This window comes from Epinephelus lanceolatus, chromosome 23 (assembly GCF_041903045.1).
Source record: "Epinephelus lanceolatus isolate andai-2023 chromosome 23, ASM4190304v1, whole genome shotgun sequence".
Classification (NCBI taxonomy): Eukaryota; Metazoa; Chordata; class Actinopteri; order Perciformes; family Serranidae; genus Epinephelus; species Epinephelus lanceolatus.
The window spans coordinates 34,667,770-34,739,858 of record NC_135756.1 but is presented as its reverse complement, the minus strand read 5'-3'; the positions used below and the strand labels follow the sequence as shown (position 1 = coordinate 34,739,858).

The window sequence follows — 72,089 nt, the reverse complement described above, 5'->3', positions numbered from 1 at the left end:
CTGAATAAGTAATCTAGAAGTGAAATTTTATTCTGTTTATATTCAGTATGCCAAGAGTGAGGAAGAGGCTTACTAACAGAGCTTCACCGCAAACAAAACTCAACTGTAAGTTGAAAAATATTACTAAATGTATAAATAATACTAGAACATTATTGTAAAAATAAATAATATTCTAATAATATTGTACAACTATGCTTAAAGAGACTAGTAGTGAAAGTTAATTAATAAAATTTAGTGTATTTTTAACATGTTATAGCCACTCCTGCCTCATGTTAGATATTGTCCCCAGTCTCCACTATATGTAGGCCTACTCATCATGGATGTTGGTGCAAATGCACAGATATAAATCTCCCTAGCTGTGACTCTTCTCCAGACATGTTCTGCCCTTTTTTTGTTCTCAGGTGAAGTATAAAGCTTTACAAAACATGGGCCGGAATTGTTGAGGGTAAAGTGATCTTCCTTAACTATTACTGTAAGCCAACTAAGATCACAATAATGCAGTAGGTAGAGATGCAACATTTCTGTCAAATGTGCAAAACTAAGAGAGGTACAACTGATCATTTGCAGTGGTAGAAGTATGCAGATCCTATACTCTGCTGTAAGTAGAAGTCATTCATTAGAATTTTACTTAAGTAAAGGTACACAAGCATTAACCCTTTGCGGTCAAGGGTATAATTGACCATTTTTGACTACTTGTGATTGTACCTTTAAATTTCACGTTACTGTTTACCTTGCCTTGTTTGGTGTCATTTTTTTTCAGTGCAACCTCACATGTGTGACTTTACAGTTATTTTTTCATTTTGATATACTGTATTAACACATTGGACCTAAAATCACACAAAAAACACCACCAACAGGAAAGGGGGTGTCATGTTTTTTTTTTTGCTTGTGTAGTTTATCAGGCCTTGCTATTTGCAATATCAAAAGATGGTGAGATGATGGTGAAGGAAAGACTCTGCTGATACAAGCTTTGTAGGATCCAGAGAACTTTTATTTTAGTAAGCCAGTGTAGGAAATATTGATTGTTACATAATTTATCATTTATTCTGTGGCAGCATTTACATTTGTAAATTTTGATTTGATTATAAACAGTTTATTCAGGTGCCTACGTTTTTCACCATGAATACTGTAGGGTTTGATTAGCTCTATATTAGGAAAAAGTGACGTTAATAAGAATTATTAAACATAACCACTTTAATTATTCGTCCAGCGATATAATTTCATAGTCAGACTAATAAAACCACACCTCTTGTTGATCAGACAAGAATGTTTAATGCACTTTGGGGAAATTATTAATTATCAATTGTCAATTCAAATACAGCTCAAATAGCCAGGATCTCTGCACCCGTAAAGTGACTGAATGTAATCCTACAGAAAACCAAGACAACGACTTCTCCTCGGTCGAGCCTCCTGGTGCTGTTGGGCGCTTTTGGGCGTTCCTGAGCCCACATGGCAACCTTGGCTTGGGTGAGCTTGGCCCTCCATGTCGGTCATCTTCACACACCCAGGGTGGGCATGCAGGAGTCTGCCTTTCTTCAGTCCTGACCTTGTTGGTCCAGGACACAGGAGTTAGGCAGACTTTGTGGCATGAAGTTCTTTCTGTTGGGTTTTAGCATGTTCAGTTCTGCTCAGGATGCCATCAAATTGCTCAGCGGGGCCACGCTGGATGGGCCCAGCATGGCCCGCCGGCTTCTCAAAAGTTCTTCTACAAGATTCTTTGTCTCTTGCTCTCTCTTTTCTTTTCCCTTCTCTTTCTCTACAAGACAAAAGTCTCTTCTCATCTTATAGTTGTTCCAAGGGGTTAAGACTGGCAGGCAGGCTCCGGCCTCTGCGCTGTGAAAGGCCTTGCCAGCTGTCTGTCAGGCTGAGTCCAGTAGGAGCAGTTCACTGTCACTGGCGGGACATTTCACTCCTCCCCTCCTGTACCTTCGCTAGTTTAAAGTTTAATTTACTTTAATTGCTTCCTAGATGGTTAATGAAGCTTGGAACATTTCTAATTCTTGTACGAGGCGCTGTCTGCTATTGAATGGTACCAAACACACATTGTCTGCAACAGGATATTACCAACTTATAAATAAGTGGTCAACGGACACTACTAATTCAGATTTAAATGTTATACATGGTGATCATGTTATAACATCAGATATACAGTACAGGCCAAAAGTTTGGACACACCTTCTCATTCAATGCGTTTTCTTTATTTTCATGACTATTTACATTGTAGATTCTCACTGAAGGCATCAAAACTATGAATGAACACATGTGGAGTTATGTACTTAACAAAAAAAGGTGAAATAACTGAAAACATGTTTTATATTCTAGTTTTTTCAAAATAGCCACCCTTTGCTCTGATTACTGCTTTGCACACTCTTGGCATTCTCTCCATGAGCTTCAAGAGGTAGTCACCTGAAATGGTTTTCCAACAGTCTTGAAGGAGTTCCCAGAGGTGTTTAGCACTTGTTGGCCCCTTTGCCTTCACTCTGCGGTCCAGCTCACCCCAAACCATCTCGATTGGGTTCAGGTCTTCTTCTTGGTCAAATAGTCCTTACACAGCCTGGAGGTGTGTTTGGGGTCATTGTCCTGTTGAAAAATAAATGATCGTCCAACTAAACGCAAACCGGATGGGATGGCATGTCGCTGCAGGATGCTGTGGTAGCCATGCTGGTTCAGTGTGCCTTCAATTTTGAATAAATCCCCAACAGTGTCACCAGCAAAACACCCCCACACCATCACACCTCCTCCTCCATGCTTCACAGTGGGAACCAGGCATGTGGAATCCATCCGTTCACCTTTTCTGCGTCTCACAAAGACACGGCGGTTGGAACCAAAGATCTCAAATTTGGACTCATCAGACCAAAGCACAGATTTCCACTGGTCTAATGTCCATTCCTTGTGTTTCTTGGCCCAAACAAATCTCTTCTGCTTGTTGCCTCTCCTTAGCAGTGGTTTCCTAGCAGCTATTTGACCATGAAGGCCTGATTGGCGCAGTCTCCTCTTAACAGTTGTTCTAGAGATGGGTCTGCTGCTAGAACTCTGTGTGGCATTCATCTGGTCTCTGATCTGAGCTGCTGTTAACTTGCCATTTCTGAGGCTGGTGACTCGGATGAACTTATCCTCAGAAGCAGAGGTGACTCTTGGTCTTCCTTTCCTGGGTCGGTCCTCATGTGTGCCAGTTTCGTTGTAGCGCTTGATGGTTTTTGCGACTGCACTTGGGGACACATTTAAAGCTTTTGCAATTTTCCGGATTGACTGACCTTCATTTCTTAAAGTAATGATGGCCACTCGTTTTTCTTTAGTTAGCTGATTGGTTCTTGCCATAATATGAATTTTAACAGTTGTCCAATAGGGCTGTCGGCTGTGTATTAACCTGACTTCTGCACAACACAACTGATGGTCCCAACCCCATTGATAAAGCAAGAAATTCCACTAATTAACCCTGATAAGGCACACCTGTGAAGTGGAAACCATTTCAGGTGACTACCTCTTGAAGCTCATGGAGAGAATGCCAAGAGTGTGCAAAGCAGTAATCAGAGCAAAGGGTGGCTATTTTGAAAAAACTAGAATATAAAACATGTTTTCAGTTATTTCACCTTTTTTTGTTAAGTACATAACTCCACATGTGTTCATTCATAGTTTTGATGCCTTCAGTGAGAATCTACAATGTAAATAGTCATGAAAATAAAGAAAACGCATTGAATGAGAAGGTGTGTCCAAACTTTTGGCCTGTACTGTATATATATATATGTCAGTGGCGGCTGCTGGTCTTTCAAGGAGGGGAAGCTCATTTTCGGCCTACATCATAAAATGTCTCTGTTTATTTTTATGTAAATTCTACCCTCCGTGTACCAACTAGGCGTCTTTTCCAGGGACTTGACCAGTGTCCTCTCAATGGCCAGCAGAACTAGGCTGCTTAAACGGCCTTGGCCCATTGTGTTGCGGGTGTAAGACTTGAGCCGCTTTAAACAGGAGAAGCTCCTCTCTACACCTGCAGATGTAGCTCCAATTGTTGCCACTAATGACAACAGTTTGTACAGCCGAGGCATTGCATTATCTAACTCCATGTCTTTAAGAAACAGCAAGAAATCACACAGCTTTCCCCTGTTGCCCTGCAAGTCCTGGTTTGAATATAGGACTTGAAGTTCAGACCTCAGTCTCCCTGAATCAAAGAACTGGCCATAACTTTTCAGGACACTTTGAAATGCCTCCTCTGGAAACACTTGTCTCATCTCATCAAATTTCCCTGGATTGACTAATTCCAAGAAGCGCATGCTTTCCAAATTTGCAAAACGCCGAGGAATCTGCTCTGTGAGATTGTCTAGGATGACCATGTACAGATTTCTGTAGCGCTCCTTGGGATCCTGCAGTTGTGACAAGCGGCGCTTTCTCATGGGCTCAGCTTGTGGGTCTGATGTGAGATCTGCTGCTTTGGCATAAACAGCCTGGAAAGCCCCCTCTGACCTCTTCTCTTTGACAAAAGCAAGAAGAGACTCAATTCTGTTCTTGCAGTACAGAACATCCATAGTCCTCTGCTGGACAATATCAAACACCACATCAGTCTCAGAGAAGATTTGTTCATATGTGTACAACATGAACACAAACTCAAAATCCTCCAGTTTCATCACAAAGCCTTTGGCACGACCTAATGTGTCATCATCCATGGTCTTATCTGCAATGATCTTCTCAAAAGTCTGCAGGAGGGCATCATAATTGTTTGCCACAGTGCTCACTATCCGTGATGTAAAATTCCATCGAGTAGGAGCATTTCTGGGCAACCTTGAACAGCCTGCAGACTCAAGAAAAGACGTCCTCTTTGTGGATTTTGAGAAAAATGTGGCAAACCCAGAGAGTGATGCGAAAAATATTCTGCACTCAGACAAGCATTTAGCCCCCTGAGACAGCACCAGATTTAGTCTGTGTGCATAGCAATGCACAAACATTGCACTGGGGGCTATTACTTTAACTTTGGCCTGCAAACCATTGAGAGCTGAAGCCATGACAGCAGCCCCGTCATAGGTTTGCGCCACAAGTTTCTCCCTGAAATTGTAGCCCTGCATGTTCTCATTCAAGACCTCAAAAACACACTGAGCATCTCTCCCCCCAGAAACATCAAAAAATCCAATAAAGCGCTCCTGAATTTTACCTGCGCTATCCACATAGCGAACAATGACAGAGAGTTGGGCACAGCAAGCTATATCAGTTGTTTCATCCACCTGCCATGCAAAAAAGGTAGCAGCCTGAATTTCATCTTTGATCTCATCAGAAACAGTGGCTGCAAGAGCAGAGATCAAGTCATTTTGGATTGCATGGGACATACCAGAAAACACAGCTGATGACTGGAATTGTGTGGCCAGGACAGAGTCATATTTAGCTAATGTTTCTGTAAACTCCCTGTAATTCCCCTTGTTGGATGATTCACCACTCTCATCATGCCCCCTAAATGACAGCTCCTGACGACCAAGCAAGGAAGTCACATCAATAAGGCGGTTTAGGAAGGCCCTGTTTTGTTTGACTGTTTCATTATGTTTTGCCACTTGAATGCGAGCACCTTCATTGATTGCATGCTCAACCCTGACTCTGCCCAGGCAACTTAACCTTGCACATGCACTCACATGTTCATTGCTCTTTTCATGCCTTTTGTATGCCCTGTCAAAGCTAGATAGATCCCCAAAACCCACTTTTGACCAGACAACACATCCCTGAGATGGTTTCATCAAGAGGCATGGCCAACAGTACATTTTATTTGTCACAGCACTTGCAGTCAGCCAGCTTACTTTGTCATACCAGGATAGCTGAAAAGACCTGTTACTTTTCCCCACCCTTTGCACCAAATCAATCTGAGGTGTTGATCTGCCCTGCTGTTTAACTGTAAGTTTCTCCTCGTAAGGAAGACTATCAAATGGCTTCGCCAAAATCCGGTCGACAATATTCAGATTGTCTGCCATTATGTGCAGCTTGCTAGCACGCTCGCTAGCTGGGGCTGCTGCGCGAGGCTAGTGTGACCGCCTGTGAGTGCTTTGGGACGGTGGAGGGGCTCACAGCAGCACCCGCTGCTCACTGGGGACAGTGACTGCAGAGCGACACAAGTCAGACTCTCCAAACACAAGTACAGTCTCCAATAACACCACAAAAATATGCTAGATTTGTCGCTAGTCGTTTTTAACAAAGATAAAGTTGCTAAGAGGATTGGAAAAGTCTCCAGATCAACTCGGAACAATGGAATGAAACTTGAAAAATGCTCCAGTCTTGGTTTATATTTCAAGATCACTGATTCGCTCATTTCGCTGTCAATCAAAAAGGGATTCAGCCTCAGACAGATCATCCAATCAACATGCAGAAGCCCAGCGTCCAGGCCAGTCGAGGCCAACCCACTGCCCCATAGAACCCCAGAGACACTGAGCGTCCGATGGGCGGGACACAACCGAGCATTTATCCAATGACTGTCTAGTTTCACTGCAGTGGAACAACCCACTCTATGCTCCCCCATTGAAGTCTTTGAACACTGAGCTTCAACACTGTTTAATGCACTGTGACGCTACGGGAATGAATGAGAAGAAAGTCGCGTCGGTGACCTGTGATAAGTAGCTGATTCTGAACAAAAGTTGAACGCGTTCTAGCGCATATTTAGTCAATGAAATGTAAACACAACAGTACATATTTGACCACTTATTTTTTGACATTTTAGGGGAAGCTGAGCTTCCCTTGCAGTCTTAGAGCAATCGCTGCTGATATATGTGTATGTACAGTCAGGTCCATAATTATCTGGACAATGATACAGTTGTCATCATTTTGGCTCTGTACACCACCACAGTGGGTTTTAAATGAAACAATGAATACGTGCTTAAAGTGCAGACTCTCAGCTTTCATTTAAGGCTTTTTTCAAAAATGTAGTATGAACCGTGTAGGAATTACAACCATTTCTTCACACAGTCCCCCAACTTTAAGGGCTCATAAGTATTTGGACAAACTAACATAATCATCAATTAAACAGTCAGTTTTAATACTTGGTTGCAAATCCTTTACAGGCAATGACTGCCTGAAGTGTTGGACCCATAGGCATCATCAGATGCTGGGTTTCTTCCCTGGTGATGCTCTGCCAGCCCTTTACTGCAGCCGTCTGCACTTCCTGCTTGTGTTTTGGGTGTTTTGCCCTCAGTTTTGGCTTCAGCAAGAGAAACACACGCTCAGTTGGATTCAGGTCAGATGATATGACTTGGCCATTGCAGAACATTCCACTTCTTTGCCTTAAAAATGTCTTTGGTTGCTTTTGCAGTATGCTTCAGGTCATTGTCCAACTGCACTGTGAAGCATTGTCCAATGAGTTTTGAAACATTTAGTTGAATCTGAGCAGATAATGTAGCCCCAAACACTTCAGCTTTCATCCTGCTGCTCTTCTCAGCAGTCACATCATCAATAAATACAAGAGAACCAGTTCCACTGGCAGCCATACATGGCCATGACATAACAGTACCTCCACCATGCTTCACTGATGAGGTGGTGTGCTTTGGATCATGAGCAGTTCCTTCCCTTCTTCCTTCTCTTGTCTTCCCATCATTCTGGTAGTTGATCTTTGTTTTATCTGTCCATAGTATGCTGTTCCACAACTGTACAGGCTTTTTAGATGGTTTTTGACAAACTCTAATCTGGCCTTCCATTTTTAAGGCTAACCAATGGTTTGCATCTTGTGATAAACCCTCTGTATTTATTCTAGTGAAGTCTTGCTTACAAGAGCAGCAGGATGAAAGCTGAAGTGTTTGGGGCACCATTATCTGCTCAGATTCAACTAAATGTTTCAAAACTCATTGGACGATGCTTCACAGTGCAGATGGACATTGACCTGAAGCATATTGCAAAAGCAACCAAAGACATTTTTAAGGCAAAGAAGTGGAATGTTCTGCAATGGTCAAGTCAAATCATCTGACCTGAATCCAATTGAGCATGCGTTTCTCTTGCTGAAGCCAAAACTGAGGGCAAAACACCCAAAACACAAGCAGGAAGTGCAGACGGCTACAGTAAAGAGCTGGCAGAGCATCACCAGGGAAGAAACCCAGCATCTGATGATGCCTATGGGTCCAACACTTCAAGCAGTCATTGACTGTAAAGGATTTGCAACCAAGTATTAAAACTGACTGTTTAATTGATGATTATGTTAGTTTGTCCAAATACTTATGAGCCCTTAAAGTCGGGGGACTGTGTGAAGAAATGGTTGTAATTCCTACACGGTTCATACTACATTTTTGAAAAAAGCCTTAAATGAAAGCTGAGAGTCTGCACTTTAAGCACGTATTCATTGTTTCATTTATTTATTTATTTATTTATTTTTTTTATACTTGTCTGCATTGGTCTTCATAGCTTAGCGCCACTAAAGGGTGTAAGCTTCTTGTGAAGATTGATGCACTGTTAATCTTGCAGTCAAGTATTTTATACCCATAATGCGTGGATGTGACCGTCACCCACCCTCCCTGGAGACTAGCCTATCAGCCTTTATTGGAAAAACTTCCTAATATGAGTCTGAGAGGGCCGTGATACACCAAAGTGTGTCGGGGGAAAGTAAGGAAACAAGCAAGGGGGAGGGGGCAGGTGCTTAAGTCCTGAGTTATATAGTGACAGTGCATGCGGAGAAGAAGGAGGAAAAACAAACAAATAAACAAACAAACGAAAAAAAAAAACAGGGGAGAAACAGGCAGTGTAGCTGATGTATTGTGGCCTTGAGGTTGTGCTCCATGCAGATTATCGAAAATAAACATATACATGTCTACTATACTGTACTGAAAAACAAAAACAAAAGAGAAGTCTATACTGAACACCAAAAATGTGAGAGTCTTGGTGGAGGGGGAAAGCCCAATTGCAGAGAAGAGTTGCCAGCGCGGTGTGGTAGGTTTGAGAAGCAAGTGGGCCCTTTTGGAGTGATCCCATCGGTTCTTTGCGATGCGTCACGGAGCTGAAGTATCGAACATGCATGCGTGTATTTGAACCCTCCCAATGTGTTTATGAAAACCATCACCAGGGTCCAGGGCCAGCCCTGCGGGGGAAGGGGGGCGGTATGGCACCCCAAGACCGCAGGAGCGCCCAGACCCCAAGACCAGGGAGCCGCAGAGGCTGCAGGACACCACGCAGGCCCAAGGACCCAGGGCGGCGAAGGCTGGCACCCCCAGAGAGCCAGAGACACACCCCAGACAGGCGGGGCAGGAGGGCCCGCCCACCCACCGCCCGACGCGCAACCCAGGGGAGGACCCCCAGCCCACCCGAGGCCGGGAGAGAGGAGCAGGGAGGGACGGGGAGAGGGGGGAGGGAGGAGGGAGGGGGAAGGGCAGGAGCGGAGCGAAGGGGGGGGGGGAGGAGGAGCCCACCCACCCCACACCACCAGGGGCAGAAACAGCCCCCCAGGGGGGACCGGCCACACCGCCCCAGGCCCAGGGAGCACGAGGAGACCCCGCCCCCCCCAGGCACACAGGGCGAGCAGTCCAGATGCACCCGCCCCCAGGGGAAACCGCCCGGCCCCGCAATCCCCCACAGAGCCAGGGAGCAGGCCCGGATTCAAGGGGAAGAAGGTGCACCTAACACATGCTTAAGACCTTGAGTTCTGATGAACCGCTGTGGTGTATTGTGGTGAGAGAGATAAAGGGATTAGGGGTTACATCATTAACAGAAACACGTTACATATTACACAACAGTCTTTCTTGAGTTGTAATATTTATATGTACAGGTGGCATATGCTCACAGGCTGAGTGGCACTATACAGACACGTTTAGTGAGTGAATAAATGGTGACCATTTTTCTGTAAAGTATGTTAATTGGTTTCTGTGGCCAGCAGATATTTTCTCCAGCGAAATATGTTCTACAAGGAGATTCAGCCAATGGTTGATGTTGAGGGTCTGTTTATCTTTCCAGTTGACTAGGATTGTTTTCTTGGCGATGGCGAGAGCTACAAGAGGAGAGTTACAGTGGCTGTTTGGGAGGTCAATTGTCATCAGGTCACCAATTAAGCACAGGTTGGGAGATAATGGGATCCTGCAGTCCAAAATGGAGGAGATTGTTTGGGTGACTGTAGACCAGAAGTGCTGGACGGGTGAACATAACCAGAGTGCATGAAAGTAGGTGTCTGCAGTGTTCTGAGTGTGTTCATTGTTTCATTTAAAACCCATTGTGGTGGTGTACAGAGCCAAAATGACGACAACTGTATCATTGTCCAAATAATTATGGACCTGACTGTATATGCACTGAAATGGAGAAAAAGGTGAAACATAAAATTACAATCAACACATGTTGGTTCCTGGAATTCGCATTTCTGTCTGTCCTCTTAAAAGACAATCACAGGGAAAGGGGCTGGTATCACATTAGCATACAGTACACACAGACGTCTGCCCCATAGGGGCCCTGGTGCAGAGTGGCATCTCAGCTTGAAGCTTCTTCCTGTATAACACCAACACCAACATGTTAAATAATAAAGTTACCTTTGAAACACCTTTCAGACCATGTGGCTGAGTCTGTCTCTTTGTTTCGTTTCCAGAGTTTGTGACGTGTCGTAAACTCTCCAGCCACATCTGGTGATGTGGGGTGTTGTGAGCTTATCAGTTGAGTGAAGGTGACCCAGTGGTTGGTCACCCATTATCCTCTGATGTCAGGATGCTGAGTAAAAGTCCTTTAGTGTGAATCCAGAATAAACAGGCTTGATCACCCTACACCAGTATCAGATCAAGCTTCTGCAGATGCCTGAGAGAGATTCAGCCGATAATAGAAACTCCACCGTTGTCCACGCAAACTCCACATTTTAAAGGCTGTACGACATCCTCATTCATATTCATAATATTAGCTCATTTCTGATAGCATAATGAGATACAAAGCCATCCTCCTAACCAGAAGTGGTCATTCCTTTCTCCAGTTTCAGGAGGTTCTTTGTCCGTGCAAAACAGACCAATGTATAGGCTACAATCCTTTAGTTTCTCCATGTAGCTTTCTGGACGTAAATTCTAAAAGCATAAACACAAAATGACAGTAGCGTCTCCCAGTCCGCAGTAAACTACCCGTGAATCTATACATCATGAAGCAAGAACCCCTCGAAACGTTCCTTACGGGAAGCAGTGCACTTAACCTTGACGTATGTGCCATGTTACCAAATGGCCTATGTATGTATCCTGTGGATGACCCCTTGTATCTTGACAGACTCATGGATTCCTGTTTACATCTTAGAGCTGTATGTTCTACAGCAGTCAGAATGGTGGATTCATCCTTACAGTCAAACAGAGAGGTCTGGGTGGACAACAGCCACTAAAAGAATACTAAAAATAATCAGCATTAATGTGCATCTGATGAGCAGACATCTCACTTGCAAGCACTTTTTGCTTGCATGCACTTTTGTTAGAATAGCCTGTTTTTACACTTTGTTCCTGCACCAAATGTGCACCAACAATATTCAGGAAAAAGCATGGCGTAAATCATTCATCATAAGTCTGGTTTTACTTGGCTTATCAACACAATTTAAAAGTGGTTTATAGTTTGAAGTTTGCTCTTTCAACACCAGTTGAAACTCAGCGAGGCTGCGTTTCGCTTCTATGTCATCTTAAATCAGTCATGTGATTTGGATGCACCGGCGCATACGTGGACTCCAGAAGGTTAAAAGCTAAATATTCTTAAACTATTAAAAGCAAAAGCACTCACAATGTAAAACTTTTTTCCTGATGTCTTATCAGTTGTATAATTATGCATCAAGATGTAAGGGGCATTTTTGTTGTGACAGGTTGAGGTCATTTTAAATACTTAATTTACCGATTGGTGGTTTAATCTGCCAAACCTCCAAACTTAATGAAATTAAATAAATGAATCGTATCAACCTTTTGTGCAGTACAGTTTGAATATATAAACCTGTTTCTTTAATTTAAACATTTAAGTTCTGCATTGCCACAACCATAACAGTTAAAACCCTGAAGAAACTCCTTCAAACTCCAAACCCTGGATCACCCACCATGTATTGCCTTTAAGGCATATATTTTTTGTAAGACTTTTATTTTGAAGAGCATTGTCAGACTTGAGAGCAGTGTGACTTAATTAACATTAAATCACCTCGTGGGGCACATTCCCGTAAAGGGAAAAATGATAGCCAGTTAAAGATATCAGTCTCATAAAATACGCTAAACTATTAATTTGGAGTTTTGATTAATAATTAAATTAATGACAACAACCAAAATTAACAGTAATGCCTGAAGGATCTCAGAGTTCTTGATGCAGCAGAGGTTGACTATTCATTCACTCTTGTGCAACATTAAACTGACAGCAGGTATGATTCCAAAGAATTATATTTATTCACAAACTAGCAAAGCAAACCAAAACACACAAATTCTAACTAACTATATACAAGCTTGGTGTGTATATATGTGTGTGTGTGTGTGTGTGTGAGAGAGAGAGAGAGAGAGAAAGAAGAGAAAGACAAAGGCGGGTGTGGTGATCAAGCCGTGTGGTCTACAAAACAAAATGGCTGAAAACAGGGAACTACAAGATGGCTGAATCAAAGCTGGCTTCAGGTCGGGGGAGGTATTTGTCTGACCGTGTGGTCAGGACAAAGACAAAGGAAAGGAAGCGGGAACTTTGAGGTGCCTGCTTGGGTGTAGCTCTGTTGAAAGCCTATTTGTTAATGAGTCCATGTGAATGTGCTTTGTTTTGCAAACGGTCTGGATTAGTGCAGAGATTGTTTAGTTGTGTGCAAGAATCTGTTTGTGAACAGTATTAGCAAACTAAACACATAGCTTTGGCGAAGCCAACTAACAAATGACCTAACTGCAAACAATCACAACAATAACTCAATGACAGCATTAAATCACATACAACAAGTTAAACAGTCTTGCTTAGCCTGTAAAGCTGTGATAAAGCTATGCCCAGTTGTTACATTACCGATCCTTGAGTGGATGGGAGAAAGAGTCACTTGGTGGTGTACTGCTTTGTTAGCCGACAAAAGAAGGCTGGGAGAGCTGTGGTTTCAGCTGCAGTCTTTGCTGTGTCCTTGTTCCAAAGGTTCTGATCTGAGGAAGCCAGTCGCTCGGGGTCCTTGCAGAGTTAGACGTTGGGTGCTAACTCATTTAGTTCCTTGTTGCTGGAAAGCTAGTTGCAAACCTTGTGCTTGTACGTCTAAGGTTCTGGTTCAGGTTAGAGAGTCTGTGATCAATTGTCCCACCTTTGATGGTTCAGGGCAAGGAGCAAGGATCTGAGCATCTGGGCTGGCCCAGGCCCAGCCGGAAAGAAGTGTGTGCTGCTCCGCAGTTGGATCAAGAGAAGAGTTGTCTGAAGGGAGCAGACCTTGTACAGATGCCTGTGACATCAGAGTCACATGTCACTGTTAAGGTCCTGTCCAATCAAGTTTTGGGACTTGAGTCTCACTGAGGTGTGAGGTGAGACATCCTGTGGAGATGGGTGTCACATAGCTCTCTTTGTTTGAAGACAAAGTGCTTGCAGAGGAAAAAGCCTTCAAATGTCCTGTTTAGATTTTACCAAATGATCTCTGTGGTCCTGTGAATACCAACATTAGTTTGTGTTCATTTTGAAACCCGTTCATCTCCCCTTCTATCCACGATGTAAACACCACAGAGGCAATGTCGTGAGTAGCTTAATTCCTAGCTACACTTATAAGGTAATGTTGAGAAGATATTTAGATTTAAAAGACATTTCATTGTAGTTGATAAGATTGTTTATTTACACATATTTACATGGAGAAATGTTAGCACGTTAGCAACAGAATGGTGATTTCGTTTGTATTCTGTTCTTATTACAGTTTTCACTCTGTAGGATGATGATAGAGCCTCACTAAACTTCAGCTAACGTTTAAAATGTCTCAGAGCATCATTTTATAAAGAGTTTAGCTAGTTGGATAGCTGCAGTTCATACATTGCAGTGAAGACAACACACACCACATTAATCACAGTCAGGCAAGTAAATAGGAAATATGAGCCGGTGGCAAAATTTTGGGCCTCTTATCCTCATCCACTGGGGGGTTGGGGTGGCACTAAAGAATAAAGTAATTTCCTCTACAATTTAGTCAGATTTTTTCATTTATAAGAAACACAGGTTACATGTCTTACATTTTCTGTGAATATAATCCAATTAAACGAAGCTTTGCATTAGTACATGCAGGACACAGAAGTCATACACCCCAACTATAATCAGCTGACAGACAGCTGATTGGATCATTGTTTCTTATCAGTCACACACCAATCACAGCCCATTTCCACACAAGGTGGTTCATTTTGATATGGCTTCCTACTCACTGATCCCTGCTACACCAATGCTGCCACACACCACTGCTACTGCTGCTGCTGCTGGGAAAGCTTTACCTCCGCCACCCCAGCCCCTACCATTCTAATTTAGAATCCTAACATGAATCTAAGGTTAAATGGTATTTAATGTCTTGCTTGGGCTCACTCTTATATACCTAGGGTTTTTTTTGGCATTGCACTCCCTGTTGTGGCATAGCATGCTGCTTGTCTAATCCAGGGAGCACCTCAAGAGAGCAGCCCGCAGCCCGCAGCCCCAAACATAACTGTCTTTCCATTTGTTGCAATAAATAGTTAAATCTATGATGAGAGTTTGTCATGTTTGTTTTCAGCCTGTCTCTGCCTTTCCCAAACCACCACAGATAATGGTGTGGAACTCTGTGTTCCTGTCCTTACTGCACAAACAAAGGCAAGGGCACCTTTGACAAGAATGATTTAACAGATGATGCAGGAGAAGTGGGAAATAAATCCATTGGAGTTTTTTTCTTGATGTTCATTTGCTAATCTTTGGTGAAAGAGCTCTGGCTACCTCAGCAGAAAACTGAATTTACAATAAAAACAAAACAATGTGCATCAACACACAAAGGAAGCCATCCATGGCACCATCTTGATCTGCCTTTTACAGTAGTGAAGGGTTATTTCACCAAAAATGTTGTGAGTCTGCTCAGATTCCTTTTAAAAATCTACTCATAATTGCATTCTTTATCAGGAAACTTGGTTGTGTAATAATACCCTTCATATAAAACAGTATGAACATCACTTGTATAAAAATTAGGCTTCGAATAACATAAATTATGTGTTATGACACTTATTTTATGCACCTGAGGATAACAGCACACAGCATATTGACACAACACCACATTATCCTCTTAAAACAATATTCATGATTGGTGGACCTTTACAGACCAAAGGAATAGAAATAACATGCCAGGTAATCAATGAATAGACACATATTCTGATTTCATGACAGATTCAGAAGAAAGGAGTTACCACTTGATTTTTCGTCATGCCGGTAGGCCTAAGTCTGAATGGCTTAGGGTCTTCTCCAGTGCTCATGGTTTCAGTAAAATGAAAACAACCAAACAATGTGTAGCACCTCCATCTTTACATAAGTTAAAGCTCAGCCTGTGAAAACGAGTGTATTTTGTCTTCTGCTGCTTTCGAGGGAGCTTTCCATAGCCTCTGGAGAAAACCCTGATGACATAATTAGTTTTTTTTCTTATCTCTGTTTGAAAAATGCATGCATTTACCAGGCTGGGAGGGTCAAACAAAGTGTGTGCTCCAGTGCCTCTGGAGCTTGCCAAAACTAAAAACCCAGTGTCAGGATATCTCTGCCTTTGCTGACATTGTGGCAGTACAATTCTATATCACTATAGTACCATTTTAAAGTAAAGCGTGGTACTGCACAAACTGACAAATAAAACCCTAAATTGTCTGACTTTGATAATATCTCTTTTGTGAAGGGTATCAGCAGTTCATCTTGGTCCTCATAAATAAATCAACTCTACTGTGCTATTCTCTCTTTCCTTAATGAAAAAAGAAATAAATTGTCATGGACACTGCTGAGGCTTCCTGTTCCCCTTAATCCTTGCCCTCCTGCAGCTTCTCCTGCTCACACCCCTCTGCTCAGTCTCCAGTGAGGATCTGCCAGCTTTTTCCCACCACTACACCAACCATGCCCACTGACACTCCTCAGCCTGCTCATTCTGCCACACCTGTGGCTTGTTAGCTCATTTACCTGTCAGCATTTATACCAGTCAGTTGGCCTTTGTTGTTTGCCAGATCGTAGTTTGTGCCTTTTTGGATCCTTTTTGACCTGTGCCTGTTTTTCATCTTTTCCCTCTGTTGGATGTCTCTGTGCCTTTGCCTGGTTATTTGTATTTTTGGTTCAACCTCTGGAAAGGTTTGTACTCTGCTCTGCCTGGGACTTTAAGTAAAGTGACTGTTTTGCCTTACTCCTGTCTGTGACCTGTGATTCTGCGTTTGAGTCTTCTGGTGTGTGACAGAAATATCTTGGGAGTCAGTAAGAAACAGTTTTATCATTTCTTTAAGTATAGCATTTATTTGAAGTAGCTTCATGTTGGCAAATCAAACATTTCTAATATATATGAAATTCAGTTAATGACTGATTTAATTTAGATTTTTAAATTCTTTCAGGTTCCATTTAACAGCATGTTAATATGTCACCTATTGGTGTGCATGTAGCGAATGCAGTGAGTAAAGCCAGAAAAAGCATGAGATTTCAGGGGATGGGTAGTCATGATGTCAGGTATTCAGAGCAGGACAGTCAGTGTGGACTCAACATTGAGCATTGTAAACACTCAACACTCAGCATTGTAAGGTGGAGGATCACTCAGAACGGTAGGTCTTGTTTCCTCTGGGTTTTTATAGCCTGTCACTATCTGCAAAACAACACAGCATAAGCGGTGGAGACACATGATTCACATAACTTTACAGATTTCCAACAAACCAGGCAGCTGACCTGTGAGGGGACATTAGCCACTGAGACAGATGGTGCTTGGAAAGTGGACGCAGCATGTGTAGTCACTGGACCATTCTCGGGTATGGAGACGATTGATGGCCGCTACAAGATAAACAACACACAGGGTACATCTCAGCTCCAGTAGATAGCCATACATCCAAGGAACTTCTATAGAAATGAATTGCTTGGCAGACCAGGTGTCTAACTGAGACAGGCCTTTTAATTGTCAAAACGTGTAGCCACACCCAGCTAGTAAAAGGGACTGGGCATTTAATTGGGACTAGACTTTTAATTGAAGTTGTATGGTATTTGCCAAGCATCTTCACACTCCTTTAAAACTGTTCTGTATTCATACTACACTGGACTTCACTGATCAGGGTAACACTACATAATACAGCCTGCGACTTAGAGGCCGTTTACACGTTGCTGGCTATTTTCATAAACGGACATTTCACCGTCTCCGTTTTCAAAAAGATCTTCGTTTACACTTACCCGTGTATATATACACAAGAGCATGCCAAACCTGTAGGTGGCAGTATAACGAGAAGCTCAAGCCTTCCATGTATCCATTGTCACCATAGCAACATAGGTCGCACTTTTTACACAGGCGCAAGTTCCGGCGCATACTGTGACGTGGGTTGCCTATAACTCCGTTTATCTGCGTTTATCTCAGTTTACATGCAAACGCGCAACCGGAGTTTTCCAAAATCTCCACTCTGGCCGGAGTTTTTAGAAAGACTCGTTTTCAGAGGAGAAATCTCCGTTTGCGTGTAAACGAAGGGCACAAACGAAGGAAGATGTCTCAGTTTATCAAAATCACCGTGTACGTGTAAACGGCCTCTTAATGCGTACCTACCGCTCACTTTGCACCTAATTTAACAGAAGTACTGCGTAACTCTCACTCCCCCCCCCCCACCCCCCCCAATTTCCCCCATGTTTTACAGTATAACTAGGCTGCTTCTTAGCGCGTAACTTCCGTTGACTTATGTCCTACTTTACACCAACTTCCACAGAAGTACAGAGTAACTCTTGCTCACTTCCCCCACTATTTCCCCCATGTTTTACAGTATAACTAGGCTGCGTCTGAGAGCGTAACTCCCGTACAATTATGTCCTACTTTGCCTGGACTTACAGTGTAACTCTTCCTGGTCTTTTTTTCCCCACCAATCATTTTAAGTACCAGGTATATTAAATTAAATAATCTGCTGTACAATATGAGCACAGCCTTTTGCTCTTTGCAATTGTTACAATTTTGTTTTTTCTAAGTGTCAGCAGGCAAATTTCACCCCTATTCCAGAGATGTACTTTTCATTATGGTTTGGAAAAACATGTTGGGAAATGGGTATACAGTATGGAAACTGGCTAATAACAGCTGGCTGGTAGCAAACTTACCTCTCTAAAATGCACATCTATGGAAGTCTCGTACTGTCACTGCAAAACACAAACTATACAGTAATAAATCCACAATAATGAGTCATTCAGAGTTATAAAATGTTTTTATTATGTGATTACACAGAAAACACAAGACAGGCACTATTCCTCTCATCCATACTCCGTAATTACAGTAATTTTTATTTATTTCATTTATCCTTTATTTAACCAGGTGAGTCCCATTGAGATCGACATCTCTTTTACAAGGGAGCCCAAGAAGGCAGCAAACCAAAATTACAACAATAAAACATAAACAGTACATAGATAGGTACATGAAGTACATACAGTACACATCAAACTGTAATCAGTGTCTAAGTAGATCTTAATTTCCCTGTAACTAGTGTCTAGGTATAGCTTACCTCTCCTGTAAGTTCTGCCAAACTACGGAGAACCGGGCTGTATTATGAAGTTTGCACTGTTATCCCCTCCTTAGTGTGTAAGTACACCCTAGCTCTCCTGGAGGTACACGCTAACTACGGGGAACCGGGCTGTATTATGAAGTTTGCACTGTTATCCCCTCCTTAGTGTCTAAGTACAGTCTACTACCACTGTAACTAATGTGTAATTAGAGCCAGTGAGTTAGAACACAGTTACTTCAATGTTTCACAAAATAACATCATCTGAAAACAATCCAAAGATGAAACTAAGTGTCCCTGACAACATAAAATAACACATTTCTACTGTTTTTTGTTATTTACGTTCAGTTTTGTTCCTTCTGTTATAAACTGTTCAATTTAGTCTTGATCCTTTATTGTGATCCGTTTGGTTTTTCTAAGTCAAAAATAGTCAAGTCAGTTTCAGTTGACAAATGTACTTTCTAAGTCAAAAGTCAAATGGAAAAGATCATTGTGGTACTACTATCATACTGGAGTGTGACACCCAGTGATGGAGATGGAAGAATGTATGATCATCACCTGTGCACAAAGAGAGGTATTACTATGTTGCATCATCAACTTCAATTTCTTTTTGTGGTCATTATCATTATTACGTAAATACATCACAGTAACACAAAGTGAGCAAACTTTTAACTGTAAAGTTTTTCTCGGCATGGACTACTTTATCTTGTCTTTACATTTCACATCATGAATCATTAGCCTTTTAAACCATAACAAGTTGATTACATTTCCTTTTGAACTACAAAGTTTGTGTTTTTAAACATTCTTAACTGTTTTCCACTTAACTATGGATAACAAAACGTATTTCGAAAATGTAGGCTACATCAGTGCACACACCGTATTACACTTGACTATTCATCGGTCAAATAGCATTCATGACCCAACTATAATGGTGCAAATGTATACAGTACACTAACACAAATACAAACGGCAAGGGGCCACGAGGCAAAACAAGCGCAGCATTTTAGAGTTACAAGTAGGTTGCTAACAGTAATTGCAATGCCAAGTAAGTGTAGTGTAGAGGGGAAGCACACACACTATAGCTATGTCCCGATTCGGGGTATGTTAGGCAATCAGTTAGTTAGTTAGTTAGTTAGTCAGTGTATTTTGTATAACGTTAGATAACTGTGCCCACATTTCCGTTATAACGGAAATTTATTCCCTCTAAACGTGAATAAATCGCACGTCAATCATAAACTATGAACCAAAAAAGCACAATCTATCCCGAGTGAGACAAACTGCTTGATCCCCGTCTCCAGTGTACCAGCAGAGAACCTGCAGAACCGAATTAGCGAAAAAACACACCGGGCTACACAGCCTCTCTACCTGAGCAGCTGAAGCTGCGGCTCGCACCCTCGACACACAGACACACAGACACACAGACGGTGCTTCTGCATGCCAGCCAAACGTGTGCGCACCAGTGAGAAATAAATATGTGAGGTGTACGCTGCTTTTCTATCTTTTTTTCCCTTTTCTTTCTTTCTTTCTGTCAGCGACATACACTCCTAACACAGGACGGGTTGTTTTAATTGACTGAGTTGATCATTAAGCCATAGTGATGCGCGGATCGGCTCTGATAGCACCTGAATCAGCATGTACGCATCAACCATCCAGCCGTTACAACATGATTGAGCTAGCAAAGCAGTTTTGTGTTGCTATGTGTGGTATTTATTCAGTTTTGGGAAATCACAATGTCTAGAAAGCATCAGTGGCTGCAGCTGACAGGGACAGCTAACGTTAACACTAGCAGCAAAGCTAACATCAGGATCGTCATCCGTTAAAAGCCTCCCGTTGTCGGATACGACATGAAACTACTCCAATTAGCTCAATCATGTTGTAACTAAGACATCCGCTGGAGAAAATATTTTTTTCACAGGCCACTTTGTGAGTTTAGTGAGTTATTACAGACACGGCTAACGGCTAACAGCTAACAGTTAGCCCAGCTAATCTACGATAACCATGTTATTAATTACATACAGAGAAAATACTAATGTTTGTTCAGTCATTGTGTTTATAGACTTTACAAACATCAGATTAGTCTAAACGGTGATATAGTGACGTGAAAAATGTGATATATACATATATATATACATATATATATATATATATATATATATATATATAGCTAAACTCAGCAAGGTAAACAACAAGGTGATTCCCATTTACACAGTGGTAAGAGTGCTGGACTGGAAGTGTCGCACAAAAAAAGGAAGCTGGCTGCGTTCTGTTTTGCCTCCGTGTTTCCGTGAAAAATAAGGTGGATATGACGGGCGTCTTCTGCAGCACAAGCTAACATAGCTAGCTGGGTTAGCATCAACTCACCAAGACGTTGATAAACGCATTAACACTCCCACAGCACAGGTCCTCGGTCCCTCCCTCATGTCTCCTGCGAGGATCTCGGAGTGTTATCGTTGTGTTTACAGCAACACTTCTCACCGTAGACATTGTGTAGTTTCACTTGATTCCCTCCGTCGTCTGATTCCTGTTCCTGCGCAGTACAAGCTTGTCCCCTCGGCCTCGCTGAGAGGTGGTACTTCCTGTCTTAACCAATGGGAAATGTGCACCTCCCTGTTTGACCAATGACTGCAGGTCTAAGCAGAGTGGCTGTGATTGACACCTTGTTTGATCAATGAGACTATGCCAGAGCGATCTAGTAATTGACAGTTAACAACGTAAAACCTAACAAACAAACAAACAAACATTAAAGCAACTTCAAGACAACTGAGGAATCATACGGGAATATTGTAAGAAAATAAACCCGGTACTTTCTCTGTTGACAATGTCAAGCAAACTATGTCCCTCTGATGTTACAGCAAGAGACCTGGGATTAGGTGTTCTGTTCAATTCTCTTTTGTGTCACAAACTAATACCATACAACATGTCATCAGACAATTTTTGCATAAAATAAGAAAAAAAGAATTGATGAGATGTCAATCTCAATGGGACTCACCTGGTTAAAATAAATAAAAATGACTGTACTTACGGAGTATGGATGAGAGGAATAGTGCCTGTCGTGTTTTCTGTGTAATCACATAATAAAAACATTTTATAACTCTGAATGACTCATTACTGTGGATTTATTACTGTATAGTTTGTGTTTTGCCCTTGGATGACAGTACGAGACTTCCATAGATGTGCATTTTAGAGAGGTAAGTTTGCTACCAGCCAGCCTGTTATTAGCCAATTTCCATACTGTATACCCATTTAACATATTATTTTTCCAAACCATAATGAATAGTACATCTCTGGAATAGGGGTGAAATTTGCCTGCTGACACTTAGAAAAAACAAGATTGTAACAATTGCAAAAAGCGAAAGGCTGTGCTCATATTGTACAGCAGACTATTTAATTTAATATACCTGGTACTTAAAATGATTGGTGGGGAAAAAAAGACCAGGAAGAGTTACACTGTAAGTCCAGGCAAAGTAGGACATAATTGTACGGGAGTTACGCTCTCAGACGCAGCCTAGTTATACTGTAAAACATGGGGGAAATAGTGGGGGAAGTGAGCAAGAGTTACTCTGTACTTCTGTGGAAGTTGGTGTAAAGTAGGATATAAGTCAACGGGAGTTACGCGCTAAGAAGCAGCCTAGTTATACTGTAAAACATGGGGGAAATGGGGGGGTGGGGGGGGGGGGGGCGGTGGTGAGCAAGAGTTACGCAGTACTTCTGTTAAATTAGGTGCAAAGTGAGCGGTAGGTACGCTCTAAGTGGGCGGTAGGTACGCATTAAGTCGTGGGCCGTATTATGTAGTGTTATCTCATTATTTTATAATTCAAGTTTTAATCAGACTGTCATACTTTGTAGAAACAATTTAGTAGGCAAAATGTTTTAGGGAAAGTAGAAATTATGTAGATAGATCTCACATCAAATTATTTTTTGTATCCGACACACAAAGTTTTTCAGCCTCACGTCACTGAATAAAAATTAATGATTAAATTGTATGATTACTGGTGTCTCCTCCTCTCCCTCTCCTGATATTCTTTATTCATTAGATCTGATTCATTTTTTTTTCAACAGATAGGCAAAGAAAAAATAAAATAAAAAACTCTGAGTCCTGGCAAGTCTACTGATTTAGTATCAGAGCAAGCCAATCATCGTTCAAGCCTCTTCAAAGATTCCTCCTCCTTGAAGTTCAGTGATTGAAGTGACACACTGAATTCCTCATCAGTATGTGGCTGACTCACCTCTGCGCAGCAGTTGCAAGTAGCGTTGCAGGCAAATGCTGCGACAGTGATTGAAACGATGAGCTCTAGAAAATGGAAAATAGCCAAGACCCCTGAAAACCCCTGCATCCGACTCTGGCAAAAACAAGCATAAGAAAATCTAGTTAGTAAAATGAACATGGTGAAAGTGACAATTGTGGCAGATTGGGCAGCTTTATCAGCGATCAACTTGCCTAGTTAAGCTATAAGTGGACAAACAATATTCTGTGGAAGTGTTCAGCCAAAGGTCAACTGATCATTAATCTGTCAGTAACTCATAACTGATACATGACTTATATCCACGCTGTATAGTTTTGATTAGCCTCCAAATGTTGGGAAAAAGTATCAAACTGAATACCAAATACAGGTAGCAGATGGACTGCCAGGAACCAGTGACGTAGCATGAGTTCATCAATCCTGCAGCATCCAGACCGTAGAGGATGGTTGCAGTAGTGGAAGCAACTGCTGCTACAACACTGACAGCCAAAGCACCCCTCACCTTCAAGAGAGACGAGACGTCAGGACATGTGGCCATGCAGTGACCTGCCGCACAACTCGACAATGTTGACATTTGTTGTCCATTTGCATGAAGATTTTTTTTAACTAATGGTAAAATTTTATTTTATTTCTTTATTTTTATTAATTAATTTTTCCTCTTTCTTTTCTTTTTCCAACTTAATTTTGCTTAATCTAATTACAATCTACCCTTGACTCTTTCCCTTTTGTCGGTTCCTCTTGTTCGAACTCATTCCCCCTTTTTACTGCTACATCAACTTCATCAACACACACACACACACCAAGCTTGTATATAGTTAGTTAGAATTTGTGTGTTCTGGGATTTAAGGCCCAGACACACCAAACCAACATCAAATAACTAGCAGTAACAAAAAACAACTGTTGTGAACCTCACGTCGCCTGTGTCTTGTCCAAAAATGTTGAACATGAATTCATGGCAAAGACTACATCCAACAGCCAATCAGCACATGCATACTGCACTTGCTTGAGAAGAAATAACTCTTCCAACAGCAGACACTGGTAGTCTGTAACCATTGTTCAAAAAGGGAAACCAGAAGACTGTCAGGACTCTAGTTAGCCAGTTAGTACATTCTCAACACAATCTAGTATTAAAAGAAAAAAAGCATATTTACTGTGCGCTAGTGAACAATAACACAATCCATCATAAACTGTTTAGGCCGAAGAGCTCAATGGCTAAAGAAAAAATAATCTTGCCTTATGTACAAGTTTGTTTTGACCTCACTCCCTCTTGACGCTTGTTTACTTTCCTCACTGTTTTCTCTCCTGAGCTGAACTGACAATGAGAGTGATTTCATTCACCGACGGGCTCTGCTATCTCTGCTGCCAATTGAACATGCTGAACACTCCCTAGTCTTTGTGGGACACACTGTAAAGAAAAGGACGACAGGTGCTCCCTGATAGCCCAACATTAGCCCTTTTTAGATAGGAATTGTGCAAATTTGCAGGAAAGCCCAACATTGACAGTATAAATACAAAATCGAGCAGTGCAGCAAAATGCTGCCTACCTAATTTTGTGTATACAGAATGTGCCTTTTTCGGGGCAATGGGGGGCGTGAGCAAGTAACAAAACGTGTAGCTCAGCGTGTGACGTAAACAGTGACGTGGGAGGGAAGCCTCGGCTGGTCAGTCCTTCAGCAATTCTCTCGTAAGTCTGCCTGTTCTTCACCGTTCCTGTCATCTGACGGTTAATGGCCTCTTTGTTTGCGAGAGCAAGGAGGCTGCGCAATTCCTTGTCTCCCCAGTTGCTCATCTTTACAGTGTCTGTCAGGTTTGCGTCTCCCTCTTGCTACTAGCTGCTCGCTAATTCCTGCTATCAGCTGTTTCCTGTTTATCCACCGCCAGTGGCTCGCACGCGCGGCGTCATCAACAGCTCCTCCCACAAGTCTTCAACAGCCCCTCCCGTTGCGGAAGGCCGCCTCGCTCTGTTTAAACTAAAATGGTTCCACCAATATGACTACCCTACGAGGCTGAAAATTGGGCACCTCGGATCAACTCGGCAATCCGGCTCTGTGTGTCCAAAGGCTCACAGCTTGCCGGCAAAACGGCCCAACGTTTGTGGAAAATCTGGCAGCGTAAAAGGCTCTATTGACCGATGGCCGACCGTCGGCTTGGCGTACATTAAGACTCTGAAAGCAACATGTCACTGAACAAAATTTGGTGAAATGATACAGGTGCCTTTCAGAATTCTCTGATTGGCTCTGGAGTAGGCTACCTACAACTCAGAGGAAGACCCATGATTTTGTTGGGATTCACCGGACCACAGATGATTTGTCATTTGTTAAAATCTAAACTGGACATTTAAAGGCTTCCTTCTCTGCATGCTCTTTGTTCTCCAAACAAAGACAACTATTTGACACCCATCTCCAGGATGTCTCACCTCACACCTCAGTGAGACACAAGTCTCACAACTTGATTGGACAGGACTTTTACAGTGACATGTGACTCTGTGATGTCACAGGCATCTGTCTGCTCCCTTCAGACAGTCCTCCTACAGCATAGCAGCCCACACCTCTTTCCTACTGGGCCTGGAACAGCCCAGATGCTCAGGCCCTTGCTCCTTGCCCTGAACCATCAAAGGTGGGGCACTTGCTCACAGACTCTCTTTTTCCTGGACCTCGACTTGCCCACGCTCAAGGCTGAGGCAAACCTGAACCAGAGAAGTTAGACTTGCAAGCACAAGGTTTGCAACTAGCTTTCCAGCAACAAGGAACTAAGTGAGTTAGCACCCAGCATCTAACTCTGCAAGGACCCCGAGTGACTGGCTTCCTCAGATCAGAACCTTTGGAACAAGGACACAACAAAAACTGCAGCTAGAACCACAGCTCTTCCCAGCCTTCTTCTGTCAGCTAACAAAGCAGTACACCACCAAGTGACTCTTTCTCCCATTCAATCAAGGATCGGTAAAGTAACAACTGGGCATAGCTTCATCACAGCTTTACAGGCTAAGCAAGACTGTTTAACTTGTTGTATGTGACTTAATGCTGTCATTGAGTTATTGTTGTGATTGTTTGCAGTTAGGTCATTCATTACTTGGCTTCGCCAAAGCTAAGTGTTTAGTTTGCTAATACTGTTCACAAACAGATTCTTGCACACAACTAAACAATCTCTACACTAATCCAGACTGTTTGCAACACAAATCACATTCACACAGACTCATTAACAAATAGGCTTTCAACACAATACCCAACCAGGCATCTCAAAGTTCCCGCTTCTTTTCCTTTGTCTTTGTCCTGACCACAGACAAACACCTCCCCCAACCTGAAGCCAGCTTTGATTCGGCCATCTTGTAGTTCTCTGTTTTCAGCCATTTTGTTTTGTAGGCCAAACTGCTCTTTGATCAGCACACTCGCCTTTGCTTGCCAAGCTTGTATATAGTTAGTTAGAATTTGTGTGTTTTGGTTTGCTTTGCTAGTTTGTGAATAAATACAATTCTTTGGAATCATACCTGTTGTCTGTTTAATGTTGCACAAGAGTGAATGAATAGTCAACCTCTGCTTCGCCAAGAACTCCGAAATCCTTCAGGCTTCACTGTTAATTTTGGTTATTGTCATTAATTTAATTATTAATCAAAACTCCAAATTAATAGTTTAGCGTATTTTATGAAACTGATACCTTTAACTGGCTACCATTTTTCCTTTACGAGAATGGTGCCCCACGAGGTGATTTAATGTTAATTAAGTGACATTATTCAACATAATTAGTAATTATTATCAATAATTATTAATTATTTCCAATAGACAGTTGACCCCAACATAATTGGTGCCTCCACGTGAAGCCCTAATTTATGTTCACAACATATTTGGTGCCCCTTGGTGAGGCCTAATATGTTGATCCCTACATATTTGGTGCCGCCATGTGAGACCTAAAATTATGTTCCCAACAATTTTGATTTGTAACACTTGTTCAGTGGGAAAATCTAATGTAGCGTGGGCACATTTTAGTTGTTGAAATGTTAAAATATGGCAGCTGTTATAAATCATAAAATACCCAGAATTACTTGTTTTTGTTGTTTGATGTTTGCTTGTTTGATAGCATTTCCCAGCATACTGAGAGCATATTGGTTACATTTTTTATGCCTCCTGCTGCTTTCACAACACATGAGGATTCACTGACCAGTTTCAGTTTGTGTTATAGCTATTTTCTTATGCAAGGGTGAATTGGTCAAACAAGTTAAACACTACTTTGATGGCATAAATGACGCATTTTCTAATTTTCAGCTAGGTTTCTGTCTACTGCATGACTAGGATCATAATAAAAGTAGCTGAGTTTTGTACATACTGCCACATAACACCATCACCAACCTAGAAGCTCAGAGATGTATTGAAAGGATTGTTCAAGGGCAAGTGTAAGATACAAACCATGCAACAGTTCATAGAATTCCCAGCAGCCACTGTCAGAGATCCAGCTGCGATGTACTGTAACAGAGAAGGATATAAGTATACATGTATTACATACTGTCTGGTGAAGACATTTTGTCCACAACAGCAGGACAACAAGATGTGAACTAAATACATGATCACTTGTGTAATCTTGGCATATCCAGCATGTCAATATAAAACCCATGTATGGTTCAAATTAGAATCAGGATATAAAGACTGACATGATAACTGCTTCCCAGCAGTGACATCAACGTGTTTTTATTACTCTCTTGTGACTGGTTGCAGTTTCAGTAATTAACACCCTCATAACTGACAAGTTAATAGATAACAAGTCAACAGGGAAACTACAATTATAATTTATGGAAAATACATTTTTCCCTCAAGTTGTTTTTTTCATTTGAATAATTTATTTTCAGACATATCTATCTACCTGATTAACAGTTTAACAAGTGATATGTTTTTTTCAGGCCCACCCTGTCCATTAGTACAGATACATCAACATAACTGATGACTTCCTCTGGATCAATTGTTTTCTGTCTTATCTAACCTACCCTGCAGCTTTAAAGGATAAGTTTGGACGTTTTCCTAGTAGTATAATACTACTTACATGAATGCTGTAATTAGTTAACACTATTTTTCCTTTTTCTTGTATTGACCTAAAACTGTGTGGCTTTGCTGTAAGAAATGGAGACTGACTTTACTACTGGCTTTTCTTTACTATAAAGTTCCTGCATTGCCAGAACATCATGGGGTGACTGCGGCTCAGGCGACCCAGTCTCACTCAGTGACTTCCAGCATCAGACTCCGACAACAAAAAGCCGTCCTTTCACATCTGCATGATACACTGTTGGCCGCCGTTATTGTTTAAGGGCACTGGGTGGTGTCAGGGGGAAACACGACCTGACAATAACATAAGTTAGGGTGGCAGAAGTCCCAGCACGATGGACAGGAGAGGTGGTGGATGGGTCTAACAACCACTGACTTTCACTGGGGAGGCCGGTGTTCCTAAACCCCAAACCCTAACACTAACCCTAAGCCAAAACCTGTTCTTTTTTCTTAATCCCAACCATGTGCTTTTGTTGCCTAAACCCAACCATGTGTGTGTGTTGGCCAAATGTAATCATGTGCGTTCGTTTTTGATGGGAAGAAAAAGTCAATTAGTGGTGTTGCACCAATGTAGTGCATTTATTTTGAAAGAGACTGAATGCAAATTGTGCATTTACTGTTGAAATGAAAGTGTATTTTGAAAACAGACAATGCATGTAACAGGCAGAACTGGACAGGGCATCCCAGAACGTCAGCAACAGACGCACACAGGATACCTTGCATGTCGTATGTTGATGTGGAAAGTCCATGACCAAATGTTGATATGTGATGAGGTTGGAGTGAGCATGTGTTGGCTAAGGAGGCTGAGCAGGTCAGCCACTAATAACAGGGTTGGTAGTTTTGATTCTTCTGTCAATGTGTCTTTGGGTAAGACAAGAAACCCCTTCCTGCTCATGATTGGTGTGTGTGTTTAGCTGTATTTTTTAATTTTCTTTGTGATGATTTTTGTCATTGTTGTTGCAACTTTGTCCTAATTTCCATATATTTAGAACAATTTAAACCAGCAGATGAAATCTCAAAAGCATGACATCACTGTAAGGCTGACTCACAAACAAAGCTCCCCAGACAAAAATCCCACTGAAGACTCCAATTGTATCTGCATTAACTGCCATAGCAACCCCAAACAGCAGCACCATCAGGCCAATCATGATCTGAACAGTCTGGAATGACAAATACAGATTGAGAAGTTACACAGATGGTAAAAAAAAAAAACCCTTTGTGTCAGACAAAGAAATATGAAAGCAAACCATAGGTGAATTTTAGCAGTACAAATGTTTTCTGATTCTTAGTTTGTGTTGATGATCATACAACATATAATAAAATAAAACCATCACCATGATGAAAACTTTTCCAATCAATATTCAACATTTTAATAAAATTCTGCAATTTGGTACATGTCCTCTGGCTGCCAGATTCTTATTACAATTGGTTACATACCACATTAGACACAAAGAAATTGTTTAAAACCAAATAGAAAAATTACTTTTGCTGGTTTGAAAAAAAATAGAGTGGACTTAATTATTTCTACTTAATTCTAATGTAGAAAGAGCAGGGTTTAATTTTTTAATTAATCTTTAAAGTTTTGTACCAGATGGTTGTTTATCACTACAATGATGGGAACTGTGTTTATATTTGATATGGCATGCTTCCACATGGTATTTTATTTTTGACCATTGCACCTTTAGATATGATATCTCGATGACCATCATCAGGAAGTTAATCAGTGATTCATTTTAGAGCAATCAAAGCTGATTGCTCTGACTTAAGAAAGAGTTTAATAATAAAGATTAAAATGAAAGATCACTAATAGAAGAAACATAATGATAATTTGGAGGCCACGTGTCCCCACGCAGCTCCGCCGATTTCCTGGGCCCCCTGAACCCCAACATTCGCTCCTCTGTAAAGAATCTCGGGGTGGTTTTTGATAGCCAATTTGACAAACAGATTAGTGCTTTTGTCAAAACTACCTTTTTCCAACTACGTCTTTTAGCCAAGACCAAGCCCTATTTCTCAGCTGCAGATTTTGAAAGGGTGATCCATGCCTTCATAACCACCAGATTAGACTATTGTAACTCCCTTTATGTTGGCCTGAAACAGTCCTCCCTCAACCGTCTACAGCTCGTCCAGAACGCTGCTGCTCGCCTCCTCACAGGCAAGAAAAAGCACGACCACATCACGCCAGTTTAAGCCTCCCTCCACTGGCTCCCGGTCCGTTTTCGTATTGATTTTAAACTTCTTTTAATTGTTTTTAAAGCCCTCAACGGTTTGGCCCCTCTGTACCTCTCTGAGCTCCTTTTGCGCCACACCCCAACCAGAACCTTAAGGTTTTCGGACCGACTACTGTTGGTGGTGCCAAAAACCAGACTAAAGTCTTGAGGTGACAGAGCCTTCGCAGCGGCTGCCCCCAGGCTTTGGAACAGCCTCCCCCTTCACATTCGATCGTCCCAGTCCCTAGAGACTTTTAAATCCTCCCTAAAAACCTTTCTCTTCCACCTGGCATATCATTCAGCCTGAGCACGATGATCTCAAGTTTTTTTGTTTTTTTTTTAAATTGCTATTTTAATGTTTGCACTGTTTGCTCTGTTTTCTTCTCGTTGTTTTCTACATCTATTCTATTTTTATTATTGATGTTGTTTTAACTCTGTACCCACCTATGTGCAGCACTTTGGTCGACTGCCGTCATTTTAAATGTGCTTTAGAAATAAATCCTGACTTGACTTGACTTGACTAAATGTGTGTGAGATGGACACATAATCCACACAATCCCTGCCATTGCTATTAGCTAACAAACAAACAATGTTTCTCCACCTTATTGTAAACTGCAGACAATATGTATGTATGTAAGCTGAACTGTCTACCTCCAGAAACTGATCGTGGCTCTTACCCCAAGCGCCAGTAGCCGGCCCTTGCTGAACCTCCCCGGAGTATCCACATAATGTTGGTGTCCAAGACCCTGGGGTAATGGGTGCACATGAGTGACCACCACCACACTTCCTGCTGCAGCTGAAGCCATGTTTAAGGTAAAATGATTCTTTGCTGCTCTGAACTGTAGATTATTGATCAGTCAGAGGGAAGCTCAGAAGTTAATTATTCATCAGTGAACCATAAATACTGAGTGCTTCTTGCCCTGACGCACTGAATGATCGTCAGTATGCTTTGATTAGACTGTTGCTTATTAACTAAACCATGGAAATTTGCGTGTATGTGTGTGTAAGAGAGAGCAAGAGAGAGAGAGAGAGAGTGTGTGTGTGTGTGTGTGTGTAGGCTTATGAATGTTTGTTGGTTTTGCATATGACTGTCATGCACCTATATTCTGCTGAATTGCACACACAGCTTGTGCAATGATGTGGTTTCTAAAGAGAGCTTTTTTTATTGCCAGTTGGTGAACAGATTGTAATGTCACTGAGACTTTCCATGCCTTTGTGGGTTGCCTGGAACATTATTATTATTCTATTGTACACAATTTAAATACAAACTATAAGGCATTCTGTATATAAGTTTATTACACGGCTCTATTAAATGCTGTATTCTGATTGGTCAGTTGCGGCATTCAGCGGTCTGATATTACTGTGTAATGACCGCTGCTAGTAGCAACGGTCATTACATAGTTGCTATGTAGCCCAGCGTTGCTAGGGATGCTGCACTGCAACACTGCAGCTGTCAAACAACTTCCGAGGGAAAAAACAAACAGAAGTGGCTGATTTTAACATTTCTTTTAACTTATTTGGAGAGTAGCTACAAGGACTTTGAGGAATGGGATGCCGATGAAGAAAAAGAAATGGAGAAGGAAAGAAAAAAATCAAGTGAAAAATGGCACAAGGAACTGACACCTGAAGGGCTTCAAGTGATAGAGGAGGAGAAAGATGAGATGAGATGAGATACTGACGGGCTTTCTCTGCCAAAAACAAAGGAACACGCATTTGAATACACACTTGGCAGTCATGCTTTATGACATTTTACGCGAGTTTTATGCCTCGGTTCAGTCCACTAAGCCTGGGTGAGTACAAAACTTTCACCAAAAGTTGTCGAATCTGGTCAGTTTTAATGCACTTCGCGGAGGCAGACAACATTATTTATTTAACTGATAATTAGCCGTATAATAAGCGGGATAATGTATAATGAGCCGGTGAATACTGGGAAAACAGGGGAATAGAACCGCGACGCGCAGCCCTGTCTGGAGTTATTTTCCCAGTATTCACCGGCTCATTATACATTATCCCTTGCTTATTACACAGCTCTATTAAATGCTGTATTCTGATTGGTCAGTCGCGGCATTCAGAGGTCTGATATTACTGTGTAATGACCGTTGCTATGTAGCCCAGCGTTGCTAGGGATGCTGCACTGCAACACTGCAGCTGTCAAACAACTTCCGAGGGAAAAAACAAACAGAAGTGGCTGATTTTAACATTTCTTTTAACTTATTTGGAGAGTAGCTACAAGGACTTTGAGGAATGGGATGCCGATGAAGAAAAAGAAATGGAGAAGGAAAGAAAAAAATCAAGCGAAAAATGGCACAAGGAACTGACACCTGAAGGGCTTCAAGTGATAGAGGAGGAGAAAGATGAGATGAGATGAGATACTGACGGGCTTTCTCTGCCAAAAACAAAGGAACACGGATTTGAATACACACTTGGCAGTCATGCTTTATGACATTTTACGCGAGTTTTATGCCTCGGTTCAGTCCACTAAGCCTGGGTGAGTACAAAACTTTCACCAAAAGTTGCCGAATCTGGTCAGTTTTAATGCACTTCGCGGAGGCAGACAACATTATTTATTTAACTGATAATTAGCCGTATAATAAGCGGGATAATGTATAATGAGCCGGTGAATACTGGGAAAACAGGGGAATAGAACCGCGACGCGCAGCCCTGTCTGGAGTTATTTTCCCAGTATTCACCGGCTCATTATACATTATCCCTTGCTTATTACACAGCTCTATTAAATGCTGTATTCTGATTGGTCAGTCGCGGCATTCAGAGGTCTGATATTACTGTGTAATGACCGTTGCTATGTAGCCCAGCGTTGCTAGGGACGCTGCTTTTCATTTTCTCAATTCCCTGTAGCTATTGTAGATTGTAGCGCAGATTCAGCCGTTGCCGGCAGTTTTTTTTTCTCTCTTCCCGATTTAATCTATAAATCAATAAAATCGTATAATTAATCAATATTCTGTCTCAAATTATTTATTTAACTGATAATTAGCCATGTAATAAGCGGGATAATGTATAATGAGCCAGTGAATTCACATATACAGTACAGGCCAAAAGTTTGGACACACCTTCTCATTCAATGCCTTTTCTTTATTTTCATGACTATTTACATTGTAGATTCTCACTGAAGGCATCAAAACTATGAATGAACACATGTGGAGTTATGTACTTAACAAAAAAAGGTGAAATAACTGAAAACATGTTTTATATTCTAGTTTCTTCAAAATAGCCACCCTTTGCTCTGATTACTGCTTTGCACACTCTTGGCATTCTCTCCATGAGCTTCAAGAGGTAGTCACCTGAAATGGTTTCCACTTCACAGGTGTGCCTTATCAGGGTTAATTAGTGGAATTTCTTGCTTTATCAATGGGGTTGGGACCATCAGTTGTGTTGTGCAGAAGTCAGGTTAATACACAGCCGACAGCCCTATTGGACAACTGTTAAAATTCATATTATGGCAAGAACCAATCAGCTAACTAAAGAAAAACGAGTGGCCATCATTACTTTAAGAAATGAAGGTCAGTCAATCCGGAAAATTGCAAAAACTTTAAATGTGTCCCCAAGTGGAGTCGCAAAAACCATCAAGCGCTACAACGAAACTGGCACACATGAGGACCGACCCAGGAAAGGAAGACCAAGAGTCACCTCTGCTTCTGAGGATAAGTTCATCCGAGTCACCAGCCTCAGAAATGGCAAGTTAACAGCAGCTCAGATCAGAGACCAGATGAATGCCACACAGAGTTCTAGCAGCAGACCCATCTCTAGAACAACTGTTAAGAGGAGACTGCGCCAATCAGGCCTTCATGGTCAAATAGCTGCTAGGAAACCACTGCTAAGGAGAGGCAACAAGCAGAAGAGATTTGTTTGGGCCAAGAAACACAAGGAATGGACATTAGACCAGTGGAAATCTGTGCTTTGGTCTGATGAGTCCAAATTTGAGATCTTTGGTTCCAACCGCCGTGTCTTTGTGAGACGCAGAAAAGGTGAACGGATGGATTCCACATGCCTGGTTCCCACTGTGAAGCATGGAGGAGGAGGTGTGATGGTGTGGGGGTGTTTTGCTGGTGACACTGTTGGGGATTTATTCAAAATTGAAGGCACACTGAACCAGCATGGCTACCACAGCATCCTGCAGCGACATGCCATCCCATCCGGTTTGCGTTTAGTTGGATGATCATTTATTTTTCAACAGGACAATGACCCCAAACACACCTCCAGGCTGTGTAAGGGCTATTTGACCAAGAAGGAGAGTGATGGAGTGCTGCGGCAGATGACCTGGCCTCCACAGTCACCGGACCTGAACCCAGTCGAGATGGTTTGGGGTGAGCTGGACCGCAGAGTGAAGGCAAAGGGGCCAACAAGTGCTAAACACCTCTGGGAACTCCTTCAAGACTGTTGGAAAACCATTTCAGGTGACTACCTCTTGAAGCTCATGGAGAGAATGCCAAGAGTGTGCAAAGCAGTAATCAGAGCAAAGGGTGGCTATTTTGAAGAAACTAGAATATAAAACATGTTTTCAGTTATTTCACCTTTTTTTGTTAAGTACATAACTCCACATGTGTTCATTCATAGTTTTGATGCCTTCAGTGAGAATCTACAATGTAAATAGTCATGAAAATAAAGAAAACGCATTGAATGAGAAGGTGTATCCAAACTTTTGGCCTGTACTGTATGTTCTTTGGATGTATAAAATCTGACTGTTAGCTACCCACTTGAGCTAACAATAGTTAGCTGCACTGATCATGCATACAAATATAAATGTTTAAACTTTTGTCAATATGGAAATGAAACACATTGCTAGCTTGGTTAGATTCTCCACAATTCAATCATTCAATTCATTTTACTGAAACCATGAGCATTCATTCCTATTTACTGGCATGGTAAACAAGAGAGCAGAAAAATAAGTGGTGACTCCTACCTCTGAAGAGGTCATAGATTTTGATAACCCAGTAAGTTATTCATGCACTATTAGTCCATAAGGCACTTCAGATCAAGGTTTTTTTCAAGGGTTTTTCATAAAAATTAATCCAAGTTGCAAATATTAACATATATTAACAGGATAAAGAGTTGTTGTGCCGGAAAGCCAGATGCCGTAAACAAGTCTCGTGAGTCTCTCTCGCTGATGCCCTGTCTGTCCAAGCTAAATCAAATGATTCATAACTGATATATTATTCAAAGCCTAATTTTCATACAAATAATATTCATACTGGTTTTGGTTATGTGAGGAGAAGCAAATGTTCCCAGAACTGGTTATCTAAATAACAGGAACCAGCAGCTTAAGTGACAGGAGGCCCCTCTGAATGTGTGTGTATGGGAAGGCTTGTGGGTGACACAATTGTGAACTAGTACTGCTTGTCTAATCATTATTTAAAGAGGAACTGGAATGGCCTTTTTTTACTTTATTATGTTCTCTAATTGCGGTTGAAGGTTGAATTCCTCACGAAAATTTCTATCATATAAAAAACAACAACTAACTCATCCATTAAATGTGTTACAGCCCATATTCCTTTTTCCATTCGTTCCTAAAAGAAAAGATTTCCCATAAGTCCCACAAGGATGTATTATGTAATGTAAAACTGTGCTTATATAAAAGATTCCAATAAAGGAGAACTTGCTGATGAAAATCTGATAGTTTCACAGGCAGTTTGTATGAATCATAATCACAATGCAATAAAAAATTAAATCCTCACATTATTTGAAAAATTGCATTTGGGGTGCTAAACCAAAAAGAGTCTTTGTGCAGAACAAACGACTGCAGCCGTTTCAATTTTAGAACAGCACTGATAACAGAGAAGTCTATGGCATTCAGACCACCCTCAACACTCTTAACCACGCCACCTCTTCTAATGTAATGACAATTGCTTTTCCATATAAAATTGAAGTAAATTGTTGTTTATTAATCAAATCATTTTGTCTGAAATTTCAAGTGAAAAAACAGGCTAATGCCCTCTCCCCTGTTCTCTCTTCAGTTCTGTTGCAGTGATAACAGTGTGCACCACTAGTTAATGTTAGCTAATGAGTCAACAAATGACCAGTACCAACCACCAGTCCACACATGCTGTGTTTCTACCATCTTTCGGATACAGTGTATTTGTTGAAAATATTTATTTCTCTGGCTATCATTGACGCTGTTATTGCACATGCTACATTAGCTACATGTTGAGAGGGCATTTAAAAAAAAACATGCTTCAAAATGTCTAAATTATGACAATCATGGTCTTTTTGTTGTTAATGTTTTCTATCTCTGCCCCACTTTTTTGAATACTGTCAGCTTCTGAGGCTTATGTCAGATGGAAAAAAAACAACTTTCTTAGGTGCCAGCCTTGAGCTAAAGATTTGATGTTTACCAAAAGCTAGCTAAGTGCTAGCCCTTGTCCATACTTGATGTTTACAAATAGCTAAGTGCTAACCTATGTCCACACTTCAAAGAATAATAGCTACTCTTAGCTTCAGTCGTCCTTCTGTAAAGACTGCTGTGCTAATGTTGTTGCTGATAGCGTACCCCGTGTTTGCTGACACCACAAAAGTAGATGCAGCCAAGGAGCATGTCTTCTGCCATTATGTCATTCATCCTCGACCCTCATAGATAGCTCCAGCAAAGCTTTAAATATCCAGTAGTAGCCAAGAGGTCAAAACATCACTCTTCTAAATCTAAAAGCAGGCTAAGTTCAAGAACAGTGGATAAAATAGCTGCTCTTCATTGATATGAACTGCAAGAGTGCAGTTTGTATCTACGAACAGCAAATCTAGTTTAACTACTTGTGTGTCAAAGCAATAATTACAGTGAAATTAATAAAGTATTGCTTTCACATTGAATTTTAGAAACATCATGGAGGTCTGCTCTGCAGCAGTAAACTGGCATTGCTGACGTACTGCGGTAGTGTGTTTGTGTCATTTTCGGTGTTTCTGTGATAGCGTCTCTTCTTCTGCTCTTTCTTGCTCTGTGTGCTAGATGTTTAGCTAGTCCTCTGCCTCCTTAACGACAGTGGTAACTGTAACAAATGTAGTTTATTTGCTGCATTGGAGGCGAGTCTTTGTGAATTGGAAGCACGGTTCCGCACCATGGAAAATCACTCGGTAGCTGCGGTAGTTAGCCAGCCCCATCTGCTAGTGGTCCCCCGGCAACCCCCGTGCAGCCGGGAGGTTGGGTAACTGTCCAGGAGAAGCGTAGTACCAAGCTGAAGCCCACGGTTCACCACCAGCCTGTTCACGTTTCCAACCATTTTTCCCCGCTTAGTGACACACTCGCTGAGGACAAAACTCTGGTCATTGGCAGCTCTATTTTGACAAAACGTAAAGTTAGCAACACCAGTGGCCATAGTCAAATGTATCCCTGGGGCCAGAGTGGGCGACATTGAGTCTAATTTAAAACTGCTGGCTTAGGCTAAAGCTAGATTCAGTAAGATTGTTATTCACATTGGCGGTAATGACACCCGGTTACGCCAATTGGAGGTCACCACTGATGAGATGTTTAGCTGCATGTCATCATTCAATCGCTGGCTGTCCAGGTGGTGTCCAGCAAACGATGTGGGCTTCATAGATAATTGGCAAACTTTCTGGGGAAAACCTGGTCTGATTAGGAGACACGGCATTCATCCCACTTTGGATGGAGCTGCTCTCATATCTAGAAACCTGGCCAAGTTTATTAGTAATTCAAAACCCTGACAACCCAGAGTTGAGACCAGGAATCAGAGTTGTAGTCTTACACACTTCTCTGAGCTTCTAGTGCAGTTACCCACCCACAGTTATACAAATGGTGTCTGTCCCCCGACAACCTAAATTATTTAAATCTAAAGTCAAACAAAGAGGAGTTGTGCAGAACAACCTAATAAAAATGAAAACCTCTTCTGTGACAGAAAGACAAATCAGGAAAATTAAAAATGGACTGTTAAATATCAGGTCTCTATTATCTAAAGCAGTGTTGGTAAACGAATTAATATCAGATAATCATATTGATTTACTCAGCCTCACTGAAACCTGGCTGTGTCAAGATGAATATGTCAGTCTAAATGAATCCACTTCTCCCAGTCATAATAATACCCACATTCCTTGAGGCAGCGGCCGAGGAGGGCATTTTTAACTCTAGTCCATTAATTAGCCCTAAACCTAAACTAGATTATAATTTCTTTGAAAGCCTCGTTCTTAGTCTCTTACATCTGAACTGGAAAACCCCACAGCCACTTTTATTTGTTATGGTGTACCATGCTCCTGGCCCGTATTCTGAATTTGTATCTGAATTCTCAGAGTTTTTATCCAGTTTAGTTCTTAAATCAGATAAAGTTATTATTGTAGGTGATTTTAACATGTTGATGTTGATAATGACTCCCTTGCTACTGCGTTTATCTCATTATTAGACTCCATTGGCTTCAGTCAGGGTGTACATAAACCCATTCACTGTTTTAACCATACCCTCGATCTAGTTCTGACGTATGGAATTGAAATTGATAACCTAATAGTCTTTCCACAGAATCCCTCTCTATCAGATCATTATTTAATAACTTTTGATTTCTTTCTACTCGATTACACATCCCTCAGCAACAGTTACTATATCAGGTGTTTATCAGATAGTGCTGTAACAAAATTTAAGGAAATGATTCCATCGACGTTAAATTTAATACCATGTCCTTCTGTAACAGAGGTTTCCTGTACGGACTTTAAACCCTCCCGAATTGATCATCTTGTTGATAGCGCTGCAGGCTCGCTGTGAACAACACTCGACTCTGTAGCACCTCTTAAAAAGAAGTTAACAAAGCAAAGAAAAGATGGACTTCCACTGAACATGTGAAAAGCAGCGTTGTCTCAGTTTCTCGCAGCGATACCTTTGAAAACGTATTTTTTCTCTAATACCCCAACCGACTGAGAGTGGAATAATTAGAACTAGAACCTCGGATACCCTGGCAAAATGTCAAAAGCAACAAAAACGTCAACAAAGACTGAAGCTGATGTCACTCCTGTGTGCAGCAATGCACCCCTGGCTAGCATAGCTAGCCTACTAGAGGACCACAGAGCTAGCATCGCAGTCAACTTTAAAGCAACGTTCGCTGCTTTGGAACTGAGACTCGACAAATACAGACAATGACAGAGCATAGTCAGCGAATGGACTCATTGGAATCCAGCAGCGAGCTGCAAGACCAGCGAATTCAAGCACTGGAGGAGAGATGTGCAATGTTAGCAGATAGCAACACCAAGCTAGCAGCAAAGGCCGTTGATCTGGAAAGCCGCAGCCGTAGGAACAGCATTAGGATAATCGGCCTCCCAGATTAATCGAAGGACCCAGACCCACGAACTTCTTCACTGAACTCCTGGCAGAAGTACTCGGCGACCAGACTCTCCAGTCCCCCCCAGAACTGGACCATGCGCACCAAGCGCTCATCGCTAAACCTCAACCCTCAATCCGGCTCACGGCCCAGACCAGTAATAATTCGCCTTCATTGCTATCAAACTAAGGAGCTGATCATCTGAGAGGCCTGCAAGAGACGTGGGAAACTCCAGTACCGTGGGTCGCCAATCCAGATGTTTGAGGACTACACACCGGCTAGTGTAACCAAGGCGGGCGTGGCTGGTGGACAGGCTGTGAGGATTATTTCCGTAAATACTGGTGGGCTAAATCCAGCGATCAAACGTACAAAAACTATGACACACATCAAAAACCTAAATGCTGATATAATGTTTCTCCAGCAAACACATTTATGTCTGACCATAAAAAATGAAACAGACCATGGATTGACCAAAGTTTTCATTCTCAATTTAATGTAAAAACAAGGGGCACAGCTACATTGATCTGAAAAAATGTTCACTTTACTCCAGATAAGACAATGACAGATCCGAATGGTCGTTACGTTATTGCCACTGGTACACTGTATGAAAAGCCTGTAATTCTAGCTTCTGTATATGCTCCCAACTGGGATGACTATAATTTTGTGAACTCACTACTAACTTCCATTCCAAATTTAGATTCTCACCTACTGATAATGGAAGGAGACATGAACTGTGTAATCAACACAGCACTAGACAGGTCTAACCCACGATCGGTTCCACCTATGAAAATGTCCCAAGCTCTCTCCACATTTATGGATCAATATGGATTTGTTGACCCCTGGAGATTTTTTACACCCCTCCTTAAAGGGATAGTGCACCCAAAAATGAAAATTCAGCCATTATCTACTCCCCCTCATGCCGAGGGAGGCTCAGGTGAAGTCCTCACATCACTTGTGGAGATCGGTGGGGGGAGCGGCTAGCACACCTAATGGCTGATGGCGCCCCAGACTCACGTCCATGAACACAAAATTGAAACCACAAAATATCTCCAACATGCTCCTCCGTAGTAATCCAAGTGTCCTGCAGCCCCGACATAAAAAAGTTGTTTCAAAAAACATCATTTGAACTCTGTTTTTAACCTCACTGTAGCCCGTAGCTCTGACTGCTTCCCTGTGCTCCGCGCTCACATGTGCGCACTTGCGCGAGACCAGCGACAGCACGAGCTTTGCTTACCCGTGTTTACATCACATGACATGTGCACCACAGAGAGAGACAACAGTAACCACATATTCGAGACCAACGCCATATTCCACTTGAACTTCTTCCGCAGACTTCTGGAGTGGACACCATCGACGGAACTGTTATAGTTTTATCCATTTCTTCATAATAAGCCACCAATCTGCACTGGCTGTAATAGAAGAAATACAATGCATTGTGATTTTACATTTAGGACAGCACGTAATGCAGTAGCATTGTGGTGGTCAGGGGTTTGCTTTTATTTATAAGCATAAATATAAATATGCTTATAATATAAATTTATAAGCATTTATAAACAAGCTTTATTTATCTTAGTGCTGTCAAGAGATTAAAAAAATTGAGAGATTAATTAATTATGATCTGTAATTAATTGATCTAATTAATCTCTTTCTTAATCTCATCTCAAAATTGCTGAGAAAAGCCCTCAACTTGAGGTATTTTCATTTAAATTCATTACATTATTGTGGCAGATGATCAAAAGATTGATATATATTACAAAAAGTGGTTTTATAAAGTCATATTTATTGTTTTCAACAATAACACACTTGTACACAGATGCAGTACATTACATTCTATTGTTTTTGAGATTAGTCCCAATAAAGAGTGCTGCAACCTTCAGTCTCGACCACCAGGGGTCGAGACTGCTTGAATGAGCATGCTTGAATGTCATGACATGTCAGCTTCATTAAAAGCATAGTTGCAGATTAACGCAACAATAGATGTAAAAACACACAGAAACAATACATCTGTGATCAATTCCCTAATTTAATTTTAACAATTTTCTAAATTATTTTCCTCTTTTCCAATTTCTCGTTTTATTTCATGGAAGTGATCAGTGTAAGTGCACTTGTCCTTTAAACTTAATAAAAAATAAAAGCTAACAAAATAAAAGACACCTGGTGCATTCGTTACAGCTGTATCAGTTTATAGAACTGTTTTGAACAGTTAGAACAAGAGGCTGCACTGCAACGTGCAAATCACTCCTTCTCGTGGCTGCCTGCGCTTTCCCTGTCCTTGCGGCTGCAACTTGCACTGTCTTCTCTTCTTCAAACTACAACACCCATAATTTATGTAGGAACTGCTGCAGCCAATGTGCAGCCAGGAAGGTTGTCACAGAGCTGAAAAGCAATGCAGTCTTAAAGATCGGTGGATCAGTGTGCTGTTGCCAATGTCCAATGGGAAGCTGAACAGGATGCAGTTTTCTATGTTTACCTTCTTGGATTATGGACAACAACACTCATGGTGGAGTCTTTATGTTTCTAAAGGCTTTGGACATGCACTTTAGTTAATCTCACTGTCATTTGCATGTTACCTCCATCCTGAATTTTGAGTTTGTTTTTTTTTCTTCTTCTTTTAGACATGTAGGTTCTAACATTGTTGGTTGCAATTTCTCCTCTCCAGATACTGTCCTTCTTCACAGATTGCTTTTGGCACATTTTATTTTTATTTATTTATTTATTTATTTCCTCCTCTTGCATCAAAATTACAGTATTTTTACCAAGAGAGACATTTAACAGTCCAGGGACATGATTAAATAAGTCAGTAAGTCAGTATAGGAAATTAATTAAGAACTTGTATTAGCACTAAATTAATCTTTTTAATCTGTCTTCCATCCTATCCTATGTCCCCATCAACAGTCACAATCACAACAGCCATCACGTTTACCTTATAAAAGTTATTTCTGTGAAATGAACTGTATTTGTGTACTTATAGTGTGCTTATAGCCAGTGATAGACAAAATACACAACTTTATTACTTGAGTCAAGTCATAGAACTCATACTGCTGATAAGGCATTAGAAAATAATTGGAAGCACCTAGTTCCATCTGTCTAATGATGTAAAATGAGACAGATAAATCATTTTTAGATAAATTATTTTATCTGTTTCAGCACTATGGCCTCACAGCAAGAGGGGACCTGGTTCGATCCCAAGAGGGAACCCTTCTGTGCAGAGTTTGCATGTTCTCCCCCGTGTAAGCGTGAGTTTTCTCCGGGTATTCCAGCTTCCTCCCACAATCCAAAGACATGCAGGGGATAGGTTAATTGGTGACTCTAAATTGGCCATAGGTGTGAATGTGAGTGTGAATGGCTGTCTGTCTCTATGTGATAGGCTCCAGCCCAGTAAGCGGTTACGGAAATTAATGAATGAATGTCCCATAATGTCTGAAAGTCCAAAACTAAAATTTTAGTCCCAAACCATCTCTTCAATTAAAACAAAACATACATTTTATTATAGTCTTTATTATCAAAGATCATTTTTTAGCTTATCAACATCTTGTCTTACTCAGGGAAAACAAGGACAGTGATGAACATTCTTTGTCATAGATTCTGTTAACTAAATTAACGCCGATTTATATACAATACATTGTAAGAAAATAAAGCAATGTTAATTCCATTCTTAATTCGTCTTGAGTTTTTCTCTTAGAATATATCTTAAAAAAACAAACAAACGTACAAATAAAAAAATGAAAAATGAAAAAAAAAACAACAACAACAAAAAAAAACCAAACATTTAAGAATACCGGATTGATGAGCAGTACTCGTAAGAGCAGTGGTACCATTAAAATCTTAACAATACCCATCCGTAGGCAACATCATGGTTATGACAAGACTTCAGGAAGATGCTGCTCCAAGTAGATGGTAGGCTGCTTATTACTGCTTTGAACCTGGATTAGCTTGTTGAAGTATTTTCCAGCAGAATCTTCAAGTCCAACAGTGCATTCTCCACAGCTTGGGCTAGTTGTGATGCATTTTTTTCTTCACAGGTGCTGGGAGATTTAAAAGTGGCTACCGTAAACTCAATTTGATTGTCTGTAAAAGTGTACAGCACATCATATTGTTCAGGTACCTCAGGGCCAAAACATGGCAAACATCCAGACTTTTTGGAAATCTGGTGAACAAAGAAAGAAGTGAAAAGTGAAAAGTTGTTGGTTAATGTTGTAGCACAGAGAACTTGTTTTGTGAAATATAGGGAATCTTCCAATAGTCAAGGCACTAATCAAGCATTTTCAACAACAATTTTCACGACATATTATATACGTGGGCGGCACGGTGCTGTAGTGGTTAGCACTGTCACCTCACAGCAAGAGGGTTCCTGGTTCAAACCCAGGAGGGAGCCCTTCTGTGCGGAGTTTGCATGTTGTCAGGGGCCATGGGTTTTTTCCGGGTACTCCGGCTTCCTCCCACAGTCCAGAGACATGCAGGTTGGGGTTAGGTTAAATGGTAACTCTAAATTGGCCATAGGTGGGAATGTGAGTGTGAATGGTTGTCTGTCTCTATGTGTTAGCCCTGTGATAGTCTGGCCACCTGTCCAGGGTGTACCCTGCCTCTCGCCCAATGTCAGCTGGGATAGGCTCTAGGGGTCTGTGTGTACTTGTCTCTTATTTGCATTTTTGTATACTTATTCTAAAAGTTCAAAAAACAATAAATAAATAAAATCACATTGTATTTAAAGTGCCTTCAATGCTTAACCTGTCAAATGTCAGTTGAAAACTGAAATGATTTTCATTCTACAACCAGCATTTGAACTCTTGTTAATGCTTATAAACCAAGTAACACAAAAACTGTTTACCCTACGCATACTTTATATACTTTCACCAGTTACAGCACACATCAACTAACTATCCAACTGCTTTCATCGACATCTTCAGTCTTTCATCCACACTAACACAAACATAGACTAAAACAATTTTTTTCTTCCCAAAAAACACAGCTTTTTGAAACGACCTCAAGAAGGGACGAATCTCAAATTACTGGCATTGTGTTTTAATTTAGATCATTGTAATGTGCAAAACAATGAAATAAGCCTTCCCAGTGAGGACAGGGACTGTGTAAGGGTAGTAAAGGTAGTAAGACAACCCCTCTCCTTTAACTTACTCCGTGATCTCTCATTTTAAGAACCCTATTATAATTGAGCAAGCATAACACCATGTGATAAGTGGCAGGACTTGGGCACAAAGACTATGTGGGTGACTCCACCTGCTTTTTTGGGCAAAAAGGCTGGATGAATTCATATATTGGAGCACACTAAGACAAATATTAGAGGATTTAACCAGTTTGTTGCGAAGTATAATGTAATGGGCTATCTTTAGTTGCAAAATTGTGGTATTTTCATTTTTATGTCACAGATTCAGTACTTACATAACTTGAACCGAGTTTGCAGTCAAAGAATTTATCATAGGAGGTGTCTGTGAAGATGTCAGGCATGGGGATCTTCTCTTTTAAAGCCTGCTTCTGTAGACCGTAGAGGTGGCAGTAAATGTCCTGGCCTCTAAATGCCTGTTAGAAAGGAAACAATATAATTTGTTTATACAGTCGATCACCACATGTAATATTAAAGGTACCCTGGGAAGTTTTCCTGTAAACAAAGTTTGTTTTTAGGTCAGGTTTTTTTTCATCAGAGTTTGGAAACTGCACTGTGTACCATCTCATCATCCTTGTGCACAAGAATGAAAAACATGGTTACCCACATACAACCCACCCACGTACCCACGTACAACATTGCTCCATAGCACTAATAGTGGTGGAGAACTTCAAAGATACCTTTGAGCTCCACAAGGAGAAACTAACTAGGACACTGAAACTAGGGCTGCCCCCTGATGTCAAAGATGCCAATCATCAGTCTGAGACCCCTCAGTCGACCCCTTCTTTTTTGTGTATGTGTGGGCAAGGGGACATTTTGGTCCCCAGAAATAGCGAGGTCAAATCTTTACACTATGTTAAGTTGTCCCGTCTACTCAGTGAAGATGTCTGCGACGGGTCCAGACAACTGCGGACCTAGAGGTAGGTCTGAGGCAGCTGCCCAGAGGAAGAGAGGCTTTGCCTGGTGAGGCTCTGAGATAATGTTACCTTTTCCCATTTGCTTAGAAGTGGTCAATTTACGGCTCACAGCAACTTAATACTATGCAGTCACTGGCTTTTGTTTTTTAGCTAGTGTCGTCAAAAAATGTTGTTGCATATTTAAGATCAGTTGTTGGCATAGAAAGCAAACATTAGCTCGGAGGGATAACTTGGCTTGTTTACTATACTTCGTAAATGTCACCCTGAACATCCCACTGAATCCAGTTTGAATGAACAAGAAACATATTTGGTAACTGTTATTCCCCATGTATTGTTGTCCATGTATCTATGTATTATTTGTTTCATTCATAGTGACATGTACTGTTAATAGTGCTGAGGAGTAAATACTGTAAATAAACCAATATCTTCCTAAAAAAGAGACGCACACACACAAAACTTTTTAAACTTTCATTTTTACATCTTTTTTTCCTTTTTTTTCATTTTTACAAATGTCCATTTTCAGGATTTTTATCTAATCTAATTATTGAACCAATAGCAGATGAAAGATCTGAAGTGAATATTAAAGGCATAAGTTCTGGAGATCAAATATATAAAACAACACTGTATTTGGATGACATCATCCTCTATAGAACAGATGTAGACTCAATACTGTCATATCAATCACATTATGGAGCTCATTTTGGTACACATTTCTTTCTGTTTCCATCATGAAAAGTTGTGGATGGTACCAATAGAACCATTCCTAACCGTTTCCATTTTTGGTCACCCCTCTGTTGAGGTACCTAGAACACAGATCCGGTACTAAAAGGCGGAGCTAGAACCACTGCAGTCTGTTGATTGGTCAACAGAGGATGGTCACTCTTGCTTAGGGCTGATTTTGAAGCTTTTGGTTACTGTTCATACCGTGGCAAGTTTTACATCTATTGTACATCTATTGCTTCCTTTCTCAGAAGCTGTAGTCTGAGAAAAAATAGCAATTCACTGAGGCGACTACCAGCAACTTTTAAGGTGGAATATTTACTGGCAATGTTACTCAAAGCATGAGTTGACGACATGAATCCATCAGCACACCTTCAATTTCAATGCAACAACTTTAAATGCTCCATTACTTTTTACTGTCTCTCTTGGATGACACTTTTAGTAATGAATGAATCTTCAAGTGTCTAAAAGTATATATTAATTTGGACCAGATTATGTGAACTGCATAACTCTAATTCTCACTTGGAGAAAAAGCTCCGGCAACACTAAACCGCTCTATTCTCTCTCGTTTTGCTCCAAAAATGTTGGCGTGCAACCCTGTTCTGCGGACAATAAATGAGGTGAAGACTTCCATCTGTGTAAGCAGTGATGAGGAATTATGCGATATTAAGTGTTGGACAGAACAGTGAGTGACAACAACCTTAGTGGATCCAGAGTCTAGGTACCATGTCTGAAGAGTTACTTTTGGTTCTAAGGGTACCATACTGAAAGTGTATCGGGGCTTATGTCGCTTGCTTAAGAGGGTGTAGGATGATGGCCAGCATCATTGTACCCCCTTCCATTCCGTGTGGTCTGCATGCATTCGGGTAGGCACGTCCTAATTGGTCAGCTACATTTATGCAAATTTCATTGGGCAAATGCATGTTTGTAATTGAAGGAGGGAATACACATAGTCAGTAGAGTGCTCTATCTGTTCTAATAGAACCAGGGTTACAATATTGCAACCTGAAAATAAGCTACTATGTGATGCTGTGAATGGTACTCACCATGTCAGTGTACCATGCATGTTCCTTTATAGCTTTCTCCAATAAATCAGCCTTCTCTTGGTTCTGTGCAAAACAGGAAGAACACAAGAATGTTACAACTTATCACATTTAGGTGGTTAGTGTTTATTAGCTTGATTGCTGTTCAGCAATAGTATGATCTATTGCAACCTAAGGGACTATCTCTGATGTCAACACATTTTTCATTACACAGAGTTACATTATATGAAAGTTGCATAACAAGTTTCCCTGTAAATTTACCTGTATTTTGGAGTCATCAAAGGCTTTGACAAAGGCAGCTGAGGCAGGCGAGTTTGAATTCATCATACTTATACGTCCTAGTTTGAACGCACGCAGGGAGACATATTCCAGTGATGGACAGATCCGCTGGTACATCCTGACAAAAGAGAGAAGAGACCTTTTCTTTCAACAAACTCTTTGTGCCAACATGCACAGCCCTGAAACTTGTTGACCACTCAAACAATTACAGGAGCTCTGCAAACACTCTTATTAACTATCCAGTGTTATTTGCTGAAAGCTCTTGTTTAGCCATTGCTCCAGTTTCTGGCTGATGAAAAAATGTAGTCTGTGACATTTTTTGTTTCCAGATCACTAATGCCAACATTTTAAACACAACATGGAAGCTTTTGAAACTGGGTAAATCAAATACTGAGTATGTTTTTAATTTCTTTAATGCAATTGCAGGTCTTTTGACCCCCTTGATTTGTAATGTAAAGAGTAAAAAGTCTGCATACAAAGACAATCAATCACCTCATGACTTTTCAGCACCTCACCTGTAGTAGGCCAGCTTTAGTGCCATCTGTATGAAAGCATTGGGGCGGATCTTGTGGGCCTTTATGAAGTTTTTCCCAAAGTGGTCAAATTCCGTAAAGCTCAGATCCACGTTTTGGGCCAGTCTGTGGTGGGGAAGGGACACACGCTTTGACAGTGAGACTTTGTTTTGGTAGTCTAACAGATAATTGCACAAGTATTTGACAGCATTATGGCAACTGATAAGTATAAATTATGTATAATATATATATACAATTTACAATTTATTCTGAAAATGCGACACTATACACACTTTCTGCAGCATTAGTTCTGTCCGTATCAGACTGGATTTCCTGTTCCCTCTTTTTTTGGGAAAGGAAACTACTGTATGGCCATGATTAGCAGCATTTTTTTCTTCCACACTGCTGTTCCTTACAATGTTAAGCTTTTAATAGCCTCTTAGAGCCATTAATGTTTTTTTGAGATCGCCTGTGCCTGTCCCACTGGTCTCCTAGGATTAAGCTTCCCCTGTTGACATAGAAGAGCGTAGGCCTATGTTCTATACACCTCCGGGTATAGAGAATGTTGCACAAAAAGTTAGTAAAAGCATGCACATCTAAATGATAAAAAAACTAGGTGCTCTAAAAGAGGTCATACAAAAGAGGAAAAAATAGACTCCACACTTAAGACTATGCGCCCATAAATATTTAATTACCTAACCACTGAGTAATATTTGATTTTTCGTCACTTGTATAGCACCTTGGACTTTTCATGTAGGAGTTTGCGTTCTGCCACGGACCTGTAATTAACGTTTGTCTTTTTGGCATTGTAGCCACCTAACCCCGACCATAATTTAAGTAGAGTTTATTTGGTCATGATTTTTTCTTGGGAAGATATTATAGAAAGATTTCTTTCAGTGTCTGATTTGGATGTAAAAAAAAAAACCCAAAACAGTAGATACAATACAGACTCATGCAGGGTTTTTATCATATCATATTTTGAATCTCTTAGGTCACATTTGAAGCCCCTTTTCTGTAGTTTTTATATTCTAATTGTGAAAATGGAAATGCTGCTGCATATAGCTGTTCACATAGCAATACATAGAAATGAAAATTACTTCATGTTCCTCTGGGTTTTTATTGTTCTGGTCCCTGGGTGTCTCTGTAACTATCACAACTAAAAGCTGCTCTCACGTGTCCATGTGCTGCTTGGCCTCCTCAATGTCCTTCTTGATCTCAGGTGTGAGGTTGAAGTGTAATTTCTGGGGCACAGGTAAAGGCTCCATTGGGGACCGCATCTGCACCTCTGGCTTTTTTCTATTTCCACACACAAGAGAAAATCAATCAATCACATGAAATCACATGAAATCACATAAAATACAATTTAGTAAAATGTAATCTGTCTGATCCATCGATTTGTGGATAAAAAAATGACTGTAATAGTGATTATAATATTGTGCTGTCTTTGGCTGGGTCTAGGATCCTTGTAGCCAGTGCTGGCTGGGTGTATCTGGTTTCTTCTTCCTGATCTCAGCAGTGAGAAAAGGCAGTGTTCCAGGTGGCTGGGATCTTTAATTATTCTCCTAACTTTATTGTTGCAGCCCCTGGCGTAAACATCCTTTTGGAAGGGTAGAGCAGTGCTTACTGTATGTTTAGATGAATAAACCACTCTTTGCAGTGCCTTGTGGTCCTGTTCAGTGCTGGTTTTGTGCCAGGCAGTGATGTTCCCTGTCAGAACACTCTGGATGGCAAAGGAATAGAAAGATCTAAGGTGAAACAGTCTCTGCCTTTCCTTTCTGACCACTGACTCAGTGTGCAGTGCCCAGGTCAAGCCCTTGCTTATGTGGACACCAAGATACTTGAAGCTGTCCCCCCTTTCCACCAAGTACCCTTTGATACTAAGGGAGGTGTAGCTTCCCTGCTTCTGCCAAAAGGCCACTATCAGCTCCTTAGTCTTGCTGATGTTTAGGAGTAGGTTGTTGTCCTGACACCAGTGGGTCAGGTCCTCTACTTCTTTCAGGTAGGCCTTTTCATTGGTATCTGTTATCAGGTCCACCACAGGTGTGTCGTCAACAAACGTGATGATGGTGTACAAGTCAAAAGTGGATACACAGTGGTGTGTGTGCAGGGAATACAGCAGGAGACCTCAAATGCAGCCCTGGGGTGGATAATGTCCTGTCGACGATACACAAAATCTGCTCAACATGAGCAGAAAACCGCGGACAAAACTATATATGTGAGAAAGCTAAGAGCCACTGTACTCTCGCACGCCGCCATGTTCTGTCTCCTCAGTTCCTTTGACCGATGGAGAAAGCTCCGGCAAGATCTGGGCCTGAAAAGTGATGCTGATACAGCAGAGTTTTGTTGAACAGGTAATATTCCGTTTTTATTGGGGATGTTGTGACATAGATAACTGTATGCTGTATGTAACTGTATGTTGCTATGCGGGAGGGTGTGTGTTGTTAGGAGGCTCTGAGGAGAGGGGGACACGAGCTCGGAGGGGAGGGATCATGGAGCACAGAGGGAGTGGTGTGTGTGTGTGGGGGGATGCTTTTTTCAAATCTTTCTCATTGTCTTTCTAAACGCAGACCATAGCTTTAAGATCAGTTTAAGACAATTTTAAAATTAATTGGGTGATTAGGAGGAAGCAGATTAAGTGGGGCTCAGAGAGGTCAAATCTGGTCAAGGACCAACAAACCAGGAGAAAGCCCCATCATGATAGACCATGCCTGCCTTATCCAACTATTCTTTCATTGCACTAATTGGAATATATACAGAAGGCCGTATATTCAGTTTGAATTGGATCTTACATGCAGTCACACAGCAAAAATCTCAGCTTTGTGCTGGTGAAGTGACATTTTCCAGATAAACAGTGAGGCTCTTTCCTTGGCTTATGCCGGTTTGGTGTTTTGAATTGTGACTTGTTGTGTTCCACAGTGAGAAGAGAGGCAATACAGCCTGTGCAGCCTATTGCCTGACCAGCAGTGTAGTATTTCTTCTTGTCATTCTTCATCTGTCTTCTGTCATCAGTAGTTAATATTAAGGATAACAAGTCCTTTTTTTTGGAATGTGGTCAAAACTTGACATGGAAGGAAATGCATTTAAAATGTTAGACCTCAAGGATGCACACAACATGTTCTGGTGAGTAACACTGAATGTGAACAGAAACTTTGTTTACAACAAGACTGTACAGGTCATCTTTCAGTAGCTCTGTACTATAGCAATATGTGTGATTGAACAAAGACAGGAATCCTTCCACTTTTCCATACCACTGCAGGATGTTGTGATTTTAATGTCCATCCGTAGCCTACACTCTGCCTAATTACTTAACTTTCAACCATTAAAACAAAAAATCTAAACTCCAGAAACTCATTTACTTACACGCCTGCTACTAAATGGGCAGACACGGACATGTGGACGACACCATCAGCAGCGGCACATGAGAAGTTTGCACCATATGTCCCGTGTTCTCCAATAATTAACTGAAAAAAAAAAAGATAAAAACATTATTAGTTACTATTATTACATCCCAACTCCTTGTGAGTTTGTTTGTTCCTGTATGTGTGACTGTGTTGCTGAAAGTTATTCTAATCAGTGGATGTGAAAATGGTGTCTTCTGTTGAGCAGGGAAACGTAGGATGACTAGGTAGTTATGAAGCTAAACAATTCATACTGGTAAGAGTAATAAGTCACACATAAAAACAAATCTGCAACTGTACTACTATGTGGAGTGGAACTGTCAAGCAAATTGCATGTTTAAACAAAAAACAGAATTTCCAGTTCTGCCTTACACTATTAAATCCTTGTATTAAATCACCTGAAGACCCTTGTCAAACCAGCGGTTTCCACTGTTCCACTGGCTGCCTCCTCCATGCAGCATCTGGCGAAAAGCTCTGTCACGATACTTGTCATCAGATACTGAGGGCATCGCTCCATCCAAACACACTGTAAAGATGCTGCTTTGGATAGCCAGCACTGACTCTTTGTTGGTCTCATCTAAACAGACCAAGGACATACACACAGAGCAAACAACATTATGTTATAACAACACTGCAACAGTTTAATAAATCAGTCATATTTATTTTCACAATATATTCTTACAACTGCTTTACCAGGGAACACTTCATGTGTTATTTACATGTTCCAAGTCATTTAGAATTGTCTTTAAAACTGCTTTGGACTTTGTAAGTTTTTTGTAAGCCAAATAATTTGTATCATCTTTTCCACCTCCACCTTGTTGGGAGATCATAAACAGACACATTGTGTGAAATGATGCTTGAAATGATGCTTGAAAGAATGTTGTTTTCTTAAATGTAAAAATTCCTGGTGTCAAAAATGTACATCTGGAAGTCACCCATTTTTTGCAATAAAAAATGTAAAGATGTAATTTGAGCGTGAGATTAAAATGATATCAAACAGATAATCACAAACAAACACAAACAAAGACAAAAGATTCTTGGGAAAATATCAGACAGGCTTCTTTTCATCTCAACAGCCACTGGATGAACGTGTCTGTGTTTGACTTACAATGTGTTTTATGCAGTGGTATTATAAAGACCAGACCAGCAATCAAACTCAAACAATTCTATCCAACTGCTGTCAACCAAACACAGACACATCCATCAAACTGCAGTCAGTGATACAAAGACTCGTCCACCATACTGCCATTAACTGAACTCAGACATGTCCATCCAATTACTGTCAGTCAAAATCTGTCAGCCCAACAAAGACACAATCATCAGACTGCTGTGAATGGAACAAAGACATATCCATTCAGTTGCTGTCAATCCAGCTCAGAAAAGTCCATTCAATTTTTGAATTTGACTATCAGTCAAACTTGCTATCTGTCAAACCAATCCAACTGTTGTCAAACAAACAGTTATTGCCCCTCCAGCTTTTGTCAATTAAACAAAGACATGGCCATCACACTGTTGTCAACTGAACTCAGTCATCAAACTGCTGTCATTGACACAAAGACATGTCAATCAATTGCTGTCAATCAAACTCAGACAAGTCTGTCCAACTGCTGTCAGTTCAACTCAGACAAGCCCTTCAATTCCTGTCAGTCAAATTCAGATAAGTCTATCGAACCGTTGTCAAGCTAACAAAGACATGTCCATTCAACTGCTCTCAATTAAAAAAAGACTCCTCTATCCAAGCACTGTCAATCACACGGCATGTTCAACTTTTGTTAATCAATTACATGTCCATCCAACTGCTATCAATCAAACAAAGTCATGTCCATCCAACTGTTGTGAAACAAACACTGTCACGCCCCTCTAGCTGCTGTTCATCAAACACAGAGACATCCATCCAAATGCTGTCAATCAAACAAAGACACTTTCATCCAAATGTTGTCAAACAAACAGTGTCACACCCACACACAGCTGCTTTCAATCACGCTCAGACACGTCCTTCCAAATGCTGTTAAACAGCATGCCCCTCCTGCTGCTGTCAGTTGAAACAAAGACATGTCCATCTAGCTGCTGTCAAAACACAGACTTGCCTCTTACAATGGAAATTATTAATATCATGGAAAGGTAATCAACATAGTTTAGGCCTCTGTACTATGTGCCACAAAGCAGAAAGAATGTCAGGTAACCTTGCATTTTATGTCTTGTCTGGATATCTCAAGCAGAAATGCCTTACATGATGTTTACTCTTTATCAGTATGTAACAAGCTGTGAGTACTTTCTTGAAGTCCAAGAACATGACTAGATAAGATGAACCAAACTGCACTGTCACCCCCTCTGACAACGCTAGTTAAAGATAATGGGTATCTCACTCCCCTACCTGACCTCAGAAGTTGTCAGTGAGTATAGTATCTGACATCTCCTGTGTTTAGGGCAAGCTCTTTTTTGACTGAGTTCATTCTTGACTGTTTGTTGTGTGTCCATCTGCAGATGCTGAATTAAACTTACAGAAAGACAAGTTTTTGAGTTGATGTGTATTGTTCAGTAGAAATTGCCACCGCATCCTTCAAGTGCAGTTAATGAAAACAGGACATTTCCATTCAACTGCTGTCAATCAAAATTAAAATTAAACCAAGTAACATCCATCCAACTTCTGTCAGTCACAGTCAGACATGTCCCTCCATCTGCTGTCAATCAGACTGAAAGACCTCCATCCAGCTGTGATCAATTTAACAAAGATGTGTCCATCCAGTTACTGTCAATCCAACAGAGACACATCCATCAATCAATCAAAGACAGGCCCCTCGAATTGCTGTCAATCAAACACAGACACATCCATTCAACTCAGAGCCTTCAGCTATCAGGCTCCTCTCCTGTGGAATCATCTTCCTGTTATAGTCCGGGAGGCAGACACCGTCTCCACATTTAAGACTAGACTTAAGACTTTCCTCTTTGATAAAGCTTATAGTTAGGGCTGGCTCAGGCTTGCCTTGTACCAGCCCCTAGTTAGGCTGACTTAGGCCTAGTCTGCCGGAGGACCCCCTATAATACACCGGGCACCTTCTCTCCTTCTCTCTCTCTCTCTCGTGTCCTATTACTGCATTTTGCTAACTCGGCCATTCTGGATGTCACTAACTCGCCTTCTTCTCCGGAGCCTCTGTGCTCCACTGCCTCTCAGGTTAACTCTTATTGCAGCGGTGCCTAGATAGTGTGATGTGTGTGGTTGTGCTGCTGCCGTGGTCCTGCCAGATGCCTCCTGCTGCTGCTGTTATCATTAGTCATACTTCTACTGTTATTATACACATATAATTATTGTCACATATGTATACTATCAGATATTAATATATACTTTCAACATATTGTACCACAGTAGCCAGAACTATAATTATAATATTATTACTTTCATTACTGTTGTTGTAAGCAAATTGTGATTTGTGATATTGGGCTTTATAAATAAAATTGATTGATTGATTGAACTGCTGTCAGTCAAACACAGACATGTCCATCCAACCACTGTCAATCATACAGAGACACATCCATTCAAATGCTGTCAATCAAACAAGCATGGGCTGATAGCTGTAGAAAGAGTTGTGGCTGAGTACTGGATAACCGAACTCGGGCCACAGTTGGGCATGTCTTAGGTGGCCCACCTCTAGAAATAAAAGGCTCGGGCCAATAGCAATATGCTATATGCATTTTGCCTTTGAAATACCGCGAAACAACTTTGGCCAGTGACCCACTGGATGAAATGGCAAGATGGCAGATTTGTCACAACTCACCCATTGCTTACAGGCATTGCTGAAATTAATGATCAGTGATGTGCAGAGAATAACCAGGATGTGTACTAAATTTTCCAAGAGCAACCTTGAGAGAGGATTTGAGTTTTACATATCATCTTACCTCTGCAATTATCAAGGTACATCACAAACGCTTACCTGAGCTAGTCTGGCTAACAGCTAATGTTAACAGATATCATCCATCATTTTTATACAGCCCAATCATATGTAGCCCAGTCTAAAAACATTTCAGTCTAGACAAATAAATATGTCAACAAGTAGAGTTGTAAGTATTGTATTTAAAAGTCCGTTCATTTGAGTGTTTAGCGTTAATACAGTTTAGAGTGAAACAAAAACTGCTCTGTAATTGTGTTAATGAAGTTAATTGAAATTCAAATATATTGTTTACTGTGTAGAGCTCACAACCTAGCCCCAGAGGGTATAAGGTTGTCCATCTTGACATTTAATTGATTTCATTCATTGTTACAACTTGTCATACAAATGGAAAGGTAGAGGGGCGGTTCACGCCTCCGCGTTGTCCATTCATTTCTGATAATGGACACCTCGTCAGGCATTATCCCTTACATAACTTATGCATGTGCTATGTGTTTTGGTAGCTGGCATTAGCTAGTGAAGCAGCCATTTGTTTTAAGTCACTACACTCCCATCATAAGGGGTTAGTTGTGGCTTACTGGACTTGGGCTGAATCAGTTAGGCTGCATTTTGGCCAATAGTTTTGGGCCACGTCCAGGCCAACTTTTGGTCGGAGTCGGCACAAAGCTATTGGCCTTCCCTACAGCTTTACCTGATGCAAAAGTAAATGCAAAATCGTCATGCCGAGACTGCCCGATTGTTGGGCTGAGTGTTTTTGTTCTACCATGCTGGATATGGGCCGCTTGTGAGATTACACAATTTTGCTAGCTGGGTTATGATTGGATTACTAAAGACAAATGATTATATCCGGTGGAAACAGGTTCAGACTGAAAAAAATCTCCCTTGGGGATTAATAAAGTGTGTCTTCTGTTTTTTATCTGGCATGCATTACTGTAGACAACAAGTTTATTTCACATGTTCTCATGATTTATTAGGTCAGTGGTTCTTTAGTTTGACTTCCATGAGAGCAGTTCTCACCCTTGATGAGGCTGTTGTAGGTTTTGCTCCAGCTGTCACGCTGCTGGGTGGTGAGGATCCCAACGGGCTCCATGTCGGTCTGTAGTGAGGAGTTGCAGATCCTCTCCAGCTGAACACAGAGCTGATCAATTGTTAGTGGACTCCCATCACTGTTGTATGCTTCCATCACAAAGAACTGAATCCACGGGGAAAGAAAATTGAAAACAACACAAGATTACCCACTGAGCAAAGTCCCTAGGAACAAAGGCACTCAGGCTTCCCAAGACCTTATGTTGTTTGTGAGCAAATTACTTTGTGGTCATTTGATTTACAATTATTAATTGTACGTACAACTTGTAATTAGTCAAATTAATAAACTGAATAAATATCACTGTGACTCCTGGTTAGCAAACTCTTCTTCACTCAATTTCATTAAGACTCCATATAAGCTTCTTAGGGTGTTTACATGCATCTAAGTGCCCTGAGAATTACCTGATTTGGGCAGAAATCTGAATTTAAAAAACATCAATAGATTTTTGTGGGGGGTAACATGTTTCTGCATAGTAATTTATATGTTAAACTGGGTCACTGAACAAATGAATTCAAATTCTAGTACAGTCATCTGCATAAATAGATCTGAAGAGCAAAACTATTGCTGTTGCAGAAACTGGTGGTCTGACAGAAGAGATCAGACTTTGTTCTGTTGCTTGAAGGCCAGTGAAGTAGGTCAGTTGTCTTGAGGAATAGCAACAAAATGATAGTAGAACCGACAACCCCATTTTAATCAAAATAGCAGGACTGCCAGAGCGGCGACCATTTTTATGTGTACCAGTGCCATCAAAACAGGTGTAGCAGGCTAACTTTCACGTAAACCTCCGTATAACAAACCAACTTGCGACAAGTTGTGAACTCTCTGAAGTGAGGTTTTGCATTAATGACCAAATGAGCAATGGAGTACAAACCTTATGCTCTATCTGTCACAGGCTTGCCTTCTACTGGACTCTTTGGGTAATACTCCTCTAATCATGAGCACACATTCACACATTGAGGAAAGCATACATTTCTCTTCAGCAGTGGTGAGAAGCACCTGCTTCCAAAGTCAGCTGGTTGGTAAAGGAGCAGGATGCCTTTAAACATGGCTGCTGTGTGACAGAGAGATGCTGACAAGTGAGTGATATCTGACTTGCCCCCCTAAAAGCACCATGGGGATCTTTGTTGGCCACTGCCATTACAGAAGGGCTTTTTGGAGTCAAGTCACTCAGTGCTTCCATCAGCTAGAGGAAGAGAGACAGCAGTCCCGTCTGCCACTTGCATCCGCAGAATGGATATGAGACAAAGCTCCGTAATAGACCTAAAATGAGTGATGGCAGTATGCAGGTACACAGCCCCCATTTTCCTTGCTGCCTCTTTGGAGACACATATCATGGCTTTGCTCATGCCGAAGGTATGGGGGCTGTTTTTATGTGTTGGTGTTGATGTTCATGTTGGTAAAGTGAATTTTTTAATATATTTTTTTGTTACAACAAATTACTTTCCTTAAGAGCATTTCCCTCTTCTCCCAATCTCCCCGGTTTCACCGTCACTGAATTCAGCTCGTAAGACTGTTTTCAAGTGAGACTTCATGATTGTATCAGCAAACACACACCCCGACCCAGCCCCAGTACAGGTGAAAGAGGGTGGAAGATTAACACCAGTTTGACCAGTGCTAACTAGTGGCTTTAGAGTGCTGTGCCCATTGATAAAAGCTATGCACCGCATGATGGTCTGATAGAGCTCACAATGTATGTCGGATTAACATAAAACAAATAAACCCATGTTTAATTTTTTCTCCCGGTTTCCATGGGAGATGAGAGGATTAAACAGTGACACACTGCGCTACAGGGCTGGTAATGATGCATTTGCTGACCTTACCAAGGCTTGGAACATTCCATGTCACTGGTGAAGTGTTCAGGGACCCCTTTACCCCATCAGAATTTTCCTTGTTGGCTTCCCATCAGCCAGCCTTCTACTTGTGGAAGATTTGATGATGTAGAGGGCCAACACAGCATATCACAGCTTTTTCACTGTTGTTTAGCTGGCACGTCTATTTTTCCCCTCACAATCTCCATACGGCAGATGAGAGGAATTAAAGGCTCCACTACAGTGATGTGATGTGTTCACCCTGACAGTTGTGCACTACAGTGACTTGATGTTCCTCACCTGACCATTGTGTACTACAGTGATGTGTTTGTCGGTGTATTGCTCAAAGGTGTCCATCTTCAGATCAGGGATACGACAGGATGAAAACAGCTGCTCGAACTGCTTCATACACAGCGGCTTCCCTCTCATGTACTCATCTGGTAGTGTCTCACTGGAAAACAAATAAACATTTAACCTCAGCCATTCAGTATTATTTACAATTTTGGCCGTTGATGTCCCTGAAGCTGCCACATCCACTGGATGCTCGGGACCACTTTCAGTAATGTAGCTCTGTGACTCAAGTTTAATCTTTTGTCCAACATAATCAGAGAAATTAAGAAGGCCTACAGCAGTACTGATACATTCAGTCCACCGGTTACTATCACCTATAATACAGCATTTGATGCATACAATTTTTTGGGCAAATATTTTTGTAAGGGTTTTTTTTTTTTTTTTACTTAGAAATAGAAATACTATAACCGAGCCAAACCAAAAATGCACAAATGAGAGCACTCTCATAAAGATGGAGTGCAAATATCTTAACTTGGTTGAACTTCTACAAGTTCAAGTTCAACTTTTGACTGTAGTTAAACTATAAACACCTTAGTTGGAAATAAACCTTGTTCAAATTCTTCAGAGAACTAACTTTATATCTCCTGCTTAAAACATCATTTAAAACAGCATAGTACTAATTTTAGGCAGCAGTTAAAACCTCTGTTAAAGGCTCTCTAAGTCTTCCTAAGCTTGAAAAATTTTCGTCACATACAGCAAACATCTCCTCACGATCTGCTAGCTACATGTCCTCTGAATATGCTGTGAAAAAGTCCGGTCTCTGTAGGCAGCCCAGGCTCCGCAAATGGCAACAAAAACATTTTGGTCCAGGCTGCACCAACCAGCCAGCGTGAGACCAGCAAAAGCAAGCACACGCACATGAACGCGGTGCCCATGTCTCACGGTCTCACGCCGTGGTGCCCATAGAGGCAGTTAGAGCTGCAGCCTACAATGAGGCTAAAAGGCGAGCTAGCTCCGTTGTGTTTGATAACATTGCTGAACGTAAACAGAAGTGAAGTGTTTTTGTTGCCATTTGCGGAGTCTGGGCTCCCTACAGAGACCGGACTTTTTCACAGCATATTCAGAGAACATGTAGCTAGCGGATCGTGAGGAGATGTTTGCTGTATGTGACAAAAACTTTTCAAGCTTAGGAAGACTTAGAGAGCCTTTAATGTGTAAATTAACTGCTTATTTTGCTGTTTGATGTTTGAAGGTGAAAACAACAAATAAATTGATTGGTCTTAGTTAATATTACGGTTCATTTTTGAGCTGCACAATAGTTATATTAATTATTACACTGTGTGAAACAAACCATGACAGAAGATAATGAAATTCCTAGGATGAAAAAGATCTTTGTGTTTGGTGAAAAGAGAACTTTCAAGTTCAGTACTCACTTGTCAATCATTGTCTTTAATTCCATTCCACCTGCTATGAATTTGGCAGCAAACCTGAACAGAGAATACATGGTTATTCATTTAAATGTTTGAAAGGAACGCAAACAATTTGAAAATGGAACTATTTTTAAAAAGACATTGTCCAAATTAGAGTGGCTGAGATAACCCTGACATAGTTTCTAAGCCTTTAGAAAGTTACCTTCAGAGCCACAGACAACATTATAAATCAGACTAAGGCTGCCTTTACACTACCATGTCTTGATGCCCAATTCCGATTTGTTGCCTATATCCGATTTTTCCTGACTGCTGTTTACATGTTCTATTCACCTTATTTTTCACGGACACATGGAGGCAAAACAGAACGCAGCCAGCTTCCGTTTTTTTGTGCGATGCTTCCGGTCCAGCACTCTTGACCACTGTGTAAATGTCCCACAGTATTTGCTACAGTGACATTACTGCGTGCATGGAAATGTTTACAGTACTGAAAGCAATTTTAAGGACTAACTTTAAATATTTGAAGTTAATCGTTGCTTTGGGAAGACATTTCCCCAACTGTTTTGTTTGTTTGAATCTGGACTGACATACAAGTACCTATGAGTAGATCTCAACAACAAACTGGACTGGGACAGAAAGGGCTAGAGTGACACTACTTCCTGTGGAGGCTTTGCTGTCATGTGCTGGCTCAGCAAGGTGAGGACTGTCAAAACCAACAAAATCAACAAGATCATCAGGAAGTCCTTTCTTCTTTCTTCCTTTGTGCATCAGACTCTACAACTCATCCACCTCTGTTCAAAAGATAACCTGATTTCCGGGATAAACACAGGAAAGGTCTAATAGAAATGGATGGTTAGTGACTGATTGTTTAGATGGGCCATATGATAGATCCAGTAGACTGAGGATGGTGATGGACATTGGACCCAAGCCTACTGTGTGTGTGTGTGTGTGTGTGTGTGTGTGTGTGTGTGTGTGTGTTTACCTTATTTGTCCCTTTTTGTCTCTGTAGTCTGCTTTGGGAAAGAGTCCCCCAGGGTTTGAAAAACCTGCCAAAGGCTTCCGCGCGCCGAGAAATTCACCCTTCACAAAATCCTCTGTAAACTACAAACAATTACAAACTATAAATCACACACACACACACATAGAGACATAGACAGATAAATATGGAGCTAGAACAGTCTCAAAATGAATAAATGCACACCGAAATTAATGAATGCACAAAAAGGATTCACAAATGTAGTTTATATATACATATGACTCAAAACACAAACACATTTTCAATGCACACAAAAATATGTTTCATCCCTTTCCATTCATTGTAAACTTCCTCCTTTGTAAAATGCAGGGAAGTTTACTAAATTAAAAGCACTTTCTAAATGCAGGTTTGACAGTTCATATATCAATGTAACAACCTCCAAATATGTATTTGATGAAAATTGCAAATACATGCATGTGTACATTTGTGAATTTCAATTGCACATATTTAAAATAAGAAATATTTGTGTGTGCATCAAAAATATGTTTATAAATCTTATTTTTTATATGTGGATTTTCTTTTACTTATATATGGAATGAAACATATTTTTGTGTGCATTGAAAATGTGTTTATGTTTTGAGTCATATATAATAATAATAATAATAAGAAGAAGAAGAAGAAGAAGAAGCAGAAACTTTATTTATGTAGCACCTTTCATATATATATATATATATATATATATATATATATATATATATATATATATATATATATATTTGTGAATCCTTTTTGTGCATTTATTAATTTCTGTATGCATTTACTCATTTTGAGACTGTTCTAGCTCCATAGATAAAGTCCCTTGAGTTTGTAAAGAAGGTGTTTCATGGTGCCTTTACTTCATATTAAATGATTCTGGACATTGTCTTCTTCCAAATTTGGGATGAAATTGGACAAAAGTTCTTAGTTTAGTTTGTGACTGAACAAAGTGAGTGTTGTTCTAATTGACATGAATCAAATACAGTAATATCCCATGTTCCCTTGTTTTCCATCCCCTCCAGGGTTAAATGAATCATTTAATTTTTATATTTAAATTTATAATCTACAAAGTTTTAATTCAGGTTAATTTGGTGACACAAGGTTACTGGTGATGATTTTTTTATTAATACTGTTAATTTTACACCATTTGAAAAGTTATATTGAATCTCTGAAAGATATCGATATAGAGTAAGAACATATATGATTGTTTTGTAGTCGACCAAAGAATCAGGTGACTTATTTTCATTTAACTTGAAATTTCCTTCATTTGATGATGATTGTATTGTAAAAATGACAGGCTGCAACTGTGCTGTTCTGTCTTTTGATCAGGCATTCATTATATTGTGCATTTATACCACTGAAACATCATCTGTATCCACATTACCTCGACCTCCACCTCTACGCTGGTGCAGCTGTCACTTTGACCATTCTCTGTATCTCCCTCACTCTCCAGACCCACCCTCTCTCCTCTCTCTCGATTGAAAAAACATGAGTTTAAAATCATTATACTAATTTGGTCAAGATAAATATGATTTATATTTAAAACTTGGAAGTCTGTATCTATGAGCTTTCCTTCACTAGCAGAATGTGTATAAAAGTCAGTCTCATGAGCTCAGTGTAAAATGAGCTCTTGATTTAGTGAACCAGGAGCTAAATAAATGAAGCGACGCCTGCGAGCTAGTTCAGGCTGTCAGCTGGAGCTGCACTGATTCATACACACACATCATACATCACTCCCCATATGTCATCTACAAACACACCCTCCAAATTTGGTGGTCTATTTAAGCTGCAAAATCTTCCTAGCTCCCCCTTTGCATTGACCTATGCCGTTGCTGCCCTGCATCAGAACTTGTCTTTGCAAAAGCTCATGAGCTCATGCAATCCTGTCGCCCTCTCTCTCAGCCCTCGCATTTTTGACACCCTGTCAGAAGCCTTATGCTGGATTCTCCACAACACCTGCAAACTCCCTTTTGTCCTGCATCTTTTAGATGATTTCCTAGTAGCTGACCTTCCCATGTCTCCACCAGCTCAAAGCATCTCCACTGTCATTGCCAAAACTAATACTACTAATACTACTACAAAACTAATACTACTTTCTGTCCTTTCTCTTCCATGATGAAATTCCTGCATTACTGCTTGCCGACCCATCATTTGGCACCACTGTTCATCATTGAGGGTTGCAAACCATTAACAACATTCTGGTTCACCTTGAAGCTGCGTGATCTCTGCCTGAGCTGTGGCCTACCTCCTGATTGCTTCTCACCTCACTCTCTGAGAATTGGCGTGTCTACAACTGCAGCTCTCAATCTGCCAACCTCAAAATTAAAATCCCTGGGCCGCTTGTCATTCTCTGCTTACCAACGCTATGCCAGGCTCCACAAAAAAGAGAACTTGTCTGCGCAAAAGCTCAAGAGCTCATGCAACCCTTAATGCATAAATAAATATTCATAGCTGCTTTGCTGTTTAATTCTATATTTACATATCAGGTGGTTTGCTGGGCAAGAATATTATCCATCTTTACATCTGTCAATGTGCTTAAGCAAATTGCTGCTCACCAGATGGTTAAAATAAACTGTTAAAATAAACATTTAAACTGGGGACGGCAGTGGCTCAGTCCATAGGGACTTGGGTTGGGAACCGGAGGGTTGCCTGTTCGAGTCCCCATCCGGACCAAAATATGGAGCGTGGACTGGTGGCTGGAGAGGTGCCAGTTCACCTCCTGGGCACTGCCGAGGTGCCCTTGAGCAAGGCACCGAACCCCCCAACCACTCAGGGCGCCTCACCAAGGGCAGCCCCCTCACTCTGACATCTCTCCACTTTGTGCATGTATAGGTCCTGTTTGTGCATGTGTGTGTCTTTCGGACCTGTGTGTAATTGACAAGCAAGAGTGAAAACATTGAATTTCCCCTCAGGGGGATTAATAAAGTAAATAAACTAAACTAACTAAACTAAACATGAGTTGTCTGACTGAAATGGAGCGACGCTTGCGAACTAGTTCAGGCAGTCAACTCGAGCTGCACCGATTCATAAACACATCTACAAACACTCCATCCAAATTTGGCGATCTATTTAAGCTGCAAAATCTTCCCAGCTCCCCATTTGCATTGTCTATGCCGCTGCTGTCCCTCATCAGTACTGCCGCTTGCTCTTTCAGCCCCACCTCCATTCCAGCATCCACCTGCAAGCTTTGGGGGAAAATATTTAATAATCACTTCCCAAAATCTCATGTAAACATATTTTCGGGAAGTGATGAGGCCGGAGTCTGGACGCCAAACTCTAACTATGTTCTGCTGTTGAAATAAACATTTAAACGTGAGTTGTCTGACTGAACGGCAGAATGTGTGAGGAGGTTACCCCATTTGTCTCATTAAATGCATCTACAGCTGTTACTGTAGTTGTTGAGCTCACCCAGTTCTCGGTGTTGCGTGCTTTCATCTCAAGGCTTCTCTGCAGTCTTTCTCCGACTCCTCCTGCTTTCCGAAACTCTTCCACCAGTTTTTTAGTTTGCTTCAACTCATCCTCCCCCAACATGGGCTCCAGGTAGCTAAGGTAGTGGTCACAGGTCTGCTGCAGAGGGGGGACAGGCTGACTGGGCAGTCCCTTCTGCTGGGACAGGTTTCTGCCAGGAACTAGGGTCGCTGATACAGGTTTCACCAAGTGAAAGGGCCTCGCCATCCCCACCTTTATCTGACAGATACAATAATGTAAGCAAATAGATGTATATATATGTTATAACTAGTTTTAATGACAACTGTTTCGTCTTGGCCAGATATCAGGCCATATTGTATTACACTAATGCCATGTTGCTGTGCTCCTTCCCCCTTCCTGCATGTCAAGGTACTGAGTAATATAGGTAGACTGATTTGCTATGTAACTAATCAGACAGGCAAAATAAGCAGCTATGCTGTGAAGAACTATAGGTAAGTTATTATTTGTATTCATTCTGAGCAGAAATAAGCTGTATCGGCATTCTTCTATGTTGCATAGAAGAATGCCAATACAGTAGCAATGTCATGATAGATAGCTGGTATACTAATAAATAAAGAGAGCTTTTCCTGGCAGTAAAAGGCTTAATCGGTATATTGTGTGAGCTTGTTTGGCAAGGGCTTGGATTAATTAAAGCTTGGATTCATTTATATGTATTAGTTCTCCCCTCTAGCTTGAAAATAATAAGGGGAGTAAAGACCTTGAACAAAAATTAAAATCACAATATAAAAAAAAAACGTAAGACATACGAAAACAGGGTAGAAAAACATTAGTTTTGTAGAAGGATAAAGAAATATATGTACCAAAATGGTGAGCTTTACTTACCAGAGCTCTGCTGCAAATTCTCAACATTGTGCTTTCCTAGAAACTCCCAAAGTTGATTTAATTTTTTTTTTTTTGAAAGATACAGAAAGGTAATATTTCTGCTATTTTAAAGGGGTTGATAACCACTGCTCTGCTGCCAGCTCTTAAAGACTGTTCAACTTCAGCTGAATATAAAGACCAGAGAATGTTTGTTTGTTCTGAGTCATCATGATCTCACAAACTGTCAAACTGTTCCATTCTAAAGCAAATTTGTTTTTCCACACCTGCATTGTTTGTCTGGCTAGGGTTGTTAAGGCTTACCCAGGGGCTATCCAGTCCTTTTATCTGAGTATGTAGTATCTCAGCTAAGGAAGTCAGGAGAGTTGCAGGAAAAGAGACTTATCCACTTGTGCAGGTCCAACAAAGATCTGGGTACTATTCTTTGTACATGGATAACCAAATTGTCCAGACTAATGATTTGGCTGGAGTCTGGATATTGGTTTATCAAAGCTGACACAATTTATATTTGGAAGTGTTGTCAGAGCAACAAGTCAAAATCTGGCAAATGGCAGGCTTATTTATGCCTAGCTGGTTCATGGAAGTTTATTGTCCCTTTGCTATCATCAGGCCACTACCATCTCCTTAGTTTTGCTGATTTTCAGAAGTAGGTCATTGTCCACCAGCGGGTCATATCCTCTACTTTTTTCAGGTAGCCCTTCTCATTGTTATCTGTGATTAGAGCACTGATTCTCTATCTGAACCCAATTCGGCTCGACTTGACCAGGCCGAGCTGTAATTTGTCATTATTGTCCCCGGGCTTGATTCAGGTCAGATTCTTGCAAATTTAGCTGTGTTTTCTTGTTTTAATGAAACTGGCAGTTTCCTGCATACGTGGTATTTTAATAGACTGACACAAGAGAGAGAGAGAGAGAGAGAGAGAGAGAGAGAGAGAGAGAGAGAGAGAGAGAGAGAGAGTGAGTGGGGTGATCATCATGATCAGTAGTGATCATCATCTTCATGCCACATCACCATGGATTGTCTTGTGAACAAGATGCACTGAGGGATGCAGCCTGCAGTTAGGGTCTTTAAGTACTTGTGTTCAACACAACCTTCGTAGCCTAGGTGTCATCCTTGACCAGTCTCTGTCTCTTGACATCCATGTCAGCCAGCTTGTTCATTCATGTTTTCTCTAGTTGAGGAACATTGCTAAATTAAGATCTGTTGTCACCAAGGCCTAGATGGAGATGATTATTCATGCTTTTATTTCTTCTAGTTTAGATTATTGTAATGCTCTTTTTATCTGTTTGAATCAAACCTCGGTCAACTGTCTTCAAACTGTCCAAAATGCAGCTGCCCGACTTTTGACCAGAAATAAAAAGAGATCACATATCACCCCAATTTTATCCTCTCTTCACTAGCTTCCAATCAATTTCCATATCCATTTTAAAGTACTGGTGTTAACTTTCAGAGCCCTGCATGGTCAAGCACCCCAGTACATTGCTGACCTGCTACTCCTTTAGACAGCTAATTGGGCTCTGAGGTCTCGTGATCAAAAATTACTGACTGTCCCTCGAACCCGATATAAAACCCGAGGTGACCGTGCTTTTCAAGCTGTTGCACCTAAACTATGGAATGCTCTCCCTTTACCACTACGATGCATAGACTCATGATGTTTTCATGAAGCAGCTGAAAACGTTTTTATTCAGGCAGGCCTTTACTTGACATGTTTAAGTGGCTACTACATTCTATCTATTGGCCTTTGACCTCAGATTGTGTGTTCTTGCTGTGTCGTTTGCTGTTGTGCTGTTGCTGTGTATTTTAAATGTCGATCTCTATCCTGGTTTTCTTTTTCCTATTTTTTATCGATGTAAAGCACTTTGTGATTCTGTATCTCTGAAAGGTGCTATAAAAATGAACTTTACTTAGGTTTACTTACTTACATGATGCTTCACCACCATAAGAGTGAGCAGGAGCTCCAGATTGAATGGCAGCAATGTTGAATTGTGTTGGTATTGATTTTATGTTGGTAATGTAAAAAAAAAAAAAAATAGTAAAACAAATTACATTACTCAAGAGCATATCCCTCTACTCCCCACCATCCCAGTTCACTGTCTCTGACTGTGGCTTATGACTCATGACTGTGTTATGAAACAACAAACTACACCACAGCTCCAGTAAAGGTAAAAGAAGGTAGAAGGATTAACATTAGTGCAACCAGTTTTAACTGGTGACTTCATGGCATTGTGTACATTGATAAATGCCATGCGCTTTGTGATTGTCTACTATAGTTTACATCATAGTTCACATTCACGTCATATGGTGATTAACATAAAACTAATAAACACATTTAATTTTCCATCCCTGAAGAGACGAAGATTAAACAGTGACACACTGTCAGCTATGTGACTGCCTGCTGTGAGGTATTCACACACCTCTCTGCACCTTAGAAATTTCCACGCCGGCGGTGATATGCTCACTGACCTCACCACGGCCTCAGCCTCGCACTAGCCAGCCTTCTATTTGTGGAAGATCTGATCATGGAGATGTGTCCAGTCATGACTTATGTACGCTGAGAATATGTTGTCGGAAGACACATATCTTCTTTACAGTAGGTCTCATTAACATAAAAAAAACGTGTCTGTTTCTCCCTCATGTGCATTCCTCCTTCACAGATCTCCACAGGAGATAAGAGTGATTAAATATAGTGACAATATCAGCTGCTGCTTTGTTTATGAAAAGCCGGTAGTGATGTGTTCAAGTATATCACCACCAGCTCCGCCCTTTTCATGTTAGCCCCCATGAGCTATCCTTCTGTTTATGGAGGGTCTGGTGGCAGAGAATAGCTGAAATAGGTTATCATAGCCTCTTAGCCGGTTGCTTGTCCCCTGATCCAGTTTTATAGAGAATGGAAATGCAACTGTGCATTAACAGAATGGATGAACTGGATGCTGAGACTGGGATAATCTCTCCAATTCTGCAATGTTCCTCCTCCGCTGGGCATCGAGGAACTGAATCTATCCTCCCAGGAGGAGATAGATCATCTCTCAGCAGAGATCCAGGGCCTGTTACAGAAACAGATTGTGTGGTTTAACTTTGTGTAATTCCTGGTTCACAAGAAGACGGGAGAGACCCATTCTTGATCTCCACGTTCTAAACTGATGCACTGCCACAAGAAGTTTTGTGTGCTAAACATCAGGTAGTTAATGGAAATGGTCGAGCCTGGCATTTAGTTCACCGTGGTCGACTTAAAGGATACACACTTTCATGTCCAGGGGGCTCCAAAACCCAGGAAATTCTTGCAGTTCACCTTTCAGGGGATAGCCTACGAGTACAACCGACTGCCATTCAGATAATTCCTGGCACCAAGCACCTTCGGCAAATGTGTGTAGCAGCAGCTGTCCCCTCTTCCTGGTAGTGCTGAATCTTCTAGGGTTATGGAGTACCAGACCACATTGGCCTACTGTCACCCTGGGTTATCAGTTAATATGGCAAAGTAATTTAACAAAGATTGCCGCTACACTGTCAGAAAGACGGTGAAATACCTACAGCACCACTCCACAAGGTGTCCACTGTTTCCACACTTTCATCACTGGTAAACAGTCTATGGGTGATGTTAGTGCATGGTTGGTGAGGTTTTCACCACTGACTAGCATGATATTTGTTGTAAAAATGAAACCTTACTAAAATCTCTTAAAAACAGCTTCAATTAAAATGATAACCAAGTACTTCAGGGTCCAAATACCAAAATACTTATCCACTATTTACACAATGAGTAATCCCCCCTCGCAAAGGAAATTAAAGCTGATTTGAAAAGATAGGCTTTACTACCACAGGGCATGCATAACCAAATCGCTATATTAAAAATAAACATTTTATTACAGCAGTTATGTTTTTTTTATTCCAATCCATGTCCATACCTTCTCAGCAGTAGAATGATATCTGGATTTTAATGGCATTGCACTATAGTTACGATAGGAAAAAGGGGTAATGTTTCTTACATGCCTGAAGGAATTTTATAAAGCAACCTAACTGATATAATTTTGTTAACTGGTGCCACCCACATGTTACAAAGTGGAAAAATGTGTATCAGAGCCAATTAGATATACGTACCTCTTCAATCAATATTGGAAGACAGAACTGTTTAAGTCATGAATTTAGAGGAATTGAATTCTTGGACAAAGATCCCACTGAATATCTGGTTCAGAGAATGTAGGAGATTAATATTGGAAAGATGGGTGTCACATGACACCTCAAACTTGCACAGTTGGATGGGAGGTATAACTATTGGAGGTTTAAAGGTATTACAGCATACCCAACAACTTACAGACACTTCCTATCTAAAAACAGGATATCTTCAGACTCCTTCAGGTTAAACACCATTTTAAATATCAGTTACTCAGAAAAGTGAAATGAATCAGATGCATGTATTAACAATGCATACAAATTCAATCTCCACAGAAAACTGGTTGCTAGAATTCATTCATGCCAACCGTCAGCTAAAAGCAGGGATAGGGTAAGGTATCATTAGGATTTTATCGATACTACTACTACTCTCTTATCAGTACAATTGTGAATGGACCTGCACTTGTATAGTGCCTAGTTTTCAGACCACTCAAAGTGCATTTACACTACATGTCACATTCACACTGTGGCCGTTGCTATTTTGTTTTATTATCTTGTGCGTACAAGATAATAACTTGTACGCACAAAGTTAATAGCCTATCTGTACAGTAAAGGCATGATAGGCCTATGCTTTGAAGGCCACGGGGTAAGTTGCGTTTATAGCTTTTAATAGTGTGTTGATTTCTGAGGTATGTTTGAAACATGGCGGCTTTCATTGCTTTATTTGAATAGTCAGTTCATATGTTTTTGGTGGGTGAGCTGGTTGAAGATAGCTTTCTGCAACTAGCTCATTTTACCGAAGTGTTAATGTCCACCTAGAAAGAACCTGCCGGACATTATAATAACATTTTAAACATTCAATGGCAAAATATTCTTACAATATACGAGGATAGTATCAGTTATAATACATGCATATAATCTGCTGAGAGAATACCAAGTAGATTTTGTATTGGTAAATTATACAATGCAGAGATGGAATACACTGGTAGCGTTACTATAGCATTTGCTATTAGTTCAGTCGTTAGTGCTGACTTGCCAATGAAGCCTCCGTTGCTGTCTGTATGCTGACCCTTCGGGATCAAGCTCAGCTTATATAACTCTAACTTCTTCTTTTTTTGTTTAAAGGCCATTTTCTCGGCACTTCATAAACATCCATCTATACCCATGCATCTTCCCCGGACTCTGTAGTTGTTCCTGGACAAAGTCAATGACACGGCCTAAATCTGCATAGTCCTTCCGCTGGCTGAGCCTGTTGTCCTTCAGCATGCACAGCAAATAATTCCTGCTGATAACAATCCCATGTCTATGCGCAAGAGCAGCAATGACTGTATGACATTCCAAGATGAAAATAAAACTTGATAAGCTAGGTTCTCTCCGTTATGGTGACTGTGTGACTGTAGTCGTTAGAGGTCATAGTAAATTATCTTGTGCGCACAAGATAATAACTTGTTCCCACAAAATATTAACTTGTGTGCACAAGATAAAAAAAATACCACCTTTTGGGACTTTAGGGGCTCCATAAAAAATAATGCATTCAGAACAGGATTAAAATGTGTTTGCACTTTAAATATAACTTAATGTTGTTTGTGGAGCAGCAACAGTAATGTTTACAATGTTAAAGTCTAAAATATGTAGACTCAATAAAAAAAGTCAACGATATCTCACTGGAAACAAATCTTAATGTCAATAAAACACCAAAAAAAATCATATTCCTTTAAATACTGAGTAAGGTTTAGTAAGACTGATGAACACAGACATCAGTATTAGTCATTTCTTCTGTCCTCTTCCCTCTACTGAAGTGATTCACTGCTTGCAGGTACTGTGAGTAGAGGGACAGGGGGCTGGTTTGTGTCAGTCAGTCAGCAGTTAAATGTTTACAGTTCCGATGATATGTGAAAATAATATTCACTTATTCAAAGCATGACACCTGGTACACTTGCACAGTTTGGGGCCCTGAACATTTTCAGAAATGGAGCCATCGCATTAACGTTTTGTGGCGGCAATGGTGGCTATTTTACTTTCCATCAAAACTGAATTTTGCATCATTTAGCCTGAACCAAACATGAAAACACACATAGGTGATGTCTACTTCTATGTTTTAATGATAAGGGATTTCAATGACACTGTATACAATAGCATAATCCCTTTGTTCATTAACCCTTACAATACAGTGTCTGTGAAGAGTAGAGTAATGTTTAATATAATTTCAGCAACTCAGATTAAGAAGAATGTGTCGATTACCAAAATTGAACTGAAAAGAAGAGGAAGACCAAAATTTAACTAAAAAATAAATGTTTGTTGGCATTTAATCTATTCACTGACTATTTTATGTTGAACACAGTATATGTTGACCATTTTGTTTGTGTTTGATTAGCACTAACCAACCCAGCCTGACAAACATTGCAGTTGTGAAAAGACAAATATACTCTAGAATGGAACAGTTAGTTGCATCAGTACAGCTCAGTACAAACAAGCAAATCTTCACTGGTCTTTACATTCAGTTAAAGTCAAATAGTCTTATACAACAGTTAGTTCCGGCCCTGCAATCTGATTGGTCAAGAGACAGTAAAACCGTGATGATATTGGAGTACAACATCACTGTTATTTCACTGTGTATGTATCACTCCGCCTCACAGCTGATTGCAATCAACAATCAAATCAAAACTGACGGTTAGTGTCAGTTAGGTCAGCAGTTGCGTTGTAGGCTAATTAATTCATCCACTGTCAAACAGCCAAAAATATGGATTTATTTATTTGCTTATTTAACTGTTGAACTGAACTGTTGCCTACGGCCTCGTGCCTACGACCGAATCACAGCCGTGACGATATCACAGTACAACATCACTCCCTCTCGTGTGATATTGCTTAATTTAAGACTGGAAGCAGAGCAGTGGTTACTAACTCATCTTATATAGCAGAAACATTAC

The 72,089-nt window shown here is 40.8% G+C and overlaps 2 protein-coding genes across 2 annotated transcripts; both read right to left on the bottom strand.

Annotated features, from left to right (window-relative positions):
- Positions 1 to 12,272: 12,272 nt before the first annotated feature.
- On the bottom strand, positions 12,273 to 30,855 carry LOC117249136 (membrane-spanning 4-domains subfamily A member 3-like). The gene is made up of 7 exons (XM_033614539.2): positions 30,674 to 30,855; positions 28,839 to 28,949; positions 27,163 to 27,219; positions 23,127 to 23,267; positions 22,751 to 22,864; positions 16,738 to 16,839; positions 12,273 to 16,657 (listed from the first exon to the last, which is right to left on the bottom strand). Exons 1-7 carry the CDS (start codon positions 30,800 to 30,802, stop codon positions 16,577 to 16,579), a joined length of 735 nt encoding a protein of 244 aa, XP_033470430.1. The 5' UTR covers positions 30,803 to 30,855; the 3' UTR covers positions 12,273 to 16,576.
- Positions 30,856 to 42,731: 11,876 nt separating this feature from the next.
- Positions 42,732 to 65,213, bottom strand: LOC117249654 (carnitine O-acetyltransferase-like). The gene is made up of 14 exons (XM_033615404.2): positions 65,062 to 65,213; positions 64,159 to 64,437; positions 60,721 to 60,839; positions 59,745 to 59,798; positions 58,321 to 58,471; positions 56,143 to 56,317; positions 51,640 to 51,818; positions 51,204 to 51,304; positions 49,017 to 49,139; positions 47,847 to 47,969; positions 47,314 to 47,449; positions 47,056 to 47,118; positions 44,651 to 44,788; positions 42,732 to 43,400 (listed from the first exon to the last, which is right to left on the bottom strand). The coding sequence occupies exons 1-14, from the start codon at positions 65,086 to 65,088 to the stop codon at positions 43,182 to 43,184; spliced, it is 1,887 nt and encodes a 628-aa protein (XP_033471295.1). The 5' UTR covers positions 65,089 to 65,213; the 3' UTR covers positions 42,732 to 43,181.
- Between the last annotated feature and the right edge of the window lie 6,876 nt (positions 65,214 to 72,089).

What these genes read in the sequence shown, in the direction of transcription:
- LOC117249654 (XM_033615404.2), bottom strand. Translation starts at nt 65,088, where the DNA reads ATGTTGAGAATTTGCAGCAGAGCTCTG. An exon ending in TTAAAGACAATGATTGACAA is followed by an intron (nt 58,472 to 59,744) that starts GTGAGTACTGAA and finishes TTTGTTTTCCAG; the next exon opens with TGAGACACTACCAGATGAGT. An exon ending in GGTTTGACAAGGGTCTTCAG is followed by an intron (nt 51,305 to 51,639) that starts GTGATTTAATAC and finishes TTTTTTTTTCAG; the next exon opens with TTAATTATTGGAGAACACGG.
- LOC117249136 (XM_033614539.2), bottom strand. Translation starts at nt 30,802, where the DNA reads ATGGCTTCAGCTGCAGCAGGAAGTGTGGTGGTGGTCACTCATGTGCAC. An exon ending in CCATCTGCTACCTGTATTTG is followed by an intron (nt 22,865 to 23,126) that starts GTATTCAGTTTG and finishes TGTTTTTGCCAG; the next exon opens with AGTCGGATGCAGGGGTTTTC. An exon ending in TGGCTAATGTCCCCTCACAG is followed by an intron (nt 16,658 to 16,737) that starts GTCAGCTGCCTG and finishes GTTGTTTTGCAG; the next exon opens with ATAGTGACAGGCTATAAAAA.